Below are 72,089 nucleotides of genomic sequence, written 5' to 3'. Positions count from 1 at the left end.
GGCTACGATGGTAATTTCTGACTTCTTAAGAACCGCTTGAGTTGGACTCACCCATTGACTGTCAGATATAGGGTATATAATACCCACATCTAACAACTTAAGTACCTATCCTTTAACTACTTCTTTCATATTTGGATTTACTCGACGTTGTGGTTGTCAAGAGCTCTTCACATTATCCTCAAGATGAATGTAGTGAGTATAAATCAAAGGATCAATTCCCTTGAGGTCCGAAATTGACATCCAAGGGCTCCTTTATGCTCAATAAGAGTAGAGATACACATACTCTCTTGTTCCTTCTCAAGGTGGGAAGAAATCACCACTGGGTATGTCTCATCTTGACCTAAGTAGACATATTTAAGATCACTTGGCAATGGTTTTTGGTCAAACTTCAGTGCTTTGAGGTTAGACAGTAGAGGCAATTCATTGGTCTTTGGCAATTCTTCAAATTGTGGCCTCCACCGATTAACTTCAAATATCAGCACAACATCAAGCATGGCATCCATCTCCCTAATCATGTCATCATCCAAATCAGGGGAGTGGACCAAGCATGTCTCTAGGGTGTCAGATTATAGAGTCAAAAGTGCTCTATCCATGAAAGAGTTGATCATGTTAATGTCATGGGCATCGTCATCATCCTTTGCATGTTTGCTCATATTGAAAAAGATATTGAGTTCTAATGTCATATTTTCAAAAGATTCATAATTTCATTTCTATAATTAATGATGGCATTTGATGTAGCAAGGAATGCACGACTAAGAATGATGGAAATTTGAGTGCTCATATCCATAATGGGTTGAGTATTCAATACGATAACATCTACTGGATAGTAGAATTTGTCAACCTAGACCAACACATCCTCAATTATCCCTCTCGGTATACGAAGTGAGCAATCAGCAAGTTGTAATGTGGTCCGAGAGGGTTTTAATTCACCAAGACCTAGTTATTTGTAGACCGAGTAGGGGATCAAGTTAACACTTGCCCCCAAGTCAAGAAGTGCATGCTCAATCCACTAATTCCCAATTGCATAAGTAATGGTTGGGCTACCAGGATCTTTATATTTTTCCAGCACATCTTACTTGAGGATAACACTCACTTTTTTTTTGTCAAGAAGATTTTCTTTTGTATGTTCTGACGTCTTTTGATAGTGCATAGATCTTTTAGAAATTTGGCATATGACGGAATTTGTTTAACGACATCTAGTAGAGGGATGTTGACCTTCACTTGCTTAAGCACCTCTAAAATATCCTGAGAGTTAGAGAGTGGCTTTGGTGCAATCAACCGCTAAGGGAATGACATAATCGGTTTACTTAGAGGTTTCCGTTCTAACCCATGGGGAGTAATGTTAGGTCTATCATTCTCATCTTCTTCTGGGTCCTTAGGCTTTCCAGCCCTTACAGGAATAGTCTTGTCAGTTGTCTTTTCACTCTAAAGAGTGGTGATAGACTTACCTTGCTCCATTTGATTTGAAGAGCTTGGGTCACTAATTTCACATTGCGGTTTTGGATTTGGGAGAGTTTGGGCTGGATGTAACCCTTTCTCCCCAATCATTAAATGTGACTCAATCTTTTGAATGACCTTGTTAAGGTCTTGAAAGGCTTGTAATGTGCCTTGATTGAAAAGCTCTTGATTTTGGATGTCACACCCCAAACTCGGAAACCGGACTCACGAAATTCCTGATCGCCGAATCCGGTGCTGACAGCCTTCGTAGTACCCTATTCTCAACTCCTAGCGTCCATACGCCAGATTCTGATCCTAGGATCCTACAAGAAGGATTTTTCAATGTACATTTAACTCGTAATAAGTATAACCATAAGTTTACCCAAATCACAAAGACAACATCATCATCACATATCCATTAATATGAACATTTGAATAAAGTACTGAAAGGGAAATACATATATAAAAGATCAAAGCTCCAGAAGACTGCTGCTCGCTCCAAGCTCAACGTTGCTACGACCTAACGCCACCTGCACGCATCTATCGTGCATAAGCTTATAGAAAGCTTAGAGGGTGGTGAAAGTGTGTGTAAGGTAAGTGCCAAGAATGCAATATCAAAGTAATCAGAGTAAGTGGAAATACTGACAAGCCCATAAATCATACAATATCGAAAATACTGGCAAGTTCATGAATCATATGATATCAGAGTAAATGAAAACATACTAGTAAGTCTATGAATGCTATTAGTGGTACCAAGGCTATGCGATGCAAGGCATGAATGCTAATGGCCATATGAAGGTTATGCAATGTAAAAACATAATAAGCTAATACCAAATGCTGAGGATACAATGCAATATGCAAATCCTGACAAGTCCATGAATACTGTCAGCCATATTTAGGCCATATAAATGCAGAAACATGGCAACCCAAAATCCTTAATGTCACGGATGCAATGCAATATGCGGTGCAAATGAAATGACCAAGCTGGAGTGAAGTTGGGATGATAGTACGTAGTATTGTAGGCTATGAGGTCCATCACAAGGGAATTCTATCCAAACCAGTCCCATACCTAAATTTGGATAGTCAGACACAATGTGGTAAACTCCTGATCTCAAGTTGGTCGCGTGCCCAACTGAAATCCTGCCATACGAAGGTACACATAACAAATAGTTGCGCACCACTAGCCCGAGTGGATAGTGAATGAATGAAGGAATGCGTATGCAATTCCTGCTCAATAAGTCCACATATCAGTACAGTTCCTCTCTAGAGAATCACCAGGGTCTATTACACTCCAAACCAAATTGCTGCCTCATCATGCGCAACAAGGTGGGTGGAAGAGACCATACTATCCACTTGACAATATTGGGCCCGACTCGTCGATAGTGAACCCATTCCTCGAGCTGGTCAGACTCAGCCTAGCATTGCCCCCTCTTTTCAGCCAGGTAAGGCCGTATCCCCTTCTAACCGACCACAACACAGTGGGAGATGCGGCCTAATGGTATACGACCTTCATGCGCTCATGTATCTACTCGCTTTAGACATTGGAGCAACCTTTGGAACCAAGAGGGTTTTGGGACTTCACCCAGGGATATCTATAGCACCCCATGTAGAACAGATTTTTAGTATCCCGTCTGGCCATCCATGATATGGCTGTGGACACTACGGTCCTGATGTTGCTAGGGCGTATGGTGGTCATATCACAAGATTCAAGATGCATGAGTCATACCATCTAGTCATGCATTAAACCTGTGCGTACCCGTGCTCATGTGGGGTAACTCCACCTGTCAAGGAGTCCCATAAACAACCGACACTATGACATATGCAATGGTTAATCATATCTCATAACAAACATGCAGATGATGTGTATAGGCATGTATCATGATGCTATGCTGTCACATACTCATAATCGGTATCAATAACTGTCGTCGACAATCGACCTTGACAATGTGGACATTTAACCAACATTGTCCCCAAGGAATGACCCATATAGAGCCTAACATACAGTGGACCCAAGGCCTTACACAAGGGCCAAATATACAACACCATGGGCCTCACTCAAGAGCTTAATACACATTACGATGGGCCTTTCAAATGGGCCTAACATACATCACAATGGACTCCATCACCTGACCCTCCAATCCATCACAATGGGCCTCATCACATAGGCTTCATATACATCACATTCGGCCTTAAACATGGGCTGAATACACATACAATGGGCCTCAAATATGAGCCGCATATGCATCTCATTGGGCCTCGACAATCAGAATCGGAATTGATAATCGAAATCGGTATCGACAATTAGAATCGGCCTTGATAATCGGCCTCAAAAATTGGAATCAGAATCGGCCTCAACAATCGGCTTCGACAATCGGAATCGGAATCGACCTTAACAATCAGCCTTGATAATCGGAATCGGCCTCGATAATCAGAATCGAAATCAGGCTCAACAACCAGCCTCAACAATCAAAATTGAAAATCGACCTCGACACTCGAATCGGCCTCAACAATCGGAGTTAGAATCGACAATCAGAATCAGCCCCGATAATCAGCCTTGACAATTGGAATCGATATTAACAATCAGAATCAGCCTTGATAATCAGCTCGACAATCAGAATCGTAATCGGCCCCAACAATCAGAGTTAGAATCGACAATTAGAATCAGCCTCGGCAATTGGAATCAGAATCAGCCTCAACAATCAACCTCGACACTTAGAATCGGCCTCGACAATTGGAATCAGAATCGGCCTCTACAATCGGAATTGGAATCAGCCTCAATAATCGGCCTCGACAATCGGAATCGAAAATTGCCCTAATAAAGGGCCTAAGGGAAGGTCACAGTGTGGACATTTAACCATCATCGCCCATCAATATGGACATTTAACCAACATTGCTCCCAGGAAGTGGCCCACATAGAGCAAAGCGTACAGTGGGCCATGGCCTCACACAAGGGCCTGATATACTTCACAATGGGCCTCACATATGGGCTATGAATACATCACTTTGGGCCTCATCAATGGGCCACAAATATACCACATTGGGCTCCATCATATGGGCCGCAAATACATCACTGCAGGCCACACAAATGGACGGCATGGATATACAATACATAAATCACGGCGGGCCGCACGAATGAACGACATAGATATACAATACATATATCATGGTGGGCTGCATACACGGGCTTAATATACATCACCAAGGGTCACGAATATAACTCAATGGACCATGCAAAAAAGGGCCATGAATACACAATAGGTGGGCCCTGCACATGGGCCCAATATACATAACAGGTGGGCCCTGCACATGGGCCTCATACACGTCGAGTGGGCTGCATCAATGGGCCACACTAATGGGCCTCATAGATGGGCTACAAATATATCAAGGTGGGCCTTAGGGATAGGCCACAAATATATCAAGGTGGGCCATAAAAACATCATATTGGGCCTCGTTAAAGGCCATAAATACATAACATGTGGGCACTGCATATGGGCCCTCAAATACACCACATGGGCCTCATCCATGGACAGCTTGGATCAAACACGTACATCACGTGAGGACCACATGGACGGTGTGAATAACATATATATATATATATATATATATATATATATCGCGGTGGGTCCCACTATAATGTGGGTGAGGGCTTGGATTACATCTAAAATCATTTCAATAGTGGTAGGTGCAACATGTGTATCATTGTGCACTATCATTCTATGTGGCACATGGCTCACTAATGATAATCAACACCGCCTAAACATTATCCACGTAAATCAACACTATACAAACATTGTCTAGCACCGCGCGTCCAACACAATCTGGATGGTGTGGATGAAATAAATAGATAAATCAAGGTCGACCACGCTGGATGGCCTGGATGTAACACGTATACAAGCAAGGTGGGGCCCACTCCTCACATGTGTAATAAGTGTGGGGTGGGCCCATAACTTCCAAATAGATGGACGACGTGGATGATAAATACATCAGCTGAGAGTCCCACCGTCCAACAGCTACTGGATGGTGCAAGATAAGACTCATACATCAAGGTGGTGTCCACCGTCAAATGGATGGACAGATGAAACAAGTACATCAAAGGTGGGGTCCATGACCGTGTCCAAGGATGGACGATGTGGATGCAATAAATACATCAAGGTGTGGCCCACGTCCTCAAACGGACAGATGGTTGAATATCAGACGTGTAGAAAGTGGGGCCCACAACTAGACGGTGTGGAGCAAAACCTACATCATGGTGGTGTCCATAGCACCATCCAGATGATGGACGCTTTGGAGGTAACACTTACATCATGGCAGGCCACACACGTGGCAGCGAAAGAATATGTACATCCAGGTGGGTCCCACCCCACATGTGCCACACATGTGGGGGGGCCCACATCCAAAACAAATGGACGGTGGGAAAGAAACACATATCTCATGGTGGGTACCCACCGTCCAGACCCGCTGGACGGTGCAGGTAAAACCCATACATCATGGTTGGGACCCATCGTCCATGGGATGGACGATGGATTCAACACATCATCAAGGTGGTGCCACGTGGTGGCCCACCGATCAAGATGATATATGTGTTTTCTCTTCATCCAGATGGACGGTCAGTATATAATACATACATAAAGGAGGACCCTACACACTACAGGTGGGTACGTGGGTCCCACCGTCCCAGCTGGATGGTGAGGATACAACATATACATCATATGTGGGGTCCACGTGTACGTGGTCCACCTTGAAACAAGCTGATATTTTATTTTCCCTTTCATTAGGGCTTGTCTAGACAGACGGGTAGCAATCCCGTCCACTGGACAGTCCAGCAAGGTGGGTCACATAGGTAGATGATGTGGATATAGAACATCGTGGTGGGTCATACACACACACACACACACACCCGATTGGCCACACACCTCATCATCAACAACATAAAAAAAATTAGAGAGGGAGAGAGAAAGAGAGAACGGTGGAGATGGGAGGGACCCTGCCACTACGGGTCCCTCTAAATAGAATACATACATTGAGTGGGTCCCATTACAAGTGGGCCCTAAATCAAAACAACGAGATGATGAACACCCACCTTAAGATCCCTTCTTCCTTTTTCCATCAACGCGTTCTATAGTTCCAAATAATGTGATCCAACGGTTGAGATAAGGCTTGGAGGGGTGGGATTAGGTGGTAGGAAGGTGGGCCATACATGGCTTCTCTCATGGAGATAGCTTGGACGTTGGGTTGCTTGGAGAATGAGGGAGAGAAATGAGAGAGAAAGGTTGTAAGAGAGAGAGAGAGAGAGAGAGAGAGAGAGAGAGAGAGAGATGGGTGAGAGTGAGTGATGGAGTGATGGGAAGTGATGGGTGTGTACTTGACATATATGGGTGGAGAGAGAGAGAGAGAGAGAGAGAGAGAGAGAGAGAGAGTTGACTTTAGGGGATAGGTGTTGTACTTGGGGATGGGATTGTTGTACTTGACATTAGGTGATTGATGTGCACTTGATTGATAGGACATGTTATAGAGATTCTCTTTGTAACACCCCGTACTTTCCAGTACTCGAGTGTTACCATTTAATTTAATTTAATATGAATACAAGAAAATAATGCGACCTAAATATATATACTATGGAATGTTATTTATATATTTTATAAATAGTTAAAGTTTCATATTAAAATGATATGTAACTAAAATCCATGTTATATGCATATACTTACGACATCATTAATATAAATTATGAACTATAGAATCTGTAATACATAAAAATAAAATATATTGGAAAATTTTAATGACTTATATAAAATTTAAAGCCTAACACATATATGACCATACATTTAATATACAAATAATATATATATTAATCTTTGCTTATTGATATTCATATAATTTATATATATTAATAATTTGTTATAATATAAATTATATATGACAAAATATATAAAAGAAATAAATGATAATAATAATAGTAATAACGATAATAATAAAAAATGTTGAATTAACCCTAATAAAAACAGTTAATGTTCTAAAATCATAGAACGAGTGGCCCCAACCACCTAAATAAACTCTTAAGTACCTTTAAACCGTTGATGATTGATTTGGAATCGATTTGACCGTCGGATTGTCACAATAGACGTTTAAAATCATTGATCAATTCGTATGGCCCTCCTAAACCTTGGATTTGCCCCATCTTTATTCAAAGGGTATGATAGGGCCTACCTAGAGGAATAGACGATGTGGATTTATCACAAACATCATGGTGGGCCCCACACATGGTGCGAGTGCACCTAGTGCACCATACCCAGCGTGCACCGGGCGTGCTAGCTCGGTCAGCAGTGGGTTGACCCGCCTTTTACCTATAAGGAGAGATTTCCCTCTCTTATGGTTTTGGTAACGGACGGACAACGTCCGTTTGTTTGTGATCATGGCCCATGAAGGTGAACCCAACCTCACGATTTGAACCGTCCATCGTGTCCAGGGCTTGGGCCCCGACAAAACCCAACCTTCACAACACATTGTCATGCATGTGTGGACGCATGATCTCTGCTGTAGACCGGCCCTACAAAAACACCCATTTTCAGAAATAGAAATCTTCACCACTACCACAAGGGCGATCCGCATGAGAGGAGGATTCCTCTAATCCTAGCCCTCCATCCGAGCTTATCTCAGCCATCCATTCTAGCAGTGGTTTAATGCTTTCTTAAAAAACCAAACCATGACCAGTTTTGGTTTTGTTAGCTGTATTTTGAGGCTATTGCTATCTAGTTTTAATCCAGGCCTTCCATTCTCCATTTGACAGCTTTGGGGAGGCCTATGGCTTCAAGAAAGGGTTATGTATAGCAAGACAACTGATACTCCAATCCCTACAGCCACACCTAAGAAAGAAACCATCGTTTCCTTGTCCCTTCGAACCCATCGGGTAAAATCCCTCAAGCCTTCGGTTTCCTGCATCCACGACCTCAGTTGGACCCTTAAGAATCCTCCCATGTCTTCGGATTGAAGCAAGGAGCATCGGGTTAAGATCCGCCATTGGAGCCGGTCTTCTTCCTCGGTGAACCACGGTTCTTGTTTTGCTATAGGCTGAGTTTGGGTTGAGTCATGCAGCATCCATTGCTGCTGCCTGATTTGTAACAGATTAAGGGCAGAGGGAGAAGAGGAGATAGATGACGAAGAGAGGGAAGAAGAAGGAGAGTATGTGCGGTTGTTGCACCGCACCTAGTTGCTGGCTGCTGCACTGCACTAACTCGACTGAGTTCGATTCGGGTTGGTGTTCTTGCTAACCAGAGAAGAAGAGAGGAAGAGAGAGTGATAAGAAGAAGATAGGACAAGAAGTTTGTGCGTGTGCAACTCCGACTCTACCCAACTCATGGGTTGTCGGGTTGACTCGTTGCCAAGGCTGTCGGGTCTAGAATCGAGTCCAGTTAGTTCAGGTTAGGCTTGGGCTTGGTTCAATTCAGGTCACCCTAGGAAGGATTGCAAGGAGAAAAGAAAATTTCAGAAGAAGAGGAATAAGAGAGGAGAAAGAGGAAAAGAGAAAGAAGGGAGTTGAGCCCTGACTCATTGCCGAGTTAACTCAGCTGAAACTGAGTCTGACTGGCTTGAGTCAAGCATGGGACTGGTCTAGGTATGGATGGATTCCAGCATAGAGAGAGGGAAAGTGAGAGAAAAGAAAGAGAAAGGAAAGTGAGAGAAAAGAAAGAGAAAGGAAGAAGAAGAAGTTGAGGAGAGAAAGATCGGGTTACATCGACTCACTGCTGAGTTGAGTCAGTGAGTCGACTCAGTCCAGACCCATGTTGGGCTGGTTTTAGTGCAATCTCGACCAATCATTAGGGTCTGGGTTGGTTTATGGCTCCACAAGATATGTTGCATCATTATTTAGTGGTGAGTAATTAACTCAAATTTGGATGATTCGACTCACTACCAAGCGACTCGGTAATTTATGTTGAGTTTAGCATCATAAGGGTCTGAGTTGGGGAATTTTAGTTGCTTGCTTGGGTTAAGTTGATTACATTTAAATCAGATATGAGTTGGGTTCTAGTTGTCATAGGATTGGACTCTAATGACGCATACATTTTCTACCAACATCAGTGTAGGTAAATTCAGCAAATTCAACACAAGGTGATGATTCTTCCCCTTGAGCTTTCCATCTTCTCATTAGCTTAAGTTATAGTTTCTATTTAAATTCATAATTGATATCTCCCTTTATAATCACATGTGTTAGCTGGTGGAAATTGAATTGTTGTATTACATGCTTTATGATTATCCTGTATAATTGTTCACGCTTGTGGATTTCTTTTTATGGATTGCTTATGGAACTTAAACTGGTACATTAGTGGGAAATGCCCACATATGAATGTACACCCATACTTGGGATGTAACTTGACTAGTTGTGATCGTAATGGACCTTCGACTTGGTGGTTATTGAGTGGTGGTCTAGATGGATCTTTGATGTGGGCCTACCATCCCGAGTTGTTGTGTCTAATGGGTTCCAAGGATGGTCTTTTATCGCATGGTTTTGATACTCGCCCTATGTGGCCTCTTTTGATAGTGGCCCTATGTGGTGTTGTTCTGGTATTTTCCTTATATGGGTTCGATGTTTTATACCATGCAACCATGCGATGGTAAGCCCCATATACTATAATATCATTGGCCACTAGTCGATGGGTTTCCATTAAACATCCTAAGGTGATAGTCTCATGAGCCGGGGATGGTGGTAAGGGGACCTATGCCCGAGCTGTCAGCCTACGCTAGGCCATGCCCTCCATGTAGTGACCGTGAACTTATTTAAATTGGCTAGTTGCAATTAGACTAATAACGGGTTGGATAATCATGCATGCATAACATAGACCAGCATCTATTACTATCGTACATGATGCACGTATTGTTCCGTCTGGATGATGTGTCCCAGATTCAATAATTGCATACGTGATGTACGTATTGTTTCGTCTGGATGATGTGTCCCGGGTTCAATAAATTGCATGGGTGATGTACGTCTTGTTCCGTCTGGATGATGTGTCCCGGGTTCAATGATGAGCCCACTGTCCGCACGGATGAGCAACCCTGGGGTGTGATTGCATACTTCATGCATCCATGCATCTAATAAGATTGCATTTACTCTGTTTTGGTTGTCTAGATGTTTTATACTATTTCTTACCTAATGCGGCAGTGTGTAATCTTAAGGGGAGTTCACACTGAGTTGGCCACTCATCCATCAAATATATAACTACACAGGTAGTACAGGTGGCCCTGATGATGTTCATATGCATATTGGTGAGGAGTAGGCTATGGTTGACAAGGGTACATGATTATATTTGCTAAGGGCTGCTACAAGATTTCACAGCTCAAGATTGTTACAAATTTACTTTGTTTCACATGTAATGTAATTTCATATTCATAAGAATGGAGACATTGGTTTGTATAAGTCATTATGGGCAACCTCTTGTATACTCTAAATGAAGTTTAAAAATTTCCTTTATGCTGATTTGTCCACTCTACACTCATTTGCTTACTTTGATAAAAGAAAAATATTATATCTGACCATCCTTTAAGGTTAACACTCGGGTTTTTAGGACACGGGTCATGTTGTCGGGTCCTGAAAAGTTGGGGCGTTACACTCTTGGGATTGCAAATGTGTGGCGTTTTCTTGAACTAAACACGGGCCCACATTTTCTGGCCTGGGTATCACCTCGGCACGCGAGACGCGGCATTAGAACCACGGTGACGGCGCAGTCACTAGGTTACAAGTCTCGGGTTGAGCTGATTCTGAAATACGAGATACGACTCAGGATTTCGTGCAAATGCCAATAACAGATCGCCAGTTGCCAGAATTCGACCGGGAGGACCACGGAAGCCTATGGAATGGTACGGGCTAGGATACGGCCCTTACATTAGATGTGTTTTAAAATCGGATCCCTCCAAGGCTTCTTTTGATTTAAGAGTTGAGATAGAGCCCCTTAATGGTTAGCCGTTTATCAATTCCTCTAACTGAAATTGGGATGGTTCCTCCAGCTGGAGTTGTATGTATTTGAGGTGGGTCCATTGAAAGGTCTTTGGTATTTATTCACGACATTCGATTTCTCATTCAATACCTCTTGAAAGTAGGTATTGTTAGAGAATTTTCAGTTGTATGTTGTTGCAAGCACAAATACCGCAAACAACTTCCTTAGCCTTTTAAGTTATATGGCCTCAATTTTTCTTGTGAGATTGGCTACTTTAGCATTTATATCATCTTCCTCTTTCAAAATATATACTCCGCAAAATCCTTTGATTGAGAAAGTTTAGAAGTAGTGCTAGGTCTTAGGGAGATGTCCCATGATTGTTTGTTTTTAGCAAGTTTGTCAAAGTAATCCCACACATCATCGACATATTTGTTCATGAATTCCCCATTGCACATTATCTCTACCAATTGGCACATGGAAGATGTCAGTCCATCGTAGAAGAAATTTGTTATGCGTCACATTTCAAAGTCATGTCGTGGGCATGAACTGACAAGATCCTTGAATCGCTCCCAACATTGGAAGAATGTCTCATCTTCCTTTTGGGCGAAGTTTATGATTGACTTCCTAATGGTGTTCATCTTATGGTATGGAAAGAATTTCTTTATGAACTCTCTTATCATGTCGTTTCATCTGCTAATGGATCGTGGTCATAGTGAATGTAACAAAGTCTTAACATTTTCTTTTAAGGAGAAGGGAAAGATTTCAACCTGATCGTGTCCTCAGACACATTAGGAAAGTGTAAAATGGCTATTATCTCATCATACTCTTTCATGTGTAGATATGGACTTTCAGATTCAAGTTCATGGAACTTTGGAAGGAGTTGGATTACTCCTGGCTTAATATTCATATTTCCTGTATTATTTGGAAAAATCATGTAGGAAGGTGTGCTCATCCCCGCTGGTTATAAATAATCTCATAAGGTACGAGACGGGGGTGTATTGTGCACCTCATTCTCATCCTGAGCTTCCTCAACTGGAGGTTGAGGTGGATTTGTAACCATCACTTCAATTGACTTTGAAGATCTCAAGTGGTGTCTACTCTGGTGATAGATAAACAACCCTTCGACTAATCATCCTTCACTTAAGAGACGGAGAGTATTTTTATGGACCCACTTGGGCATGAAACACTCTTAGCCCTTGAGCAACTAAAAACTAAACCTAGGAAAGAAAAGTAGGGAAACTAAAAATAAAAAAATTTTAAAAAAAATTAAATAAGAGAGAATTAGAAAGAGGTTACCAGATCGGAGATTGCTATGTTAGAATCCTACAAAACAAAAAACCAACTTAGATTCTAATAAAAAGAAAAAATTCAGAAAAAATCCTAACCTAGAAACAAAACAAAAAATAAACATAATTATAATCTTAATTCAGAAAATAAGAAAAATCCTAAATTAACCCTAATCTTAACCTAATTCTAGTACTAATTAATCTCAGAAAAATGCAGCCGTGGTCCCTGGCAATGGTGCTAGAAACTTGTTCACAACCCCAAGTGTAGGGTCGCAATATAGTAATAACTCGGTGATACCGAGGTCGAATCCATGGGGACTAATCTTGTACGTTTTTTAAAATAACTAGAACTAGAACTAGAAGAAGGTCTAAATTAGAAATTTGGAATAAAGAGAGTAATTATGAATAATGTTTAAACTATTAAGTAAAGGTGGGAACTAGGTTACCAAGGATCCACTTGTAGCTATCAGGATGCTACCTCACTGGATTCAGGAAACACAACTGGAATCAAAGTTCCATCTTATCTAGCTAGAAGAAGAGATGATCAAATCTCTGAACTTTTCATTGAACTAATCCTTAATGGAGGAGAATTATGATGATTGGAAGGGATTCTATCACCCTACCATGCCCAGGAGACGATGGTGAACAACAGGATTTACCAATCTCACAATCTCAAAAATAGGAAAAGAAGATATTTAAAGCTATCGCAGCGTCTATTGTAATTTAAGTCATAATAAATGATTGAAAACTAAAAATATTCCTTAAAATCAACTAGAAATCAACGAAGTTCAATATAAACAAGAATCAAAGCAAGATAAATATCCTAATCACACTACAAGCTTCACCCCTTAGCCCTAGCTAAGGGGTTTAGTTAACCATAAACATGATTAAACCAAAATCTCTTAAATAAAACATGAAAACAACTAAGGACGAAGAAGAAAAAACTCTTGGCAGCAGCTTCTCTACCCTTTAGATCCACTCCTTGAACCTTAGAAGATACCTAGGAGTGTCCTAGGGACTCATATAGTTGTGAATCACCATCTTACGCACCGCCTTGGAATTTCCGCAAACTGACTTGAATTTACACACTTTGCTTAAGCCTCACATTACGCTTCGGTTAGACCAAAGTCACCTTTGGTCAAACTGAATTAAGGTTAAAAATTGCACTTTCTCGCTGGACAATTCTGCGCAATTTTTGAATCAAAGTTGGTTTCAGTCATACTAAAAATTTTGTGCAAAAAATCTGTCAAATTTAGGTCAGATTGAGTCGAGCCGAAGGTCGAGCTGAAGTTGGTTTCGGTTGGACCGGGTTGAGCCGAAGGTCGACCCGAATTAATTATAAAAATTACAATTTCTTGGTGGACTGTTTTGTACTATTTCGGTCGGACCGAACTTAGCTTAGGTCAGACCAAACTAGCCTATTTTTCTGCTGCAGACTTTGTAATCCTCTCTAGTCTTTTTTCATCCTTTGTACTTGATTTTCTTGGATCTTGAGGTCTTAAAATCTTCAATCTTGGTTTCCTAAGATCCACTCTTTACTTTGGTGATTCTTGAGCAACAAATCCATGCTTTTAACATTCTTTCAATCTAAGCTCTCAAATTCACCTTGCAACATAAACATGTAAGACCCATATCTTAGTCCGTACTGTTCTGTAAATTTCCACGATCCTTCCCGATGAATTCTAGCAACCTGCGACCTATAATCGATATTTGCACGCGACCCTAAGTCGTATCCTATAGAATTGAGTAAGTTTAATCCGAGACTTGTACGATTGCGACCACACCATCGCTGCGGTTCCAACGTCGCATCTTGCATACTGATCCGATATCCTGGCCAAGAGATGTGGGCTGACGTTTATTTCGAAGAAAACGCCACACGTTTACAATCCCAAGAGAATCTCCATAACATGTCCCATCTATCAATCAATCAATCACCTCATGTCAAGTACAAGAGCACCCATACTTTCTTTCTCCACAAGTCAAGCAGCCACCAAGTCAACTCTCTCTCACCCTCTCTCTTACACACTCATACATGTCAAGTACCTCACTCACCTCACCCATCACTCACCTCACATCCATCACTCCTTACAACCCTCTCTCTCTCTCTCTTTCTCTCCACACTTTCCAAGCAACACCAAAGAGAGAAAAGAGTGTGGACGTCCAACATTTCTAAGGAGAGAAAAGTGGTTTTGTGGGCCCACTTTGCCATCCCAAAACCCATCATCCTAACCCTTTAACTCTCATCACCTTCCATCAAAGAGGAATACAAGGAGATCGGCTTTCCAACAAACCAAGAAGATCGAAAGGTGGGTGCTTCTATAGGCTAGTTTCATGTTTTTTTTTGATTGGCCAAGTGAGGCCTACCGATCGATGGCATGGATCTCACTTTGGACTCTAAGATGTGGCCGATGTCCCACCTTGATCCTCATGATCATTCCATGATGGGGCCATTCTCCATGAACCCCATCATGATGTTTATTTTCCATGTATGGATAGAGTCATCTAGACCTTACATTTGGTGGAGAAAGGATCTCCACCATTGATTTTCGGTTTGATGGGTCCACGTGTAATGGGACCCACTTGATGTATGATTGAATGTAAGGGAGGGCTCATAGTGGCGGAGCCCTCCATCACACGTGTCCCATCTCTCTCTCTCTCTCTCTCTCTCTCTCTCTCTTTCCCTTTTCTTTGTGATGATGTAGTTATGTGGCCCACTTGGATGGACCCCACTTTGATGTATGTATTACTCATGCCATCCAACCCTTTCTTTTGTGGCCCACGTCCAGAGGTGGGGCCCACCTCAAATGTATGTATTATGCCCAAACTATCCAGCATCCGGGATGCTGGATGTTGATGGAAACTAAAAATATTAGCCTTGATTCAAGGCTATTTGGATGGGCCGCTTATGTAGGCCCCACCTTAATATATAAATTCAATCCACACCGTCCATTCATTTTCCCAGACCATTTTAGACGTTGAACCGAAAATTGGGGCCAATCCGACTTTCAGGCGGGCCATAGAATACCAAACAGCGTGTTTACCGTTGAAATACCCCCTGTCGTTTCTATACACCAAAATATATCGAATATCGGGCTTGTTTGGCTTGTCCTGAGCTATGGGAACCAGTGGGTAGGGTGGACTCTTTCGATGCGGGCCCCACGCATGAAAAACCTCAGAACAATAGATTTTTAAAAAAATGCAGCAGATGCTGCTGCTGTCAGAGGCGCGCAGGCGCGCCTACAGCTTGTAACGGACGGTAGGCAAGGACCCACGGGTCCCAGCTGTGGGTCCCATGTGATGTGCATTGAACATCAAAACCATGCATTTGATAGCCCCTTAGGGCAATGGGCCCTACCTTAAAAATCAGCCCAATCTGGAACTCAGGTGGCCCACGTGGCAGGGATTGAGCGTCTGCCATTGAAACCCCTTTTGGGTTGCTGCAGAAGTTTTGAATCAATATAAAATTTGTTTTTACTCTTCATCTGGGTCTGTGTGACCTCGTTAATAGATTGGATGGCAAATAAGCATCATGGTGGGCCCTACGTGTGACCCACTATTTTATTCACACCGTCCAGATGACTGGACAGTAGAACCCACTATGGTATATGTGTTTTGCCCACACCGTCCACACCATTGGACGGTGGGATCCATGATGATGTATGTGTTTTATCTATGACATCCAGCCATTTTAGCTGGCTGTTGGATGGTAAGGGACCCCACCATGAGGTATATGTTTCATCCATGTCGTCCAGCTATATGGTATCCACCATGATGCATGTGTTGCATCCAAACCGTCCAATCATGTTGGAAAGCTCATTTAAGGTTTGAGTTCAAAAATAACACAGATCTATGATCACGTGGACCACACTATAAAAGCAGTGTTGGATTGAATGTCCACCATTAAAAACCATTGGATTACAAGGTTGGACAAATATGATATTTGCTTTTTCTCTAAATCCAGGTCCTTGTGACCTTATGAATAGATTGGACAGGAAATAAATGTTATGGTGGGCCTTGGAAATTTTAATGGTGGAAGTTATCATCACCATTTATATCTGGGTGTGGCCCATTTGATATGCATGGGGCCCAATTGGTGTGGCCCATTTTACATACATATGGCCCATGCGATGTGGCCCACTTGTCATATTTATGGCCCGTTGTTGAGGCCCACCTTGATGTGTATGAGGCCATTGTTGAGGCCCACCTTGATATGAATGTAAGGCTCATGATATAAGGCCCATTGTGTTGTATTCAAGGCCCATGGATTATGGCCCATTGCAATGTACATAATGCCCATTGGTGCGGCCCACTTGATCAATATAAGGCCCATGTGATGTATCTAAGGCCCATGGGCCGAGGCCCAACAGGATGTCCTTAGGGTCCATTGTAATGTGTAATTCCTTCGTGGTTTGTGTAATGATGTTTTATGGTGGGTCATGCCTTGGGAGCAATGCTGGTTTGACGTCCACATGTAAGATTAAGTTGGTTAAATGTCCGCATTATCATTCTCCCTAGGGCCCGTTGATAGGCCCATACTTGTTGTGTGTAGGCCGTCTAGGCCCATCGGCGTTGTAAGGATAGTTCATTACTTTATAACATGTTTAGTATAGTTTCATGACTCATGCCTATATGCATCATTTGTATGCTTGATATGAGGAATGTTTGATCATAGCATAAGCCAGTTGGGCTGAGACATTTACGGGACTCCTTATAAGATAGAGTGCCCCACATGATCGCGCGGTACGCGCTGGATTGCTGCATGATTTGACGGTGTGATTCATGCATCTCGCATTTATGTGACATGATAATTGTATGCCCTAGCGACATTAAGGTCATGGCTCCACAGGTACATCTTGGATGGTCGTATTGGATATCAAAAATACTTGGTTCTAGCACTGTGGGCACTTAGGATGTCCTTGGGTGAGAGTCCTAGAACCTTTTTAGTACCAGGAGATGCTCCAACGTCCAGACCGAATGGATACACAAGCGCCCGAGTGCCGAATACCAATAGGCCGCATCTCCCACTGTGTCGCGGTCGGTTGGAAGGGGGTGTGGCCTTATCCGCTTGAGTGAGGGGGCTATAAGCTAGGCTGAGTTTGACCAGCTTGCAAATGAGTCCGCTATCGACGAGCTGGGTAGGTATTGGTAGACTACTGGTTAGCCAGATAGTGCAGTCTCTTCCACTTGCTTGACTGTGCAGCTAGGGAGGACGTAGTCAGTGTGAAGTGTATTAGACCCTGGTGATATCCAGAGAGAAACTGTACTGATATGTGTACTTGTTGAGGACTGGCAAGCTTGCTTTGCATCTCACATATGACATTTGGCTACATAGGCCTCGCATGGCATGGCATGGGTATGGCCGATAGCATTCATGCCTTGCATCATATAGCTTTGGTATAGATGATAGCATTCATGGAGTTATCATATATTTCCACATTACTCTGATATTATACACTTGACACTTACCTTGCCCACACACTTACACTACCCTCTAAGCTTTTGTAAGCTTATGCACGATAGATGCGTGAAGGTGATGTTAGGTTGCAGCAGCGTGAAGCGTGGAGCGTGCAGCTATCTTCTGGAGCTCTGATTTTAATATATGTATTTCCCTTTTAGCATTGTATTCAAATGTTCATATTAGTGGATATGTGATGATGATGTTGCCTTTATGATTTGGGTATACTTGTGGTTATGCTCCATTACAAAAAAAAAATTCATACTGAAAATCCTCCTTGTAGGATCCCAGGGTCGGAATCTGGCATGTGAGTGCCAGAATCCGAGAATGGGGCACTATGGAGGCTGTTGGCGTCGGATTCGGCGATTGGGAAATTTGTGAGTTCGTTTTCCGAGTTTGGGGCGTGACAAAACATATATAAAATATACCATTAAGCATTATTATGTTCCTAAAACCAAGATATAATTAGAGGAAAATATGTAATATTTGACACTCAATAGTGATTATACTCCAAGTTGTACATCTGGATAAAAGGTGGTATGGAGGGATAAAATATGAGGATGGGTTAAATGAAATGGTGATGAATGGTGGGTTTTAGAAGAAGTGACGTTCTCACCATTAGTATGAACCCCACATTATGTATGTGGTCAACTAGAAAGGTAGGATTGTAGGTGGCCACATGACCAATAAGATGGACAATCATTTTAGATGGATCAATATATGGACAGTTAAATGGGTGTATCATCGGATGGATGGTTAGGTGCATAGTTGGATTTATTAGTTAATGAACAATTAGATTGGATATTTCCAAATCAATGGTTGAGATTGGACTAATTGATCTTGTAGATCAATGATCATATTGGATTAGTTTAGTACTTTGATCAATGGTTAAAATTGGATGGTGAAAATTAAATTGGGTTATTACATTCTACCATCCTTAAAAGAAAATTCGTTCTCAAAATTGACATACTTACAATGTGAATAGGTGAGGGTATTTCTATTTAATCTCGGCCTCTCGTTCCCAAGAAGCCTCTTCCTCACCGTGGTGACTCTACTAAACATTTACTAACGATATAACTTTGGGTTAAAGCACTTGATCTTTCTAGTCAAGAATACAGACTGGTTGTTCGATGTATGAAGTGTCTTTCCGAATCTCTAATGGTTGCCAGTCTATAATATGAGAAACATCTCACTCATATTTTCTTAACATCAACACATGGAAAACATCATGAATACTGACCAATTGAGGCAACCTATATGCAACAACACCAACCCTCTCTAGAACCTCAAACGGACCTATATACCTTGGAGCCAACTTTCTCTTTTTACCGAACCTTATGACGCCCTTCATTGGAGAAATATTTAAAAAGATGTGATCTCCAACAACAAACTCTATATCTCTTTTGCGATTGTCGGCATGACTCTTCTAATGACTTTGGGCTGTGCACAAGCGGTTTCTAATGATAAAATATTTCTTTATCTTCTCTTGTACAATCTCTGGCCCAAGCAAGCTACCTTCTCCAACTTCTTTCCAGCAATTTGGAAATCTACAAGGCCTCCCATACAAATCCTCTTATGGTGCCATGCCGATACTCGTCTGGTAGCTATTATTATAAGCGAACTCGATCAATGGTAAATAGTCATCCCAACTCCCTTTAAAATTAAGCACGCAAGCTTGAAGCATGTCCTCAAGGATTTTATTCACTCATTCAGTATGTTCATTAGTTTGAGGGTGGAAAGCGGTGCTAAAATCAAGAGCAGTTCCTAGTGCCTTATACAAACTCTTTTAAAAATGAGACGTGAACCTGGAATCTCGATCGAATACGATAGATATAGGTACTTCATGTAATCTAACTATTTCTTTAATATAGAGCTTGCATAATTATTTAAGGGGAGAGGTAGCATGTACAGGAAGAAAATGTGTAGACTTAGTTAATCGATCGACGATGACCCAAACTACATCATGACTCTGACGTGTTGTGGCAATCTCATAATGAAGTTAATAGATATGTACTCCCACTTCCACTTGCCAATTGGCTAAGGGTGTAACATCCCTGATAGCTTCTAATGCTCTTCCTTCACCTGTTCACAAGTGAGACATTTGGCCACATAATCATCAATCTCCCTCTTCATATTATTCCACTAATATTGTTTGTGCATATCGCGATACATCTTCGTACCTCCAAGGTGGATTGTAAACTTAGTGTGGTGTGCCTCATCCATAATTTTATTCTTTAATTCAGCCACATTTAGTACGCATAATCTTCCTTGGAACCTTAATCCACCATCAATACGAACTTTCCATTCTAACTTACCACCTTCTTCTACTTCTATTAACTTGACTTGCAACCATGAATCTTATTGTTGAGCTTATATAACCTTACTAATTAAGGAGGGTTGAATATCTAGGTTAAAGAGATGAGCTATACGTTCACAAATTCAATTGGACATCAAAATCCTTCACCGTATCTAACATCTTCCAACACTCGATTATAAGGTGAGCGATTACTTCATGTGGTTTAGAACTTAAGGCGTCTACTACTACATTAGATTTTCTTAGATGATATTAAAGGGTGAAGTATTAGTCCTTCAAGAATTCCATCCACCAATGCTATCTCATATTCAACTATTTTTTTAGAGAAAAGATACTTCAAACTCTTTTGGTTTAAAAAGAGCTTGAACTTCTCCCCATATAAATAATGCCTCCACACTTTCAGAGCGAAAACCACCGTTGCCAACTCCAAATCATGAGTAGGGTAATTCCTCTTATGCACTTTCACCTGCCTATAGGCATAGGCTATGGCCTTACCTTACTATATAGGGACACAACCTAACCCTCTATATAATGCATCACTGAATGTTACAAACTTCTCACCACTTAAAGGAATGGTGAGGACAAGCATTATAAGTTGTCAGGGATGTTACAGGGTTGAAGAAATACCAAGGTTGCCATGGAGATCAGTAAGATCCTGAATATAAGATCTATATTGAAATCGACGTCTCTTCTTGGAGGTAACCCTGGTATTTCTTCAAATACACCCTGAAACTCACAAACGATTGAAATTTGATTGATACCCACTTCCTGTGGTTCATCTTCTAAAAGCACTAAGAAATTGCATAATGGTCTGTCCTTTTTCTTTCCAATAAACAAGAGTCTTAATTGTCCAGGAATAGAGAAGGTCACAGTCTTCTCAAAACAATCCAACTTTGCATGGAACAAAGCCAACCAATCCATTCCTAGAATAACATCGAACTCTTGCATCTCCAACATGATAAGATTGGCCATCAATATGGAATCTCTAACCATGGCAGGGCAAGATCTACATATTTGATTTAATACCATGAAGCTTTTTATTGGTGTAGTAATTATAAATTCTTATCTAGGAGTTCAGGAGATAGACCCAATGTATGCACGAAAGGAGTTGAAATAAAAGAATATGTAGCTCCTGAATCAAATAAAACTCAAGCGGGTGAGGAATAGATAATTACAGTACCTTCCACCACTGCTCCGTTAGCATTTATGTCTGGTGGTGCTATAGCAAACACATGACCTTGGGCCAATTTTCAAGGAGCCTAGCCTTCCTCCTCGGTTGGTGGTGCTATTGTTGTGGGTGTTGTTGATGTTATGGGGGTCTATGCTATGGAGGTCTTTAAAACTGTTGATTTACTTGATAATATAGAGGTCTCTGGTATTGTGGTTGAGGTGCTCAATACCATGGTTGAGGTCTCGAGTACGGCTGTTGGAGTGCCTAATATTGTGGTTGCTAAGGCGATCGTCTACAAAAGCAAGCAGAATGACCCTCTATTCTGCAATTATAACATTTTCTTATAAATCGGTTCGTTGGAAGCATTGCCCGGTGCTTGAGAGGTGTTTGATACAGCCCTAGCATTGCTCTTTGCTTCTCTCTTCTAATTGTAACTTTTCCAACATTCTTTGTTGTCTTGCTCTATCATTAGAATCTCATTCTACTACATTATCATACAATCTAAACTTAATTGTAGTCATCTTGTTATGAATTAACCCTCTCAAACCCCACTCAAACTTCTTAGCTTTGCGAGCCTCATCCTGAATCGTATATGGGGCAAAATGGGATAGTTCAACAAATTTGGACTCATACTGGCCAACGGTCATCTCCCCCTACTCGGAGCTTATGAATTCCTCTACTTTTTGCTCCCATTTGCATTCAAGAAAGTATTTCTCATTGAACTTCTCACAAAACATATCCCACGTCCATGTGATCTCTTCTTTAATTATTCTAGCAATTGTCTCCCACCAATGGTCGGCCTTTCCCTCTAACATGAAAACTGCAAGTGTGACCTTCTTCTCCTCATCACATCCTAAAACAGTGAATATCTTATATATGTTTCCACTTTTATGCCTCCATAGGGTCCGATAAACCCTTAAAAGCAAGCAGCTTCAAATCTCTTAAAATTCTCTACTAAGCTCCTAACGACATCCTGCACAACTGGTATGACTCCTCCATTATCGCGAAAAAATGTGTTGTCCAAGAAAAGCCGCCATGTCACCTAAAGCATGGAAGATCCCATCAAGTGACTGGCCACTTTTGGCGGACCCTAGTTTGGCCACCATAGGACTAGCTTTACCTCTACCTCTATCTCCACGCCCACGCCTAGACATGTTCTAAATCAAAAAATAAACTTTAGATGTCACATAAGGGTGCATCACTAAAAGACAATACTACAAGTTAAGTTTTAATCACAACTATTCTCATAGGCGATACTTCTAGTTTTCAAAGTGTCTACGTCTTCAGGTAAAACCCTAAGTCCTGAATGATTCTAAACCTAAGCTTTGATGTCAATCTGTCACAACTAAAAATTTGGCATCTAGGTATATCTAACCCCAATTCTGTACCCAAAGGCATGACTTATATTTTGTATGTTTACATTTCATAATCCACAAATATATTGACAAAATGATTCTCATTCATAAGACATAACCATCTAAAAAATAAATAAATAAATATTTATTTAACGAAAAATAAAATATTCATGTCTCGACTATTGAATATTATCACCAAACTCATGTCTTAGCAAATGTCATCACTATATTATCATATTAAATGCTCATTACAACTTATTCAGAAAATCTTAAAGAAACAAAAAATAAATCTGAATATTAAAGCAAATCTCTTTAAGTGCCTACACAAGGTCCTGATACTGAAATTTTAAAATCCCAATAGGGTAAGCTGTGAAGCCCAGCGAGTAATCTCAACACAGGTTTTAAAAATAACCTCATATAATCTGAAAAAAAATGTACTAAAAGATACAATTCCTATTTATGTAATGCAAACAAATGGAGATGTTAATAAATAATATTTTTCAATGTAAATATTCAAAAAATGAATGAATGGAATCAACATATGTCATAATTTGTAATAATAAGTGCAGTTTATCCTTTTCAACACCAGGGCCAGTTTACACCGGTTGGCTAACACCCACACAAATACAACACCTAGGCTAGTAATGGAAACATTTTACGTGACATGCTCACCCATCCAAAGGGCACTTTGTAAGGGACCCATTTGTATGTTTATTGGTCATACTACTACCTAGCTGAACATAATAGCATGAACCTTTTACAATCCTGACATGCTCACTCACCCAAAGGGTATGGTAGAGGTTTGAAGAGATACCAATTAGGATTCCGGGACTTTCAACCGAATGGTCTTAATCGCCCTACCTATTTACAATTTAGGGATTTTCAACCTAGAGGACTTGATTGCCCCACCTATTTTCTGGCGTTCCAAAGCCTATTCTAATGGTGCATGATTTTAATATTTTTATGGACCAAATATTTCAAAAAAAAAAAAAAAAAAATCTTTCATAATTGTTATCCGTTAATTGAATTTATAATACGTGGTGTACATAATTTATATATATATATATATATATATATATATATATATATAAATAAATAATCACTGTAAACCGTTCGTACATAATTAAAATTCCTTATTAAAAAATAAAACACAACTTAATCCATCAGATTGAAGAGTCTGAAAAAATTCTATATGAATTCAAAATTTCTACGATAGTTATATTTTTTTTAAAATCTAAATACTAATTTTTATATCATATTAAAAAAAGAATTATTAATGCATGGTTAAAATAATCCAAATTTAAAGTTAAATTAAAGCATGCTAATTAAAATAAAGAAAAATAAGGAAATAATAAAATCCAAGTGACATAATTAAAAAAATTAGCAAATAAACACAACAAATAATTAAAAAAATCAAACGGACAAATCAATAATAATTAAGATGAGTAAATAAATATAAAAAAAGATATTGAATCATTCATATATAAATAAAAGAATTTTTAAAGTCAATCAAATAAATTTAATTCTAACAAATAAACAAACAAAAAGAATAAAAAGAATAAAAACTCAAGTGAGAGAAAACTCACTTTTCATAATATAAAAAAAAATCTTTTATTTTAATTCATTTCCCTTCTCTCTCTTCCTTTTTTGTTTCCTCTTATTTTTCTTTTCTTCCTCTTTCTCCTCCTTTTCTTTATTCCTTTTTCTCTCTCCACTTCTCTCTTTACCTATTTCTCACGTCCAGTTGAGCAACATTCTCTCCCTCTCCCACTCTCTCTCTCTCCTAACATCACAACAACTCACTTCTCCTGTTCACACCTTGGTGAAGCGATACCCCTCTTCTCTTTATAATTTTCGTTTACACACGTCCAAGCGTAATGCTTCACCATTTATGCTTTCGTTTCCATTTCTATCTAATCATATTTTCTGTTTCTTTTGTTTCTTTTGCATTTGTTGTTTGGTGCATGCAATGCTATGCAAGCATGGGCCATGAATGACACGTGTGCCACATGCATGCTACATGTGTGCCGTATGAGAGGTGCATGTGATGCATGCACTACCAGAAAAATGGGCAAAGGCTATGGATTTAATTCGTAGCCATAGACCTATAGCTACGGATTAAATCCGTAGCATGTCCGTAGCACGATCGTCGTCGTAGGTCCCAAAAAAAATAGGTCTAAAACCTATGGCTACGGATCTAATCCATAGCAATAGGTTAAAATAACTACGGATATAATCTGTAGTAAATTTTTCTGTAGCCCAAAAAACCTACAGATATGGATATTATTGGTAGCTAAAAGTAGTGTTGGATCCGTAGCAATATCCCGTATTTTATAACAGCTACGGTTAATATCCGTAGCTATAGCCTACATTAAAAAAAAATTATAATCATTCATTCATTCATTCAATTACCACCTGTATAATCATTCATTCATTCAATTACCACCTTCATAATCATTCATTCATTCAATTACAATCATTCATTCATTCAATTACCACCTGCATAATCATTCATTTATTCAATTACCACCTGCATAATCATTCATTCATTCAATTACAATCATTCATTCATTCAATTATCACCTGCATAATTATTCATTCATTCAATTAGAATCACATATGAGCTGCCTCAAATTGAAGTAATTACTAATGGTGAAGAGTTACAAGACCATTCAGCAATGGTGAACCAAGAACCATTCTCTGGCCTCATATGAGCTACCTCAGATTAAAGCAAGGCAAGAGAAACACTTTCATTTTAGTTGCGGATGACTTTCATGGCCAGTTGGTGAGCAGTCTTATTCTGTAACTTTACAAGTTCATCCATGGCTTCATACGTGTCTTTATCAGTAAAAAGCTTTAGATTAAATCGTGTTGGTGCCTTTGTTATGCCCTCCCACTTCTCAACTATCTCTTTCAATTTATCAAAGCCCTGCATAGGACAGGAAGAAACTTAATGTATGCTTACTTTGCCGGTATAGAATCATTTGGATTTTCTATTAGTTGCCTCAGGAATGATATGTAGATGAAAATGGGGCAAAACCAAGCATTAAGACACTACTGAATAGAAATTTTCTGTGGTAGTGTTCTTTTAAAAATGGTTAGACATTTACTAAATTTTAGATCCCAAAACTCATGAAATAATTCAAGTTGCAAGTATGGCTGGAAGAAATTCAGATGTTATAAATAACATGACCCAAATACAAACTTGGGTACTCACCAGGCGGGTTGTGAAATCGCCGAAAGATTCTCCCTGTTGGCGTTTGTGACTCCAGTTGTAGGTTTAGAGATTTGAGAATACATTTACGTTTTAGGTTTAAGTTTAGGTTTTACGTTTTAGATTTAGGTTTAAGTTTTACGTTTAGTTTTAGTTTTAGGTTTAGGTTTAAGTTATAGGTTTAGGTTTAGGATAAGTTATAGGTTAAGGTTTAGGGAATTGAGTTTAGGTTATAGGTTATAGGTTTAGGTTATAGGTTATAGGTTAAGGTTTAGGCTATAGGTTAAGGTTTAGGTTTAGGAAATCGGGTTCTAGTTCGGGATCTGGTTTATGTTTGGGTTTTCAAGTTTAGGTTTAGGTTTAGGTTAGGGAGTTGAGATTAAGATTAGGTGTAGGTTTAGGTTTAGGGATTTGAGAATACATTTAGGTTTTAGGTTTTAGGTTAAGGTTATAGGTTTAGGTTAAGGTTTAGGTTTAGGTTAAGCTTTAGGTTATAGGTTAAGGTTTTAGGTCATAGGTTTTGGTTTAGGTTTAAGTTATAGGTTTAGGTTTAGGTTTAGGTTTAGGTTTAGGTTATAAGATATAGGTTTAGGGAATTGAGAATAAGTTTAGGTTTAGGAAATCGGGTTTGGGTTTATGTTTGGGTTTTCAAGTTTAGGTATGGGTTTAGGTTTGGGAGTTGATATTAGGATTAGGTGTAGGTTTATGTTTAGGGATTGAGAATACATTTAGGTTTTAGGTTTAGGTTTAGGTCTTAGGTTATAGGTTAAGGTTATAGGTTTAGGTTTAGGTTTAGGTTTAGGTTATAGGTTAAGGTTTTAAGTCATAGGTTTTGGTTTAGGCTAAGGTTATAGGTTTAGGTTAAGGTTTAGGTTTAGTTTAGGTTATAAGATATAGGTTTAGGGAATTGAGAATAGGTTAAGGTTTAGGTTTCGGAAATCGGGTTCGGGTTCGGGATCGGGTTTATGTTTGGGTTTTCAAGTTTAGGTATGGGTTTAGGTTAGAGAGTTGAGATTAGGATTAGGTGTAGTTTTAGGTTTTGGGATTTGAGAATACATTTAGGTTTTAGGTTTAGGTTTAAGTTTTAGGTTATAGGTTAAGATTATAGGTTTAGGTTAAGGTTAAGGTCGAGGTTTAGGTTTAGGTTTAGGTTAAGGTTGAGGTTTAGGTTATAGGTTAAGGTTTTAGGTCATAGGTTTTGGTTTAGGTTAAGGTTATAGGTTTAGGTTAAGGTTTAGGTTTAGGTTAAGGTTTAGGTTTAGGGAATTGAGAATAGGTTAATGTTTAGGTTTAGGAAATCGGGTTCGGGTTTGGGATCGGGTTTATGTTTGGGTTTTTAAGTTTAGGTTTAGGTTTAGGTTTGGGAGTTGAGATTAGGATTAGGTGTAGGTTTAGGTTTAGGGATTTGAAAATACATTTAGGTTTTAGGTTAAGATTATAGGTTTAGGTTAAGGTTTAGGTTATAAGTTAAGGTTTTAGGTCATAGGTTTTGGTTTAGGTTAAGGTTTAGGTTTAGGTTATAAGCTATAGGTTTAGGGAATTGAGAATAGGTTAAGGTTTAGGTATAGGAAATCGGGTTCGGGTTCGGGTTCGGGATCGAGTTTGAGGTTTGGGCTTTCAAATTTAAGTTTAGGTTTAGGTTAGAGAGTTGAGATTAGGATTAGATGTAGGTTTAGGTTTAGGGATTTGAGAATACATTTAGGTTATAGGTTTAGGTTTAGGTTTAGGTTTTAGGTTTTAGGTTAAGGTTATAGGTTCAGGTTAAGGTTTAGGTTGAGGTTGAGGTTAAGGTTAAGGTTGTAGTTTAGGTTATAGGTTAAGGTTTTAGGTCATAGGTTTTGGTTTAGGTGTAGGTTATAGGTTTAGGTTTAGGTTGAGGTTGAGGTTTACGTTTAGGTTTAGGCTATAAGATATAGGTTTAGGGAATTGAGAATAGGTTAAGGTTTAGGTTTCGGAAATTGTGTTCGGGTTCGGGATCGGGATCAGGTTTATGTTTGGATTTTTAAGTTTAACAATGGGTTTAGGTTAGGGAGTTGAGATTTGGATTAGGTGTAGGTTTAGGTTTAGGGATTTGAGAATACATTTAGGTTTTAGGTTTAGGTTTAGGTTTTAGGTTATAGATTAAGGTTATAGGTTTAAGTTAAGGTTTAGGTTTACGTTTAGGTTAAGGTTATAGGTTAAGGTTTTAGGTCATAGGTTTTGGTTTAGGTTAAGGTTATATGTTTAGATTTAAGTTTAGGTTAAGGTTTAGGTTTAGGCTTCGGGAATTGAGAATAGGTTAAGGTTTAGGTTTAGGAAATCGGGTTCGGCATCAGGATCGGGTTTATGTTTGGGTTTTCATGGTTAGGTATGGGATTAGGTTAGGGAGTTGAGATTAGGATTAGATGTAGGTTTAGGTTTAGGGATTTGAGAATACGTTTAGGTTTTAGGTTTAGCTTTAGGTTTTTGGTTATAGGTTAAGGTTATAGGTTTAGATTAAGGTTTAGGTTTAGGTTTAGGTTTAGGTTATAGCTTAAGGTTTTAGGTCATTGGTTTTGGTTTAGGTTAAGGTTATAGGTATAGGTTAAGGTTTAGGTTTAGGTTTAGGTTAAGGTTTGGGTTTAGGTTTTGGTTATAAACTATACGTTTAGGGAATTGAGAATAGGTTAAGGTTTAGGTTTAGGAAATCGGGTTCGTGTTCGTGATCGGGTTTATGTTTGTGTTTTCATGTTTAGGTTTAGGTTTAGGTTAGGGAGTTGAGATTAGGATTAGGTGTAGATTTAGGTTTAGGGATTTGATAATACATTTAGGTTTTAGGTTTAGGTTTAGGTTTTAGGTTAAGGTTACAGGTTTAGGATAAGGTTTAGGTTTAGGTTTTGGTTTTGGTTATAGGTTAAGGTTTTAGGTTTTAGGTTTTGGTTTAGGTTAAGGGTATGGGTATAGGTTAAGGTTTAGGTTTTAGTTTAGGTTAAGGTTTAGGTTTAGGTTAGGAAATCGGGTACGGGTTCGGGATCGGGTTTCTGTTTGGGTTTTCAAGTTTAGGTTTAGGTTTAGGTTAGAGAGTTGAGATTATGATTAGATGTAGGTTTAGGTTTAGGGTTTTGAGAATACTTTTAGGTTTTTTTGCTTTAGGTTAAGGTTATAGGTTTAGGTTAAGGTTTAGGTTTAGGTTTAGGTTAAGGTTGAGGTTTAGGTTATAGGTTAAGGTTTTAGGTCATAGGTTTTGGTTTAGATTAAGGTTATATGTTTAGGTTAAGGTTTAGGTTTAGGTTATAGGTTAAGGTTTTAGGTCATAGGTTTTGGTTTAGGTTATGGTTATAGGTATAAGTTGAGGTTTAGGTTTAGCTTTAGGTTAAGGTTTAGGTTTAGGTTATAAGTTATAGGTTTAGGGAATTGAGAATAGGTTAAGGTTTAGGTTTAGGAAATCGGGTTCGGGTTAGGGATCGGGTTTATGTTTGGGTTTTCAAGTTTAGGTTTAAGTTTAGGTTAGAGAGTTGAGATTAAGATTAGATGTAGGTTTAGGTTTATGGATTGGGGAATACATTTAGGTTTTAGGTAAAGGTTATTGGTTTAGGTTAACATTTAGGTTAAAGTGGTGGTTTAGGTTATAGGTTAAGGTTTTTGGTCATAGTTTTTGGTTTAGGTTAAGGTTATAGGTTTAGGTTAAGGTTTAGGTTTAGGCTTAGGTTAAGTTTTAGGTTTAGGTTATAAGCTATAGGTCTAGAGAATTGAGAATAAGTTAAGGTTTAGGTTTAGGAAATCGGGTGCGGGTTCGAGATCGGGTCTTTGTTTGGGTTTTCAAGTTTAGGTTTAGGTTTATGTTAAAGAGTTGAGATTAGGATTAGATGTAGGTTTAGGTTTAGGGATTTGAGAATACATTTAGGTTTTAGGTTTAGGTTTAGGTTTTAGGTTTTAGATTAAGGTTATAGGTTTTGGTTAAGGTTTAGGTTTAGGTTTAGGTTAATGTTGATGTTTAGGTTATAGCTTAAGGTTTTAGGTCATAGGTTTTGGTTTTGGTTAAGGTTATAGGTTTAGGTTTAGGTTAAGGTGTAGGTTTAGGTTTAGGTTATAAGATATAGGTTTAGGGAATTGAGAAGAGGTTAAGGTTTAGGTTTAGGAAATCGGGTTCGGATTCGGGATCAGGTTTATGTTTGGGTTTTCAAGTTTAGGTATGGTTTTAGGTTTGGGAGTTGAGATTAGGATTAGGTGTTGGTTGAGGTTTAGGGGTTTGAGAATACATTTAGGTTTTAGGTTTAGGTTTAGGTTTTAGGTTATAGGTTAAGGTTATGGGTTTAGGTTAAGGTTTAGGTTTAGGCTCAGGTTTAGGTTTTAGGATAAGGTTTTAGGTCATAGGTTTAGGTTTAGGTTTAGGTTTACGTTAAGGTTTTGGTTTAGGTTTAGGTTATATGATATAGGTTTTGGGAATAGAGAATGGGTTAAGGTTTATGTTTAGGAAATCAGGTTCGGGTTCGGGATCGGGTTTATGTTTAGTTTTTCAAGTTTAGGTTTGAGTTTAGGTGAGGGAGTTGAGATTAGGATTAGGTGTAGGTTTATGTTTAGGGATTTGAGAATACATTTAGGTTTTAGGTTTAGGTTTAGGTTTTAGGTTATCAGTTATGGTTATAGGTTTAGGTTAAGGTTTAGGTTTAGGTTATAGGTTAAGGTTTTTGGTCATGGGGTTTGGTTTAAGTTAAGGTTATAGGTTTAGGTTTAGGTTATAAGATATATGTTTAAGGAATTTAGAATAGGTTAAGGTTTCGGTTTAGGAAATCGGGTTCAGGTTCGGGATCGAGTTTATGTTCAGGTTTTCATGTTTAGGTATGGGTTTAGGTTAGGAAGTTGAGGTTAGGATTAAGTGTAGGTTTAGGTTTTGGGATTCGAGAAAACATTTAGGTTTTTGGTTTAGATTTAGGTTTAGGTTTTAGGTTTTAGGTTATGGTTCTAGGTTTAGGTTAAGGTTTAGGTTAAGGTTATATGTTAAGGTTTTAGGTCATGGGTTTTGGTTTAGGTTAAGGTTTTAGGATTAGGTTTAGGTTTAGGTTAAGGTTTAGGTTTAGGTTTAGGTTATAAGATATAGGTTTAGGGAATTGAGAATAGGTTAAGGTTTAGGTTTAGGAAATCGGGTTCGGGTTCTGGATCGGGTTTATGTTTGGGTTTTCAAGTTTAGGTATGGGTTTAGGTTAGAGAGTTGAGATTAGGATTAGGTGTAGGTTTACGTTTAGGGATTTAAGTATACATTTAGGTTTTAGGTTTAGGTTTAGGTTTTAGGTTATAGGTTTAGGTTAAGGTTTAGGTTTAGGTTTTGGTTTAGGTTTTAGGTTAAGGTTTTAGGTCATAGGTTTCGGTTTAGGTTAAGGTTATAGGTTTAGGTTTAGGTTTAGGTTTATGTTAAGGTTTAGGTTTAGGTTTTGGTTATATGATATAGGTTTAGGGAATTAACAATAGGTTAAGGTTTAGGTTTAGGAAATTAGGTTCGGGCTCGGGATCAGGTTTATGTTTGGGTTTTCAAGTTTAGGTGTGGGTTTAGGTTAGGGAGTTGAGATTAGGATTAGGTGTAGGTTTAGGTTTAGGGTTTTGAGAATACATTTAGGTTTTAGGTTTAGGGTTAGGTTATAGGTTATAGGTTATGGTTATAGGTTTAGAGGTTTAGGTTTAGGTTATAGGATATGGTTTTAGGTCATCGGTTTTGGTTTAGGTTAAGGTTATAGGTTTAGGTATAGGTTTAGGTTTAGGTTACAGGATAAGGTTTTAGGTCATGGGTTTTGGTTTAGGTTAAGTTTATAGGCTTAGGTATAGGTTTAGGTTAAGGTTTAGGTTTAGGTTTAGGTAATAAGATATAGGTTTAGAGAATTGGGAATAGAGTAAGGTTTCGGTTTAGGAAGTCGGGTTCGGGTTCATGATTGGGTTTATGTTTGGGTTTTCAAGTTTAGGTATGGGTTTAGGTTAGGGAGTTGAGATTAGGATTAGGTGTAGGTTTAGGTTTAGGGATTTGAGAATACATTTAGGTTTTAGGTTTAGGTTTAGGTTTTAGGTTATAGGTTAAGGTTATAGGTTTAGGTTAAGGTTTAGGTTTAGGTTTAGGTTATAGGTTAAGGTTTTAGGTCATAGGTTTTGGTTTAGGTTAAGGTTATAAGTTTAGGTTTAGGTTTAGGCTTATGTTAAGGTTTAGATTTAGGTTTTGGTTATATGATATAGGTCTAAGGAATTGAGAATAGGTTAAGGTTTAGGTTTAGGAAATCAGGTTCGGGCTCGGGATCGGGTTTATGTTTGGGTTTTCAAGTTTAGGTATGGGTTTAGGTTAGGGAGTTGAGATTAGGATTAGGTGTAGGTTAAGGTTTAGGGATTTGAGAATATATTTAGGTTTTAGGTTATAGGTTATGGTTATAGGTTTAGGTTAAGGTTTAGGTTTAGGTTATAGGTTAAGGTTTTTGGTCATGGGTTTTGGTTTAGGTTAAGGTTATAGGTTTAGGTTTAGGTTATAAGATATATGTTTAGGGAATTAAGAATAGGTTAAGGTTTCGGCTTAGGAAGTCAAGTTCAGGTTCGGGATCAGGTTTATGTTTGCGTTTTCATGTTTAGGTATGGGTTTAGGTTTGAAAGTTGAGAGGTTATGGTTTAGGTTTAGGTTATAAGTTAAGGTTTTAGGTCATTGGTTTTGGTTTAGGTTAAGGTTATAGGTTTAGATTTAAGTTTAGGTTAAGGTTTAGGTTTAGGTTTAGGTTATATGATGCAGGTTTAGGGAATTGAGAATAGGTTAAGGTTTAGGATTCAGATATCTGGTTCGGGTTCGGGATAAGGTTTATGTTTGGGTTTTCAAGTTTAGGTATGGGTTTAGGTTAGGGAGTTTAGATTAGGATTATGTGTAGGTATAGGTTTAGGGATTTGACAATATATTTTCGTTTTAGGTTTAGGTTTAGGTTTTAGGTTGTAGGTTAAGGTTATAGGTTTAGGTTAAGGTTTAGATTTAGGTTCAGGTTTAGGTTATAGGTTAAGGTTTTAGGTCATAGGTTTAGGTTTAGGTTTAAGTTTACGTTAAGGTTTTGGTTTAGGTTTAGGTTATATGATATAGGTTTAGGGAATAGAGAATAGGTTAAGGTTTATGTTTAGGAAATCAGGTTCGGGTTCGGGATCAGGTCTATGTTTAGTTTTTCAAGTTTAGGTCTGGGTTTAGGTTAGGGAGTTGAGATTAGGATTAGGTGTAGGTTTGTGTTTAGGGATTTGAGAATACATTTAGGTTATAGGTTATAGGTTATGGTTATAGGTTTTGGTTAAGGTTTAGGTTTAAGTTATAGGTTAAGATTTTTGGTCACAGGGTTTGGTTTAGGTTAAGGTTATAGGTTTAGGTTTAGGTTATAAGATATATGTTTAGGGAATTTAGAATAGGTTAAGGTTTCGGTTTAGGAAGTCGGGTTCAGGTTCGGGATCGGGTTTATGTTCGGGTTTTCATGTTTAGGTATGGGTTTAGGTTAGGAAGTTGAGCTTAAGATGAAGTGTAGTTTTAGGTTTAGGAATTCAAGAAAACATTTAGGTTTTAGGTTTAGGTTTAGGTTATAGGTTATAGGTTATGGTTATAGGTTTAGGTTAAGGTTTAGGTTAAGGTTATATGTTAAGGTTTTAGGTCATGGGTTTTGGTTTAGGTTAAGGTTTTAGGTTTAGGTTTAGGTTTAGGTTAAGGTTTAGGTTTAAGTTTAGGTTATAAGATATAGGTTTAGGGAATTGAGAATAGGTTAAGGTTTAGGTTTAGGAAATCGGGTTCGGGTTCGGGATCGGGTTTATGTTTGGGTTTTCAAGTTTACGCGTGGGTTTAGGTTAGGGAGTTGAGATTAGGATTAGGTGTAGGTTTACGTTTTGGGATTTAAGAATACATTTAGGTTTTAGGTTTAGGTTTAGGTTATAGGTTATAGGTTAAGGTTATAGGTTTAGTTTAAGGTTTAGGTTTAAGTTTAGGTTCAGGTTATAGGTTAAGGTTTTAGGTCATAGGTTTTGGTTTAGGTTAAGGTTATAGGTTTAGGTTTAGGTTTAGGTTTATGTTAAGGTTTAGGTTTAGGCTTTGGTTATATGATATAGGTTTAGGGAATTAAGAATAGGATAAGGTTTAGGTTTAGGAAATCAGGTTCGGGCTCGGGATCGGGTTTATGTTTAGGTTTTCAAGTTTAGGTGTGGGTTTTGGTTAGGGAGTTGAGATTAGGATTAAATGTAGGTTTAGGTTTAGGGATTTGAGAATACATTTAGGTTTTAGGTTTAGGTTTAGGTTTTAGGTTATAGTTTATGGTTAATGGTTTAGGTTAAGGCTTAGGTTTAGGTTATAGGATAAGGTTTTAGGTCATGGGTTTTGGTTTAGGTTAAGGTCATAGGTTTAGGTTAAGGTTAGATTTAGGTTTAGGTTATAAGATATAGGTTTAGAGAATTGAGAATAGGTTAACGTTTCGGTTTAGGAAGTCGGGTTTGGTTTCGGGATCGGGTTTATGTTTGGGTTTTCAAGTTTAGGTATGGGTTTAGGTTAGGGAGTTGAGATTAGGATTACGTGTAGGTTTAGGTTTAGGGATTTGAGAATACATTTAGGTTTTAGGTTTAGGTTTAGGTTATAGGTTATAGGTTAAGGTTATAGGTTTAGGTTAAGGTTTAGGATTCGGTTTAGGTTATAGGTTAAGGTTTTAGGTCATAGGTTTTGGTTTAGGTTAAGGTTATTGGTTTAGGTTTAGGTTTATGTTTATGTTAAGCTTTAGGTTTAGGTTTAGGTTATATGATATAGGTCTAGGGAATTGAGAATAGGTTAAGGTTTTGGTTTAGGAAATCAGGTTTGGGCTCGGGATCCGGTTTATGTTTGGGTTTTCAAGTTTAGGTATGGGTTTAGGTTAGGGAGTTGAGATTAGGATTAGGTGTAGGTTAAGGTTTAGGGATATGGAAATACATTTAGGTTTTAGGTTTAGGTTTAGGTTTTAGGTTGTAGGTTATGGTTATAGGTTTAGGTTAAGGTTTAGGTTTAGGTTATAGGTTAAGGTTTTTGGTCGTGGGGTATGGTTTAGGTTAAGGTTATAGGTTTAGGTTTAGGTTTAGGTATAGGTTATAAGATATATGTTTAGGGAATTGAGAATAGGTTAAGGTTTCGGTTTAGGAAGTCGGGTTCAGGTTCGGGATCGGGTTTATGTTCGCGTTTTTATGTTTAGGTATGTGTTTAGGTTAGGAAGTTGTGGTTAGGATTAAGTGTAGGTTTAGGTTTAGGGATTCGAGAATACATTTAGGTTATATGTTTAGGTTTAGGTTTTAGTTGATAGGTTAAGGTTATATGTTTAGGTTAAGGTTTAGGTTTAGGTTATATGTTAAGGTTTTAGGTCATAGGTTTTGGTTTAGGTTAAGGTTATAGGTTTAGATTTAAGTTTAGGTGAAGGTTTAGGTTTAGGTTTAGGTTATAAGATTTAGGTTTAGGGAATTGAGAATAGGTTAAGGTTTAGGATTCGGATATCGAGTTCGGGTTCGGGATCGGGTTTATGTTTGGGTTTTCAAGTTTAGGTATGGGTTTAGGTTAGGGATTTTAGATTAGGATTAGGTATAGGTTTAGGTTTAGGGATTTGACAATACATTTAGGTTTTAGGTTTTGGTTTAGGTTTTAGGTTATAGGTTAAGGTTATAGGTTTAGGTTAAGGTTTATGTTTAGGTATAGGTTTAGGTTATAGGTTAAGGTTTTAGGTCATAGGTTTTGGTTTTGGTTAAGGTTATAGGTATAGGTTAAGGTTTAGGTTAAGGTTTAAGTTTAGGTTATAAGCTATAGGCTTAGGGAAATGAGAATAGGTTAAGGTTTAGGTTTAGGAAATCGGGTTCGGGTTTGTGATCGGGTTTATGTTTGTGTTTTCAAGTTTAGGTTTAGGTTTAGGTTAGGGAGTTGAGATTAGGATTAGGTGTAGGTTTAGGTTTAGGGATTTGAGAATTCATTTAGGTTTTAGGTTTAGGTTTAGGTTTTAGGTTTTAGTTTAAGGTTATAGGTTTAGGTTAAGGTTTAGGTTTAGGCATAGGTTTAGGTTATAGGTTAACGTTTTAGTTCGTAGGTTTTGGTTTAGGTTAAGGTTATAGGTATAGGTTAAGGTTTAGGTTTAGGTTTTGGTTAAGGTTTAGGTTTAGGTTATAAGCTATAGGCTTAGGGACTTGAGAATAGGTTAAGGTTTAGGTTAGGAAATCGGGTTCGGGTTTGTGATCGGGTTTATGTTCGTGTTTTCAAGTTTAGGTTTAGGTTTAGGTTAGGGACTTGAGATTAAGATTAGGTGTAGGTTAAGGTTTAGGGATTTGAGAATACATTTAGGTTTTAGGTTTAGGTTTTGGCTTTAGGTTTTAGGTTAAGGTTTAGGTTTTGGTTTAGGTTAGAGAGTTGAGATTATGATTAGATGTAGGTTTAGGTTTAGGGTTTTGAGAATACATTTAGGTTTTAAGTTTTAGTTTAAGGTTTAGGTTAGAGAGTTTAGATAATGATTTGATGTAGGTTTAGGTTTAGGGTTGTGAGAATACATTTAGGTTTTAGGTTTTAGGTTAAGTTTATAGGTTTAGGTTACGGTTTAGGTTTAGGTTTAGGTTAAGGTTGAGGTTTAGGTTATAGGTTAAGGTTTTAGGTCATAGCTTTTGGTTTTGGTTATGGTTGTAGGTTTAGGTTTAGGTTTAGGTTTAGATTATAAGTTAAGGTTTTAGGTCATAGGTTTTGGTTTAGGTTAAGGTTATAGGTATCGGTTGATGTTTAGTTTTAGGTTTAGGTTAAGGTTTCGGTTTAGGTTATAAGTTATAGGTTTAGGGAATTGAGAATAGGTTAAGGTATAGGTTTAGGAAATCGGGTTCGGGTTCGAGATCGGGTTTTGGTTTGGGTTTTCAAGTTTAGGCTTAGGTTTAGGTTAGAGAGTTGAGATTAGGAGTAGATGTAGGTTTAGGTTTAGGGATTTGAGAATACATTTAGGTTTTAGGTTTAGGTTTAGGTTTTAGGTTTTAGGTTAAGGTTTTAGGTTTAGGTTAAGGTTTAGGTTTTGGTTTAGGTTAAGGTTGAGGTTTAGGTTATAGGTTAAGGTTTTAGGTCATTGGTTTTGGTTTTGGTTTAGGTTATAGGATTAGGTTTAGGTTTAGGTTAAGGTTTAGGTTTAGGTTTAGGTTATAAGATATAGGTTTAGGGAATTGAGAATAGATTAAGGTTTAGGTTTAGGAAATCAGGTTCGGGTTCGGGATCGGGTTTATGTTTGGGTTTACAAGTTTAGGTATGTGTTTAGGTTAGGGAGTTGAGATAAGGATTAGTTGTAGGTTTAGGTTTAGGGATTTGAGAATACATTTAGCTTTTAGGTTTAGGTTTAGGTTATAGGTTATAGGTTAAGGTTATATGTTTAGGTTAAGGTTTAGGTTTAGGTTTAGGTTTAGGTTTAGGTTTAGGTTATATGTTAAGGTTTTAGGTCATATGTTTTGGTTTAGGTTAAGGTTATAGGTTTAGTTTTAGGTTTAGGTTTAGGTTAAGGTTTAGGTTTAGGTTTAGGTTATATGATATAGGTTTAGGGAATTGAGAATAGGTTACGGTTTAGGTTTAGGAAATCAGGTTCGGGTTCGGGATCGGGTTTATGTTTGGGTTTTCAAGTTTAGGTATGGGTTTCGGTTAGGGAGTTGAGATTTGGATTAGGTGTAAGTTTAAGATTAGGGATTTGAGAATACATTTAGCTTTTAGGTTTAGGTTTAGGTTTTAGGTTTTAGGTTATGCTTATAGGTTTAGGTTACGATTTAGGTTTAGGTTTTGGTTATAGGTTAAGGTTTTAGGTCATGGGTTTTGGTTTAGGTTTAGGTTATAAGATATAGGTTTAGGGAATTGAGAATAGGTTTATGTTTCGGTATAGGAAGTCGGGTTCGGGTCGGGTTTATGTTTAGGTTTTCAAGTTTAGGTATGGGTTTAGGTTAGGGTGTTGAGACTGGGATTAAGTGTAGGTTTAGGTTAAGGGATTTGAGAATATATTTAGGTTTTATGTTTAGGTTTAGGTTTTAAGTTAGAGGTTAAGGTTATAGGTTTAGGTTAAGGTTTAGGTTTAGGTTATAGGTGAAGGTTTTAGGTCATAGGTTTTGGTTTAGGTTCAGGTTATAGGTTTAGGTTTAGGTTTAGGTTAAGGTTTCAGTTTAGGTTTAGGTTATAAGATACTGGTTTAGGGAATTAAGGATATGTTAAGGTTTAGGTTTCGGATATCGGGTTCAGATTCGGGATCCGGTTTTTATTTGTGTTTACAAGTTTAGGTATTTGTTTAAGTTTGGGTGTTTCGATTAGGATTAGGTGTAGGTTTAAGTTTAGGGATTTGAGAAAACATTTAGGATTTAGGTTTAGCTTTAGGTTTTAGGTTATAGGTAATGGTTATGTGTTTAGGTTAAGTTTTAGGTTTAGGTTTAGGTTTAGGTTATAGGTTAAGGTTTTAGGTCAAAGGTTTTGGTTTAGGTTAAGGTTATAGGTATAGGTTAAGGTTTAGGTTTAGGTTTAGGTTTAGGTTATAAGCTATAGGTTTAGGGAATTGACAATAGGTTAAGGTTTAGGTTTGGAAAATCGGGTTCGGGTTCATTGTAGGGTTTATGTTTGTGTTTTCAAGTTTAGGTTTAGGTTTAAGTTACGGAATTGAGATTAAGATTAGGTGTGGGTTTAGGTTTAGTGATTTGTGAATACATTTAGGTATAGGTTTAGGTTTAAGTTTTAGGTTTTAGGTTAAGGTTATCGGTTAAGGTTAAGGTTTATGTTTAGGTTTAGGTTTAGGTTATAGGTTAAGGTTTTAGGTCAAAGGTTTTGGTTTAGGTTAAGGGTTTGGGAATAGGTTAAGGTTTAGGTTTAGGTTTAGGTTAACGTTTAGGTTTTGGTTATAAGCTATAGGTTTAGGAAATTGAGAATAGGTTAAGGTTTAGGTTTAGGAAATCTGGTTCGGGATCGGGTTTATGTTTCGGTTTTCAAGTTTAGGTTTAGGTTTAGGTTAGAGAGTTGAGATTATGATTAGATGTATGTTTAGGTTTAGGGTTTTGAGAATTCATTTAGGTTTTAGGTTTTAGGTTAACATTATAGGTTTAGGTTAAGGTTTAGGTTTAGGTTAAGGTTGAGGTTTAGGTTATAATTTAAGGTTTTAGGTCATTGGTTTTGGTTTAGGTTAAGGTTATAGGTTTATGTTAAGGTTTAGGTTTAGGTTTAGGTTTAGGTTTAGGTTTAGGTTATAGGTTAAGGTTTTAGGTTAGAGGTTTTGGTTTAGGTTAAGGTTATAGGTTGTGGTTGTGGTTTAGGTTTAGGTTTAGGTTATAAGTTATAGGTTTAGGGAATTGAGAATAGGTTATGGTTTAGGTTTAGGAAATCGGGTTCGGGATCGGGTTTATGTTTGGGTTTTCAAGTTTAGGTTAGAGAGTTGAGATTAAGATTAGATGTAGGTTTAGGTTTAGGGATTTGAGAATACATTTAGGTTTTTGGTTTAGGTTCAGTTTTTAGGTTTTAGGTTAAGGTTATCGGTTTAGGTTAAGGTTTAGCTTTAGGTTTAGGTTTAGGTTAAGGTTGAGGTTCAGGTTATAGGTTAAGGTTTTTGGTCATAGGTTTTGGTTTAGGTTAATGTTATATGTTTAGGTTAAGGTTTAGGTTTAGGCTTAGGTTAAGGTTTAGGTTTAGGTTCTAAGCTATAGGTCTAGGGATTTGAGAATAGGTTAAGGTTTAGGTTTAGGAAATCGGGTTCGGGTTCGAGATCGGGCTTTGGTTTGGGAATTCAAGTTTAGGTTTAGGCTTAGGTTAAAGAGTTGAGATTAGGATTTAGTGTAGTTTTAGGTTTAAGGATTTGAGAATAAATTTAAGTTTTAGGTTTAGGTTTAGGTTTTAGGTTTTAGGTTTTAGGTTAAGGTTATAGGTTTAGATTAAGGTTTAGGTTTAGGTTTAGGTTAAGGTTGATGTTTAGGTTATAGGTTATGGTTTTAGGTCATAGGCTTTGGTTCAGGTTAAGGTAATAGGTTTAAGTTTAGGTTTAGGTTTAGGTTTAGGTTAAGGTTTAAGTTTAGGTTTAGGTTATAAGATATAGGTTTAGGGAATTGAGAATAGGTTAAGGCTTAGGTTTAGGAAATCGGGTTTGGGTTCGGGATCGGGTTTATGTTTGGGCTTTCAAGTTTAGGTATGGGTTTAGGTTAAGGAGTTGAGAATAGGATGATGTGTAGGTTTACGTTTAGGGATTTAAGAATACATTTAGGTTTTAGGTTTAGGTTTAGGTTTTAGGTTTTAGGTTAAGGTTATAGGTTTAGGTTAAGGTTTAGGTTTAGGTTTAGGTTTAGGTTTTAGGTCATAGGTTTTGGTTTAGGTTAAGGTTATAGGTTTAGGTTTATGTTAAGGTTTAGGTTTAGTTTTTGGTTATATGATATAGGTTTAAGGAATTCAGAATAGGTTAAGGTTTAGGTTTAGGAAATCAGGTTCGGGCTCGGGATCGGGTTTATGTTTGGGTTTAAAAGTTTAGGTATAGGTTTAGGTTAAGGAGTTGAGATTAGGATTAGGTGTAGGTTTAGATTGAGGGATATGAAAATACATTTAGGTTTTAGGTTTCGGTTTAGGTTTTAGGTTTTAGGTTATGGTTATAGGTTTAGGTTAAGGTTTAGGTTTATGTTATAGGTTAAGGTTTTAGGTCTTGGGTTTTGGTTTAGGTTAAGGTTATAGGTTTAGGTTTAGGTTTAGGTTTAGGTTAATGTTTAGCTTTAGGTTTAGGTTATAAGATATAGGTTTAGGGAATTGAGAATAGGTTAAGGTTTTAGTTTAGGAAGTTAAGTTCGTGTTCGGGATCGGGTTTATGTTTGGGTTTTCAAGTTTTGGTATGGGTTTAGGTTAGGGAGTTAAGATTAGGATTAAGTGTAGGTTTAGGTTTAGGAATTTGAGAATACATATAGGTTTTATGTTTAGGTTTAGGTTATAGGTTATTAGTTAAGGTTATAGGTTTAGGTTAAGGTTTAGGTTTTGGTTTTGGTTTAGGTTATAGGTTAAGGTTTTAGGTCATAGCTTTTGGTTTAGGTTAAGGTTATAGGTTTAGGTTTAGGTTTAGGTTATAAGATACAGGTTTAGGGAATTGAGAATAGGTTAAGGTTTAGGTTTCGGATATCGGGTTCGGGTTCGGGATCTGGTTTATGTTTATGTTTTCAAGTTTAGGTATGTGTTTAAGTTTGGGAGTTTCAATTAGGATTAGGTGTAGGTTTAGGTTTAGGAATTTGAGAAAACATTTACGTTTTAGGTTTAGGTTTAGGATATAGGTTATAGGTTAAGGTTATCGGTTTATGTTAAGGTTTAGGTTTAGGCTTAGGTTAAGGTTTAGGTTTAGGTTATAAGCTATAGATCTAGGGAATTGAGAATAGGTTAAGGTTTAGGTTTAGGAAATCAGGTTCGGGTTGAGATCAGGTTTTGGTTTGGGTTTTCAAGTTTAGGTTTAGGTTTAGGTTAGAGAGTTTAGATTAGGTTTAAATGTAGGTTTAGATTTAGGGATTTGAGAAGACATTTAGGTTTTAGGTTTAGGTTTAGGTTTTAGGTTTTAGGTTAAGGTTATAGGTTTAGGTTTAGGTTTTAGGTTTTAGGTTAAGGTTATAGGTTTAGGTTTAGGTTGAGGTTATGGTTTAGGTTTAGGTTATAGGTTGTGGTTTTAGGTCATAGGTTTTGGTTTAGGTTAAGGTTATAGGTTTAGGTTTAGGTTTAGGTTAAGGTTTAGGTTTAGGTTTAGGTTATAAGATATAGGTTTAGGGAATTGAGAATAGGTTAAGGTTTAGGTTTAGGAAATCGGGTTCGGGTTCGGGATCGTGTTTTTGTTTGGGTTTTCAAGTTTAGGTATGGGTTTAGGTTAGGGAGTTGAGATTAGGATTAGGTGTAGGTTTACGTTTAGGGATTTAAGAATACATTTCGATTTTAGGTTTAGGTTTAGGTTTTAGGTTATTGGTTAAGGTTATAGGTTTAGGTTAAGGTTTAGGTTTAGGTTTTGGTTTAGGTTATAGGTGAAGGTTTTAGGTCATAGCTTTTGGTTTAGGTTAAGGTTATAGGTTTAGGTTAAGATTTAGGTTATAAGATACAGGTTTAGGGATTTGAGAATAGGTTAAGGTTTAGGTTTTGGATATCAGGTTCGGGTTCGGGATCTGATTTATGTTTATGTTTTCAAGTTTAGGTATGTGTTTAAGTTTTTGAGTTTCAATTAGGATTAGGTGTAGGTTTAGGTTTAGGGATTTGAGAAAACATTTAGGTTTTAGGTTTAGGTTTAGGTTTTAGGTTATAGGTTTAGGTTATAGGTTTAGCTTATGGTTTAGGTTTAGGTTTAGGTTTAGGTTATAGGTGAAGGTTTTAGGTCAAAGGTTTTGGTTTAGGTTAAGGTTTTAGGTTTAGGTTTAGGTTTAGGTTAAGATTTCGGTTTAGGTTTAGGCTATAAGATACAGGTTTAGGGAATTGAGAATAGGTTAAGGTTTAGGTTTCGGATATCGGGTTCAGGTTCGGGATCGGGTTTATGATTATGTTTTCAAGTTTAGGTATGTGTTTAAGTTTGGGAGTTTCGATTAGGATTAGGTGTAGGTTTAGGTTTAGGGATTTGAGAAAATATTTAGGTTTTAGGTTTATGTTTAGGTTTTAGGTTATAGGTTAAGGTTATAGGTTTAGGTTTAGGTTATAGGTTAAGGTTTTAGGTCAAAGGTTTTGGTTTAGGTTAAGGTTATCGGTATAGGTTAAGGTTTAGGTTTAGGTTTAGGTTAAGGTTTAGGTTTAGGTTATAAGCTATAGGTTTAGGGAATTGAGAATAGGTTAAGGTTTAGGTTGAGGAAATCAGGTTCGAGTTTATGATAGGGTTTAGGTTTAGGTTAGGGAGTTGAGATTAGGATTAGGTGTGGGTTTAGGTTTAGGGATTTAAGAATACATTTAGGTTTTAGGTTTAGGTTTAGGTTTTAGGTTTTAAGTTAAGGTTATAGGTTTAGGTTAAGGTTTAGGTTTGGGTTATAGGTTAAGGTTTTAGGTCATAGGTTTTGGTTTAGGTTAAGGGTATGAGAATAGGTTAGGGTTTAGGTTTAGGTTTAGGTTATATGTTATATGTTTAGGAAATTGAGAATAGGTTAAGGTTTAGGTTTAGGAAATCGGGTTCGGGATTGGGTTTATGTTTGGGTTTTCAAGTATAGGTTTAGGTTTAGGTTAGAGAGTTGAGATTTTGATTAGAAGTAGGTTTAGGTTTAGGGTTTTGAGAATACATTTTGGTTTTAGGCTTTAGGTTAAGGTTATAGGTTTAGGTTGAGGTTTATGTTTAGGTTTAGGTTTAGGTTAAGGTTGAGGTTAAGGTTATAGGTTAAGGTTTTAGGTCATAGCTTTTGATTTTGGTTATGGTTATAGGTTTAGGTTTAGGTTTAGGTTTAGGTTTAGGTTTAAGTTATAAGTTAAGGTTTTAGGTCATAGGTTTTGGTTTAGGTTAAGGTTATAGGTATCGGTTATAGGTTAAGGTTTTAAGTCATAGGTTTTGGTTTAGATTTAGGTTATAGTTTAAGGTTTTGTGTCATAGGTTTTGGTTTAGGTTAAGGTTATAGGTATAGGTTGAGGTTTAGGTTTAGGTTTAGGTTAAAGTTTAGGTTTAGGTTATAAGTTATAGGTTTAGGGAATTGAGAATAAGTTAAGGTTTAGGTTTAGGAAATCGGGTTCGGGTTCGGTATCGGGTTTATGTTTGGGCTTTCAAGTTTAGGTTAGAGAGTTGAGGTTAAGATTAGATGTAGGTTTAGGTTTAGGGATTTGAGAATACATTTAGGTTTTCGGTTTAGGTTCAGGTTTTAGGTTTTAGGTTAAGGTTATTGGTTTAGGTTAACGTTTAGCTTTAGGTTTAGGTGAAGGTTGAGGTTTAGGTTATAGGTTAAGGTTTTTGGTCATAGGTTTTGGTTTAGGTTAAGTTTATAGGTTTAGGTTAAGGTTTACGTTTAGGCTTAGGTTAAGGTTTAGGTTTAGGTTATAAGCTATAGGTCTAGGGAATTGAGAATAGGTTACGGTTTAGGTTTAGGAAATCAGGTTCGGTTTGAGATCAGGTTTTAGTTTGGGCTTTCAAGTTTAGGTTTAGGTTTAGGTTATAGAGTTGAGATTAGGATTAAATGTAGGTTTAGATTTAGGGATTTGAGAAGACATTTAGGTTTTAGGTTTAGGTTTAGGTTTTAGGTTTTAGGTTAAGGTTAGAGGTTTAGGTTTAGGTTGAGGTTAAGGTTGAGGTTTAGGTTATAGGTTATGGTTTTAGGTCATAGGTTTTGGTTTAGGTTAAGGTTATAGGTTTAGGTTAAGGTTTAGGTTTAGGTTTAGGTTGTAAGATATAGGTTTAGGGAATTGAGAATAGGTTAAGGTTTAGGTTTAGGAAATCGGGTTCGGGTTCGGGATTGGGTTTATGTTTGGGTTTTCAAGTTTAGGTATGGGTTTAGGTTAGGGAGTTGAAATTAGGATTCGGTGTAGGTTTATGTTTAGGGATTTAAGAATACATTTAGATTTTAGGTTTAGGTTTAGGGTTTAGGTTATAGGTAAATGTTATAAGTTTAGGTTAAGGTTTAGGTTTAGGTTTAGGTTTAGGTTATAGGTTAAGGTTTTAGGTCATAGGTTTTGGTTTAGGTTTAGGTTTAGGTTTATGTTAAGGTTTAGGTTTAAGTTTTGATTTTATGATATAGGTTTAGGGAATTAAGAATAGGTTAATGTTTAGGTTTAGGAAATCAGGTTCGGGCTTAGGATCGGGTTTGTGTTTGGGTTTTCAAGTTTAGGTATGGGTTTAGGTTACAGAGTTGAGATTAGGATTAGGTGTAAGTTTAGGTTTAGGGATTTGAGAATACATTTAGGTTTTAGGTTTAGGTATAGGTTATAGGTTATAGGTTATGGTTATAGGTTGAGGTTAAGGTTTCGGTTTAGGTTCTAGGTTAAGGTTTTAGGTCATGGGTTTTGGTTTAGGTTAAGGTTATAGGTTTAGGTTTAGGTTTAGGTTTAGGTTAAGGGTTGGGTTTAGGTTTAGGTTATAAGATATAGGTTTAGGGAATTGAGAATAGGTTAAGGTTTCGGTTTAGGAAGTCGGGTTCGGGTTGGGGATTGGGTTTATGTTTGGGTTTTCAAGTTTAGGTATGGTTTTAGGTTAAGGAGTTTAGATTAGGATTAAGTGTAGGTTTAGGTTTAGGGATTTAAGAATACATTTAGGTTATAGTTTTAGGTTTAGGTTTTAGGTTATAGGTTAAGGTTATAAGTTTAGGTTAAGGTTTAGGTTTAGGTTTAGGTTTAGGTTATAGGTTAAGGTTTTAGGTCATAGGTTTTGGTTTAGGTTAAGGTTATAGGTTTAGGTTTAGGTTTAGGTTTATGTTAAGGTTTAGGTTTAGGTTTTGGTTATATGATATTGGTTTAGGGAATTGAGAATAGGTTAAGGTTTAGGTTTTGGTTATATGATATTGGTTTAGGGAATTGAGAATAGGTTAAGGTTTAGGTTTTGAAAATCAGGTTCAGGCTCGGGATCGGGTTTATGTTTGGGTTTTCAAGTTTAGGTATGGGTTTAAGTTAGAGAGTTGAGATTAGGATTAGGTGTAGGTTTAGGTTTAGGGATTTGAGAATACATTTAGGTTTTAGGTTTAGGTTTAGGTTTTAGGTTATAGGTTATGGTTATAGGTTTAGGTTAAGGTTTTAGGTCATGGGTTTTGGTTTAGGTTAAGGTTATAGGTTTAGGTTTAGGTTTAGGTTAAGGTTTAGGTTTAGGTTTAAGTTATAAGATATAGGTTTAGGGAATTGAGAATAGGTTAAGGTTTCGGTTTAGGAAGTCGGGTTCGGGTTCGGGATCGGGTTTATGTTTTGGTTTTCAAGTTTAGGTATGGGTTTAGGTTAGGGAGTTTAGATTAGGATTAAGTGTAGGTTTAGGTTTAGGGATTTGAGAATACATATAGCTTTTATGTTTAGGTTTAGGTTTTAGGTTATTGGTTAAGGTTATAGGTTTAGGTTACGGTTTAGGTTTAGGTTATAGGTTAAGGTTTTAGGTCATAGGTTTTGGTTTCGGTTAAGGTTATAGGTTTAGGTTTTGGTTTTGCTTAAGGTTTAGGTTTAGGTTTAGGTTAAAAGATACAGGTTTGTGGAATTGAGAATAGGTTAAGGTTTAGGTTTCGGATATCGGGTTCGGGTTCGGGATCGGGTTTATGTTTGGGTTTTCAAGTTTAGGTATGGGTTTAGGTTAGGGGGTTTAAATTAGGATTAGGTGTAGGTTTAGGTTTAGGGATTTGAGAATACGTTTAGGTTTTAGGTTTTGGTTTAGGTTTTATGTTATAGGTTAAGGTTATAGGTTTAGGTTAAGGTTAAGGTTTAGGTTTAGGTTTAGGTTATAGGTTAAGGTTTTAGGTCATAGGTTTTGGTTTAGGTTGATGTTATAGGTATAGGTTAAGGTTTATGTTTAGGTTTAGGTCAAGGTTTAGGTTTAGGTTATATGCTATAGGTTTATGGAATTGAGAATAGGTTAAGGTTTAGGTTTTGGAAATCGGGTTAGGGTTCGAGATCGGGTTTATGTTTGAATTTTCAAGTCTAGGTTTTGGTTTAGGTTAGCGAGTTGAGATTAGTATTAGGTGTAGGTTTAGGTTTAGGTATTTGAGAACACATTTAGGTTTTACGTTTCGGTTTAGGTTTTAGGTTATAAGTTATGGTTATAGGTTAAGGTTGAGGTTTAGGTTTAGGTTATAGGTTAAGGTTTTAGGTCATAGGTTTTGGTTTAGGTTAAGGTTATAGGTATAGGGTGAGGTTTATGTTTAGGTTTAGGTTAAGGTTTAGGTTTAGGTTATTAGTTATAGGTTTAGGGAATTGAGATTAGGTTAAGGTTTAGGTTTAGGAAATCGGGTTCAGGTTCGGGATCGGGTTTATGTTTGGGTTTTCTAGTTTAAGTTTACGTTTAGGTTAGGGAGTTGATATTAAGATTAGATATAGGTGTAGGTTTAGGGATTTGAGAATACATTTAGGTTTTAGGTTTTAGGTTTAGGTTATTGGCATAGGTTAAGGTTTAGGTTTAGGTTTCGGTTAAGGTTGAGGTTCATGTTATAGTTTATGGTTTTTGGTCATAGGTTTTGGTTTAGGTTAAGGTTACAGGTTTAGGTTAAGGTTTAGGTTTAGGCTTAGGTTAAGGTTTAGGTTTAGGTTATTAGCTATAGGTCTAGGGAATTGAGAATAGGTTAAGGTTTACGTTTAGAAAATCGGGTTCGGGCTCGAGATCGGGTTTTGGTTTGTGTTTTCAAGTTTAGGTTTACGTTTAGGTTAAAGAGTTGAGATTAGGATTAGATGTAGGTTTAGGTTTAGGGATTTGAGAATACATTTAGGTTTTAGGTTAAGGTTTAGGTTTAGATTTAGGTTAAGGTTGAGGTTTAGGTTATTGGTTAAGGTTTTAGGTCATAAGTTTTGGTTTAGGTTAAGGTTATAGGTTTAGGTTTAGGTTTAGGTTAAGGTTTAGGTTTAGGTTTAGGTTATAAGATACAAGTTTATTGAATTGAGAATTGGTTAAGGTTTAGGTTTTGGATATCGTGTTCGGGTTCGGGATCGGGTTTATATTTGGGTTTTGAAGTTTAGGTATGGGTTTAGGTTAGGTAGTTTTGATTCGGATTAGGTGTATGTTTAGGTTTAGGGATTTGAGAATACATTTAGGTTTTAGGTTATAGGCTATGGTTATAGGTTTAGGTTAAGATTTAGGTTTAGGTTATAGGTTAAGGTTTTAGGTCATAGGTTTTGGTTTAGGTTTTGGTTTAGGTTAAGGTTATAGGTATAGGTTAAGGTTTAGGTTTAGGTTTAGGTTAAGGTTTGGGTTTAGGTTATAAGCTATAGGTTTATGGAATTGTGAATAGGTTAGGGTTTATGTTTAGGAAATCGGGTTCGGGTTTGGGATCAGGTTTATGTTTAGGTTTTCAAGTCTAGGTTTAGGTTTAGGTTAGGGAGTTGATATTCGGATTAGGTGTAGGTTTTGGTTTAGGGATTTGAGAATACATTTAGGTTTTAGGTTTAGGTTTAAGTTATAGGTTATAGGTTATAGGTTATAGGTTAAGGTTAAGGTCGATGTTTAGGTTTAGGTTACATGTTAAGGTTGAGGTTTAGGTTATAGGTTAAGGTTTTAGGTCATAGGTTTTGGTTTAGTTTAAGGTTTAGGTTTAGGTTATAAGATATAGGTTTAGGGGATTGAGAATAGGTTAAGGTTTAGGTTTAAGTTTAGGTTATTGGTTATAAGTTTAGGTAATTGAGAATAGGTTGAGGTTATAGGTTTAAGGTGTGGTTTAGGTTATGGGTATGGTCCCTACAAATACCGATATAAACATGGCCACCAGCGCAAATGGCCAGGCCCTTCCAATGCTGTCCATAGGAAATGGACAGCTTCATCATGGTCATAACACCGGTTCCCACCTTCCAGGGACCCCCGCTCATCCAGATAGCTCCGACGCACATCCATGTTTGCTCCATTAATTTCGAGCAAATACATAAACACAACCTGTTCAAATGGCCAGGCCCCTCTATTGTTGTCCATAGGAAATGGATAGCTTTGTTATGGTCATAACAGCGGTTCCCACCTTACAGGGACCCCTACTCATCCGGATAGCTCCAACGCACATCCGGGTCTGCTCCATTAATTTTGAGCAAATTTAATGGAGCAAATACATAACCACTTGGCCTCAAATACTTACTTTATAAAAGAAAATTTCCCATGTTTTCTCAAATTTTTCATTTCGATCTATTTTGGCCCAAATCCATATCAATGCATGAGAATCAAACAATACATTATGTGATATCATGTGCAAAATGCATGAGGAAAATTACAACATAGATATCATGCACATGATATCACATAATGTATTGTTTGATGAACTACACATATGCATTCTTGACAAGAGACGTACCAGATGCTTGAATCTGAAATATGTAGCTCCAACCCTCCCACATGCAACATCCACCTGAAAGAATGCGCATAACCGTCATGCTTGAGTAATCAATACAGGAATGTACAAGTAAAACCATAAAACTAGAGATACTTACTGCATTTTCAGGATCTCCTCCCTAGTTGACGATTCATTCTAAAGCCCTTCTCCCTCCTCCTTTACCCGGGCTTGGGACCGGCAATGCATGAAGTTGTATTGGCGGAGTTAAAAAAGGGTTTAGGCTCCATTTGATTTTCAAAAAAAAATATTTTCATAGATACTAATGTGATGACCAAATGGAGCCTAAGACTATAAATACGTTCAAATATAGAGTACAAAATTCATTCAATATTTAAAAAAAAAAATAAGTGCCAAATTGGTTCAAAATTAGTTCAAAATGCACACAACAAGTTCAAAATTAGTTCAAAATGCATGCAACACATATTCAATTATACAGTACCAAATTTGTTCAAATTATTGAATTCTCAAAGCCTCCTTCCCCCGTTGCACAAATGATCCTGGACCGGCCTCTCCAAGTGTAGATGCGAACCCATCTTCTTTCCACAAAGGAGCGTGAGGTTGTATAACCTCAGTCAGGACAACAACAAAAGCTCCATCCTCCAATGGCTCGTAATGGATAGTTGCATTTGGATTAACTTCGTGTACTTCACCACGAGCAACTAGATCACGTTTGCCAAAACCAAGCAAGTTACCCCATTCTTGGCTCCTGAGGCAGGTTCCAATCCTGGGATCCTACAAGGAGAATTTTTTTATAACAGTATAATCATTTCAATAGAAGTATACCCAAGATCACAGCAAGTATTCCTGAGAATAACAGAAGGCACACATCACAAAATCCACTAAGAATTTGAACTTTTACAATCATCCATAAGGTCCAAATGGACATACATGAGATAAAAAGGAAAAGAGAGAAAGGTCGGTAACACTAGGGTCCTCAAATGCTCAGCTCTTCTCCACGCTCTGCTGCTACGATGCCTGTCTAGAATCTCTTGCATGCATCAATCGTGCATAAGCTTATAGAAGCTTAGAGGGTGGTGTAAGTGTGTGACAATGGTGCACAGAAGAATAGTGGGAGGTATAAGGAGAGAAGCATAATCAATGAACATATCACTAGTCTTACCAAGGCTTACCATGAATGCAATGCAATAAGTAATGGGTGCCATACAAAGGCAATGTATGAAAGGGGGCTTGTACAGCCAATGCTAATGCGATGCAAGTAATGTCAGTGCTCATATCCAAACCATAAGTCAAGTACATTTTCAATCATAAGGAAATCACCAGGGTCTATTACACTGCTGAATGACTACCGCTCTGCAGACCCCGCACAGTCAAACGAGCGTAAGAGACCTCACTACCCGCCTGTGGACAACTAATCACCAACAAGGCCTGAAGGTAGCGGACCCATTTACGAGCTGGTCAGACTCAGCCTAGCAATGCCTCCTCACACCAGGCAGGTAAGGCCACACCCCTATCCAACCAACTACACGACAGTGGGAGTCGCGGTCTAATGGTATAAGGCCCTCGTGCGCTCATGTATTCCACCCGGTGACGGCGTTGGAGCAAATCCTTGGTACTATGGAAGTTTTGGGAATCTCACCCATGGGCATCCTATGCACCCAGTATGCTCAAGTAATATTTCCGGTGTCCACACATGCGGCCATCCACAAATGTCCCTGTGGAGGTAAGGCCCTGATGAAACAAGGGCGGTATCCTCATGAAATGCGATGCCAATGCATGAGTCACACACACAGAACATGCACAAGTTTCCGGCACTCAATGTGCACAAGGGGAGAAACTCCATCCCTGAATGACCACTATACAATGCAATCAATTCATACAGATGATGCATATGGGTCACAACGATGTAAGTGTGCTACCTGAGGAATATGAAATCGTCTGTCCCAAGGAGGGTCAAGATCTAGGCACATCGACAGGTATTCTAAGAAGAAGAGAAGTCCTCTAGTAGGAGCCCAGTACTTTGGGATGGCCCACAAACCAAGAGAGTCAAAATCCTAAGGAGGAACAGTCCTAGCCAGGCCCAAGGTGGGCCTTTAACCACTTATAAGGGCCTCTATGGGCCTACCTTAGGGCCACCAAGGAGGACATCCAACCTCAACTGGGTCCCAAAAGGTAGCCTACTACATATGCAAAGAAAGGTCCAAGGCACAATCAACTCATGGCCTAGTGGGCCATACACTAAGCCCAAAAACAAAGGCAACCTGGTGGGCCCTTAAGCAAGGTTAGGGCCCAACCATAAGGGTCATAGGTTCATTCATTGTGGTGGGCCTAATGGGCAGCCCATTATCCCAACATATGGGAAATCCTTAAATTTTTAACACATGTAAGTTGGGCCTCACATCTCGGCCCAAGTATGGATTTATTATAGTGGGCAAACAAGGGCCCAACTACTTGAGTATTTGGCCCATAAGGCCCATCACAATGACATGGTAAATATAGGACCCAAGGGTTCAATGGGCCTATTAAAAGTTCCAGCCCAACCAAGGCTATAAGGCCCATACTTAACTAAGAGACTAGCCCAAGAAGAATCCTATTTGGGATGGGCCTTTAATCATACACTAATTAAGCCCAAAAAATAAAAATTAAGATGATAAGATACTGACATAAATCCTCCTCAAATCTAGTGGGCCATATTGCCCCAAAGAACATCTATAGGCAACAGTTATTGGGCTCAATGCCAAATTCCAGCCCACCCAAATTTCTAGGTTGGTTGGAGTTCAACATTAGAAGTATTTCTTAGTATAATTAATTCTGGATGGTTCACACACATCACTGTGGGCCCCACTAGATGAGAGAAGATATACAATACATATATGAAATGGGCCAGACCGTTAAAATGCAAGCCCAACAGTAGCCTAAGGCAGGGATGTCCCATGTGTAGGCAGCCCTATGGGCCTGGGGTATCTGGCCCAAAAATCCACCTAATGTGTTGAATAAAAAGGGGGTAAGTATGATCAATCCCCTAAGGACCCTACATAGATGGGTGGTGGGACATTCAACAAATCAAGGTGGGCCCACGAAGCAGGCTGGATGCCCCAGCCTGGGCATCCCTGCCTAACAGACCACTTCCATCCATACCACGGGCAACTCAAATGTATTTTGGGTCTGAAATTTTACAAAGTGATACTTCCATAGGTGACATACACCCCCACAAAATTTCAAGATTTGTGGACACTTAGAAATATTTTAATTTATTTAAATAAAATAGACTTTCCAGAAAATCGGACTGATCTGGACGTCCCAACGTGGTGGGCCAGTCCGGCCCTTGTCACGGTGTACACAGAGGTCCATTGGCCCTGAAATTTGGTAAGTGGGTCCTAAAATGGGTGGAACATATCTCCACAAAATTTCAGAATTTTTAGACATATATAAATATTTTAAGTTATTTAAAGAAATCAATCTGTCCTAAAAATCGGACTGATCTGGACACCGTATTGTAATGGGCCAGTCCAGCCACCACTATGGTGTGTACAGGTATTCATTGGCTCCAAAATTTTGTACATGGGTCCTACCATAAGTGAACCACCTCTATGAAAAATTTTATGATTTTTGGATACTCATAAATATTTTAATTAAATTAGGAATTTTAATCTGTCCAGGAAGAGATGTTGCTGTCCATGCATTGTTTACCCAATAAGGTGGGCCCAACCTTCAGTCAAGAGGGGGAAAATGGAGGTTTAGTATTTTCTTCATAAAATAAAGTAAGGTGGGGTCCATAAAAGTGGCCCATCCCTCAAAGAAACTAAGCTGAAGTGTATATTTTCCCTCCATACATGTGGGCTGGACAACCCAACAAAGTGGACCGCCCACTCCTACGGGCCTCCTTTTTGGGTACCATTTCATGGGCCATCTGAGGTATGAACCATCACACCTCATGGTGGGGTCCACACCTTCTCATTACACCCCATAATTATAAAGAAAATAATGGCAATCATGATCCAAAAATCCATGCCAAAGATTGAACATGACAGTCCATGCAACAGTCCAGGTTTTTGGACAGCAATACATGGCTGGACACATCAGCCTATATCTCAATAATCCCAGCCATAAAAAAGGGTGTGTGGCCTTCCTCAGTGGGCCCCACATAAGTCCAGATCACATACTAGAACTAGGACACTTGCATGCATTGATTAAGGTATGCGATGATCATGGAGTTAGGTGATAAGAGCATCCCACCTTGCTGGATTTTTATTTTTATTTATTTTGGGACATCCAAGGCCCATTATAAATGGGCCACACACACACTATCATCCATACATCAGAGAAAAGAGAAGAAGGAAAGAGAGTAATCCGGCCATGGGGGTAGGGCCCTCCCAAGAGTGAATCATACCCATACAACTACATTGATTGCACATGCAACATAAAATCACTACATGCATGATATATAATTGCTATAGATGGTTGGGATGCCATCCCAACATGATCCTTAGGGTCTAGATGACCTTAAGATGGAGTGGATCATTAAATACATCATGATGGGGTCCATGGAGAATGGCCCCATCATGGATCATGACATGCATGTAGGATGGGCCAAAGGGCCACATCCATGGGATCAAATGGGATCCCCACCACGGATTGGTGGGTCCCATATGATCCATCTAGAAAGAAAAATAAGATCAAAGGGTAGAAAAGAATATCAACAATTATGATCACCTACCTTAAATCTTCAAGCTACCACCAACGCTAGGTACTCCAAGCTCCAATCTTAAAGGTTTAATGGTCAAGATGAGTTTGTGGTGGCTAGATGGAGGGAGAAAGGAAGGGGAAGTTGCTGGAAATTGGGAGAGGGAGGGCTGAAAATTCTACCATGGAAGAGGAAAATGAGAGAATGAAGGAGGAGAGAGAGGAAGGGAAGGTTGTAGGAGAGTCATCATTACTCTCCCTCCTTGGTTAGAGAAAGAAATCATGACCTATGGTGATACAAACAATGCTTGCTAGGGTAGGTTAGGTGTGGGTAGTGTTTAGGATGGCTAGTGTTTATTTCATAGAAATTGTAGTGTGTGTGAGTGGTGTGCATGGGAACTTGTGCCTGAAAGTGGTCCATTGGCTTTTATACAAAAAGTGGGCCACATGATGAAATGCTCACAACTTTTGATCTATAAGTCGGATGAATGCACAAGACGCGTCGTTGGAATCGCAACGACGATACGAACGAGATAGCATAGGTCTCGGGCCAATCTGAGTCGGGTCAATGTGACCAGACTCAAGGATGACCGCAAACGCTACCCAAAGGTCGCGGGGTTGCCGAAATTTGACCGGTAGGACCGCGGGACCAAAAAGAACAAAATGCATACTCACACACACACATGCACACAAGCAAACTCGGGTCGGGTCTCCCAACCCTCCCCACCAAAAAAGAAATTTCGTCCTCGAAATTGACAATACCGGAACAGCAAAATGCATAACATCATCATACATATATCAATTATCAATCTCAAGAGAAGGCAATACAAGCAATCAGTCATCAAACAAATGGGGATAACGCTCTCTGATCTTGGCCTCACGTTCCCAAGACGCCTCACCCTTAGAATGATGACCCCATTGCACCTTTACTAAGGGAATGACCTTGGTCCTGAGGACTTGCTCCTTCCGATCAAGAATACGAATCGGCTGCTCAATATAAGAAGTATCCTCACGGACCTCAAGTGGCTGCCAATCAATCACGGGAATAGTGTCTGACCCACACTTTCGCAACATAGAAATATGGAACACGTCATGGATCGCAGACAACTCAGGAGGTAAGGCAAGCCTATAGGCCACAACGCCTATGCGTTCGGTAATCTCAAAAAGTCCAATGAATCTCGGGGCGAGCTTGCCCTTCACACCAAAGCGAACCACGCCTTTCATAGGCGAGACCTTGAGATACACTATGTCCCCGACTGCGAACTCAAGGGGTCGACGTCGACGATCAGCAAAACTCTTCTGCCGGCTCTGAGCTGTGCGCATCCTCTGCTTGATAACATCAATAACCTCTGATGTCTGCTGCACAAGCTCGGGACCTAAGAGATGACGCTCTCCAACCTTGGTCCAACAACTAGGAGATCTACACGGTCTGCCATAAAGTGCCTCAAAAGGAGCCATGCCGATAGTCGCTTGATAGCTGTTGTTGTACGCGAACTCGACGAGGCGCATATGCTCATCCCAACTCCCCACAAAGTCGATCACACAAGCCCTGAGCATATCCTCAAGGATTTGGTTGACCCTTTCGGTCTGCCCATCTATCTGCGGATGATAAGCGGTGCTGAGATGCAAAGTGACCCCCAATGCCTGTTGAAAACTCCTCCAAAACTAAGACGTAAATCTGGAGTCTCGGTCTGAAACGATCGAAACTGGGATGCCGTGCAGTCTCACTATCTCCTCAATGAATATCCTCGCTAACCGGTCCATAGACCAGGAAGCATGTACTGGAATGAAATGAGCCGACTTCGTCAGACGATCGACGATAACCCAGATGGTATCGTGACCGCGCTGAGTCCTCGGCAAACCTGCAATGAAGTCCATCGATACATGCTCCCACTTCCACTCTGGAACGCTCAACGGCTGCAAGGGACTAGGGGGTCTCTGATGATCGGCCTTGACACGTTGGCATGTGTCACACTCGGCCACAAAACTCGCAATCTGGCGCTTCATCCCCTACCAGAAGTACTGCCTCCTCATATCATGATCATCTTCGTGGAGCCCGGGTGATAGTAAGTCTCGATCGGTGTGCCTCGGTCATCAAATCACGACGCAACTCTGGCACATCTAGGACACACAACCGGCCTCTGAAGCGTAATCCACCATTGGAACCAATCTGCCAGTCTGACTGCTCCACGGATGCGGCTTCTGCTCGATACTCCTGAAGTGACTCGTCCGTCTGCTGAGCCTCGATCACCCTAGCCACCAAAGAGGGTTGAATCGACAAGCTCGAAAGCTGAACAATGGAAGACTGCAGACCGAACTCAAAGTCAAACTCTGATACATCCTCAAGCATTTGCCACTCACGCACCATCATCTGTGCCACCAGGCCTCGTGGCTGACGGCTGAGCGCGTCCGCCACTACATTTGCCTTGCCCGGGTGGTACTGAAGGTCAAAATCATAATCTTTCAGCAACTCCATCCATCGCCTCTGCCGCAGGTTCAACTCAGACTGCGAAAATAGATACTTCAAGCTCTTATGATTCGTAAAGAGCTCGAACCTGAGCCCATATAGATAATGCCTCCACACCTTCAGTGCGAAGATGACTGCTGCGAGCTCCAAATCATGAGTGGGGTAGTTCAGCTCATGGACCTTGAGCTGGCGTGAGGCATACGCTATTGGCTTCCCGTGCTGCATCAGTACAGCACCCAAACCAATTCTAGAGGCATCAGTGAAAACAACGAAACCCTCACTCCCATCAGGAAGAGTGAGAACAGGAGCGGACGTGAGGCAATCCTTCAACTCCGTAAATGCCTTCTCTCAAGCTTCACTCCAAACGAACTCGCCCTCTTCCGCGTCAACCGGGTTAGCGGTGCTGCAATACGGGAGAAACTCTCGATAAACCGCCGGTAATATCCCGCTAGACCAAGGAAGCTGCGAATCTCGGACGCATTCGTGGGCTGGCCCCACCGACGCACGGCATCAACCTTCGAGGGGTCCACAGTGACACCCTCCCTCGTCACCAGTTGACCGAGAAACTTCATCTCCTCCTGCCAAAACTCGCACTTCTCCAGCTTCGCATACAGCTGGTGGGCATGGAGGGTCTCAAGCACAATCTGCAGGTGCTCAGCATGGTCCTCTCGGGTCCTCGAATATACTAGAATATCATCAATGAATACTACCACGAACTGATCGAGGAACGGCCGAAAAACCTCATTCATTAGCTGCATGAATATAGCAGGTGCGTTGGTCAATCCAAACGACATGACCAAGAACTCAAAGTGACCATAGCGTGTCCGAAAAGCCGTCTTCAGAATGTCCTCCTCTCGGACCCGAATCTGATGGTAACCAGAACGCAAGTCTATCTTAGAAAAATACTGTGCACCCTGCAACTGATCGAACAAGTCATTAATATAGGGAAGTGGGTATCGGTTCTTGATGGTGACTCTATTAAGCTCACGATAATCTACACAGAGTCACAACGAACCATCCTTCTTCTTCACAAACAATACCGGGGCTCCCCAAGGTGAACTACTAGGACGAATGAAACCTAACTCTCGGAGCTCATCCAACTGCTCCTGCAGTTCCCTCAACTCCAACGGTGCCATCCGGTAGGGGGCCTTCGAGATGGGTGCAGTACCGGGCACCAAATCAATCTGGAACTCCACCTGCCGACGCGGCGGTAAACCCGGTATCTCCTGAAACACATCCGGGTACTCACAAACAACTGGCAGCTGCTCAATACTCTCTGCCACAGAATCCTCAATGACTGAGGCTAAGAAACTAGATAATGGCTCTTCTCTGGGCTCGGCGACAAACTGGAACACTGGCAAGCTTGGAATGTGAAACGTAACCTTCCTCGCGGCACAGTCTAAGACGGCGCCATACTCTGCAAGCCAGTTCATACCCAGAATCACATCAAAACCTGACATCGGCATCACGAACAGATCGGCAGGAAGGAATATCTCGCCTACTAACACCGGGTAAGAAGGACAGCGACGGGTCAACATAATAGACTTCCCCATGGGAGTCGAAACGGTCAAAGCCTCAGACATGGACTTCGATGGAATACCGGTCGATCGACAAAACTGCTCATCCATAAAAGAATGGGAGGCACCAGAATCAAATAAAACATGAGCAATGCAGGAAGAGACAAGAAGAATACCCTCGACAACTCCACCGGTCGATGATCATGGGTCTCGGCCTCGGCGCCACTGCCATGAGAATAAAAGCGGCCCCGAGTGGTAGGGAAGCAACCGGAAGGCGAGGGTCTGAGTGCATGCTCGATGGGCTGTAATACACACTGGACCGAGGGATAGAGCATATGGATATCCCCTCTGCCGGTGCTGCGGCTCGCTCTCTCTCGCTCACCGCCGAGGAGGTCTGCTGGCCGCCTCGCTGCGAGGAGGAGCCCTAGGAGCTGCGGGTGGAAGCTGACTCAGAGGACGAGGAGGACAATGAGGAGGAGGCAACTGCGGTGCCTCTGCTGCCGAATGGGGAGAGGGCACTCACGCCTCCGATGCCCGACCGGTCCACAGCCGAACGAAAAAGGGGCCGGAAGATGAAGCGGCTAACGGTGCTGATGATGATAAAGAAGCTACTAACTAAACCGCGGACTGCTGAAATCCTGATCTACCCCTCCTCCTCTGCTGATGGAGCTGCCTGGAGCTTCTGGCTGGTGCCCTCCTCTTCCGGTCTCCACAGGAACTCTGCTCTCTCGACCTCTGGGTTATAGCTTAGTCCTCCTCATAAATCGGTGCCTGATGAATGACCTGGTCAAACGTCTCTAAACAATGCCCTACCACACGACTGCGAAGGGCAGGACGTAAACTAGTCACAAAACGACGAGCCCTCATCTTCTCATCGCTGGTGAGATGAGGAGCAAATCTAGATAAGGCCAAGAAACGGGCCTCATACTAAGATATGGTCATATCACCCTGTACTAGGGTCTCAAACTCAATCGCCCGTTGGATCTGAACCTGCTCAGGGAAGAACTTCTGGTCGAAACGGACCACGAACTCCTCCCATGTCCAAGCAAACTGAGGTCCGACCATCCTAGATACGGATGACCACCAGTGACGGGCCTCACCCTGAAGAAGATATGTCGCAAGGGATACTCTCTGACCCGCAGGACACTGAATAGTGTAAAAAATCCTCGCAACCTCAGTGCGCCAAGCCTCGGCGGCAGAAGGGTCAGGGTCACCACTAAACCTCAGGGGATCATGCTGTCGGAACTCTCGAGCTATCGCACTAGCACGTGGTAAGTCAGACTGCCCAGAAACCTCAGCGGTAGTAGGCTGATGGGTCTGCAATGCGGTGGCAACAAGCTGCATCAACTACTGGAAATGCTTGGCTCCTATAGGTACTGTCGGAAAGGCAGGGGCGGCACTCGCCTCAGGCGGAGGCACGGGGGTGGCCGGCAGAGCAGGAGCCTCAGTAACTGGAACAGCAGGCTGAGGAGGGGGAATAGGTGGGGGAACCGGAGCAACTGGAGGAATGGGCACTACGGGCTCAACTGGAGGAACAGGCCGGATCGGGACCTCAGGAATCGGATCCTCAACAACGGGAGCAGGATGTGCTCGAGTAGAAGGGGTAACTCGGGCGCCTCGTCCACGGGCACCACTACCACGGGTGCCACGACCACGGGAGCCACGTCCACGCGGCATCGTCTACAAAATAATGATGACGCAAGGAATCAAGACAATTACAGGCTTAATACGAAGCGAAAGGAAGGATCTCGGGACACTACTTGTCCCAAGTCCTTAGCAGACCTGTGATGTCATCCTTAGTCATTCCAGAATTACCTGCTATGCTTTGATACCAACTCCTGTCACGCCCCAGACTCGGTAACCGGACTCACAAGTAGCCCGATGGCCGATTCTGGCCGCAACAGCCTCCGTAGTACCCCATTCTTAGCTCCTGAGGCAGGTTCTAATCCTGGGATCCTACAAGGAGAATTTTTTTATAACAGTATAATCATTCCAATACAAGTATACCTAAGATCACAACAAGTATTCCTGAGAATAACAGAAGGCACACATCACAAAATTCACTAAGAATTTGAACTTTTACAATCATCCATAAGGTCCAAAAGGACATACATGAGATAAAAAGGAAAAGAGAGAAAGGTCGGTAACACTAGGGTCCTCAAATGCTCAGCTCTTCTCCACGCTCTGCTGCTACGATGCCTGTCTAGAATCTCCTGCACGCATCAATCGTGCATAAGCTTATAGAAGCTTAGAGGGTGGTGTAAGTGTGTGACAATAGTGCACAGAAGAATAGTGGGAGGTATAAGGAGAGAAGCATAATCAATGAACATATCACTAGTCTTACCAAGGCTTACCATGAATGCAATGCAATAAGTAATGGGTGCCATACAAAGGCAATGTATGAAAGGGGGCTTGTACAGCCAATGCTAATGCGATGCAAGTAATGTCAGTGCTCATATCCAAACCATAAGTCAAGTACATTTTCAATCATAAGGAAATCACCGGGGTCCATTACACTGCTGAATGACTGCCGCTCTGCAGACCCCGCACAGTCAAACGAGCGTAAGAGACCTCACTACCCGCCTGTGGACAACCAATCACCAACAAGGCCTGAAGGTATCGGACCCATTTACGAGCTGGTCAGACTCAGCCTAGCAATGCCTCCTCACACCAGGCAGGTAAGGCCACACCCCTATCCAACCAACTACACAACAGTGGGAGTCGCGGCCTAATGGTATAAGGCCCTCGTGCGCTCATGTATTCCACTCGGTCACGGCGTTGGAGCAGATCCTTGGTACCATGGAAGTTTTGGGAATCTCACCCATGGGCATCCTATGCACCCAGTATGCTCAAGTAATATTTTCGGTGTCCACACATGCGGCCATCCACAAATATCCCTGTGGAGGCAAGGCCCTGATGACGCAAGGGCGGTATCCTCATGAAATGCGATGCCAATGCATGAGTCGCACACACAGATCATGCACAAGTTTCAGGCACTCAATGTGCACAAGGGGAGAAACTCCATCCCTGAATGACCACTATACAATGCAATCAATTCATACAGATGATGCACATGGGTCGCAACGATGTAAGTGTGCTACCTGAGGAATATGAAATCGTCTGTCCCAAGGAGGGTCAAGATCTAGGCACATCGATAGGTATTCTAAGAAGAAGAGAAGTCCTCTAGTGGGAGCCCAGTACTTTGGGATGGCCCACAAACCAAGAGAGTCAAAATCCTAAGGAGGAACAGTCCTAGCCAGGCCCAAGGTGGGCCTTTAACCACCTATAAGGGCCTCTATGGGCCTACCTTAGGGCCACCAAGGAGGACATCCAACCTCAACTGGGTCCCAAAAGGTAGCCTACTACATATCCAACGAAAGGTCCAAGGCACAATCAACTCATGGCCTAGTGGGCCATACACTAAGCCCAAAAACAAAGGCAACCTGGTGGGCCCTTAAGCAAGGTTAGGGCCCAACCATAAGGGTCATAGGTTCATTCATTGTGGTGGGCCTAATGGGCAGCCCATTATCCCAACATATGGGAAATCCTTAAATTTTTAACACATGTAAGTTGGGCCTCACATCTCGGCCCAAGTATGGATTTATTATAGTGGGCAAACAAGGGCCCAACTACTTGAGTATTTGGCCCATAAGGCCCATCACAATGACATGGTAAATATAGGACCTAAGGGTTCAATGGGCCTATTAAAAGTTCCAGCCCAACCAAGGCTATAAGGCCCATACTTAACTAAGAGACTAGCCCAAGAAGAATCCTATTTGGGATGGGCCTTTAATCATACACTAATTAAGCCCAAAAAATAAAAATTAAGATGATAAGATACTGACATAAATCCTCCTCAAATCTAGTGGGCCATATTGCCCCAAAGAACATCAATAGGCAACAGTTATTGGGCTCAATGCCAAATTCCAGCCCACCCAAATTTCTAGGTTGGTTGGAGTTCAACATTAGAAGTATTTCTTAGTATAATTAATTCTGGATGGCTCACACACATCACTGTGGGCCCCACCAGATGAGAGAAGATATACAATACATATATGAAATGGGCCAGACCGTTAGAATGCAAGCCCAGCAGTAGCCTAAGGCAGGGATGTCCCATGTGTAGGCAGCCCTATGGGCCTGGGGTATCTGGCCCAAAAATCCACCTAATGTGTTGAATAAAAAGGGGGTAAGTATGATCAATCCCCTAAGGACCCTACATGGATGGGTGGTGGGACATTCAACAAATCAAGGTGGGCCCACGAAGCAGGCTGGATGCCCCAGCCTGGGCATCCCTGCCTAACAGACCACTTCCAGCCATACCACGGGCAACTCAAATGTATTTTGGGTCTGAAATTTTACAGAGTGATACTTCGATAGGTGACCTACACCCCCACAAAATTTCAAGATTTTTGGACACTTATAAATATTTTAATTTATTTAAATAAAATAGACTTTCCAGAAAATCGGACTTATCTGGACGTCCCAACGTAGTGGGCCGGTCCGGCCCTTACCACGGTGTACACAGAGGTCCATTGGCCCTGAAATTTGGTAAGTGGGTCCTAGAATGGGTGGAACATATCTCCACAAAATTTTAGAATTTTTAGAAATATATAAATATTTTAAGTTATTTAAAGAAATCAATCTGTCCTAAAAATAGGACTGATCTGGACACCGTATTGTAATGGGCCAGTCCAGCCACCACCATGGTGTGTACAGGTATTCATTAGCCCCAAAATTTTGTACGTGGGTCCTACCATAAGTGAACCACCTCTCTAAAAAATTTTATAATTTTTGGATACTCATAAATATTTTAATTAAATTAGGAATTTTAATCTATCCAGGAAGAGATGTTGCTGTCCATGCATTGTTTACCCAATAAGGTGGGCCCAACCTTCATCCAAGAGGGGGAAAATGGAGGTTTAGTATTTTCTTCATAAAATAAAGTAAGCTGGGGTCCATAAAAGTGGCCCATCCCTTAAAGAAACTAAGCTGAAGTGTATATTTTCCCTTCATACATGTGAGCTGGACAACCCAACAAAGTGGACCGCCCACTCCTACGGGCCTCCTTTTTGGGTACCATTTCATGGGCCATCTGAGGTATGAACCATCACACCTCACGGTGGGGTCCACACCTTCTCATTACACCCCATAATTATAAAGAAAATAATGGCAATCATGATCCAAAAATCCATGCCAAAGATTGAACATGACAGTCCATTCAACAGTCCAGGTTTTTGGACAGCAATACATGGCTGGACACATCAGCCTATTTCTCAATAATCCCAGCCATAAAAAGGGGTGTGTGGCCTTCCTCAGTGGGTCCCACATAAGTCCAGATCACATACTAGAACTAGGACACTTACATGCATTGATTAAGGTGTCCGATGATCATGGAGTTAGGTGATAAGAGCATCCCACCTTGCTGGATTTTTATTTTTATTTATTTTGGGACATCCAAGGCCCACTATAAATGGGCCACACACACACTATCATCCATACATCAGAGAAAAGAGAAGAAGGAAAGAGAGTAATCCGTCCATGGGGGTAGGGCCCCGCCACTAGTGGGCCCTCCCAAGAGTGAATCATACCCATACAACTACATTGATTACACATGCAACATAAAATCACTACATGCATGATATATAATTGCTATGGATGGTTGGGATGCCATCCCAACATGATCCTTAGGGTCTAGATGACCTTAAGATGGAGTGGATCATTAAATACATCATGATGGGGTCCATGGAGAATGGCCCCATCATGGATCATGACATGCATGTAGGATGGGCCAAAGGGCCACATCCATGGGATCAAATGGGATCCCCACCACGGATTGGTGGGTCCCATATGATCCATCTAGAAAGAAAAATAAGATCAAAGGGTAGAAAAGAATATCAACAATTATAATCACCCACCTTGAATCTTCAAGCTACCACCAACACTAGGTACTCCAAGCTCCAAGCTTAAAGGTTCAATGGTCAAGATGAGTTTGTGGTGGCTAGATGGAGGGAGAAAGGAAGGGGAAGTTGCTGGAAATTGGTAGAGGGAGGGCTGAAAATTCTACCATGGAAGAGGAAAATGAGAGAATGAAGGAGGAGAGAGGAAGGGAAGGTTGTAGGAGAGTCATCATTACTCTCCCTCCTTGGTTAGAGAAAGAAATCATGACCTATGCTGATACAAACAATGCTTGCTAGGGTAGGTTAGGTGTGGGTAGTGTTTAGGATGGGTAGTGTTTATTTCATAGAAATTGTAGTGTGTGTGAGTGGTGTGCATGGGAACTTGTGCCTGAAAGTGGTCCATTGGCTTTTGTACAAAAAGTGGGCCACATGATGAAATGCTCACAACTTTTGATCTATAAGTCGGATGAATGCACAAGACACGTCGTTGGAATCGCAACGACGATATGAACGAGATAGCATAGGTCTCGGGCCAATCTGAGTCGGGTCAATGTGACCAGACTCAAGGATGACCGCAAATGCTACCCAAAGGTCGCGGGGTTGTCGAAATTTGACCGGTAGGACCGCGGGACCAAAAAGAACAAAATGCATACTCACACACACACATGCACACAAGCGAACTCGGGTCGGGTCTCACAGTTACATTTGGATTAACTTCGTGTACTTCACCACAAGCAACTACACCACATTTTCCAAAACCAAGCAAGTTGCATCTCTTACCGATATATATAATATCCGGCTACATTTGCACATAAAATGGCATGGGTATTATTAGCATTTATAATATAATTGTAAGCTCAATATAGTAAAAAATTTATACTTGTATACCGACGATGCTTGAGTCGATTTAACGACTGTTGGTGATGAGAGATTTTGAGTATATTGTCTCTCTTTCTGTATATCCACCAATGTTTTCTTCATCTCAACTATATCTTGAGTCATACCATTCAATTTTTTCTTCACCTGAGATAACTCTTGAGTTACGGTCTCTTTTTCTTTTGTCACATTCTCTACCTTTGAACAAGTAGGGGCTGACTTCTTCAGTCCTACCTTGCTTATTGAGCAACCTAGACCTCGCATTCGCCCTCTATTGTCAGAACCAACCAACTATAAAACATTATAAATCAAGTTATTAGGATATTCATAATTACCATAAAACTTAAGTAATTTTTAAATTTTATTAGTACCTTTGTAAGGGCATCATCCATGTCAGTCATCCTAGAAGTAGGATTCTACTATAGAGCTCATCTAGTTTTTCCTGTGAAAAAATACAAATGAATGCAATATAATTCAAAGTTATACATAGGCTTTTCATAAGTGTACTAGTTAGTGGTATGAGGGATGCACTTACAACAAGGTCAGGATACTGGACAACTTTATCCTTTCTCGTTTGAGCTCTTAAGAAGACTTCACATCTACCTATCTTGACATCAGAGGTAAGATTCTTCTCCATCACCTTTGGCACATTACATATCATTCAAATACACATCATTAATAGATTTAGATGAATGATAATTCAAATTTAAATTCAATTTTAAACTATAATATCTATTTTTAAATACAGACCATCTTATGGAGAGTAACAGCCATGCTGTGCCTCCCAGGACACGTAGGTTCTTGTAGCTTGGCCCGATTGATTTTATTCCTTGCGCTTATCCTTTTGAATTCCTCGGTGGTACATTGATCCACAAAGGCCCTCCAATCCTTCATAGGGTACCTGGGGGGGGGGGGGGGCAGGACCATCTCTCACAGTAATAGGATCCTTTTTTGTAATATATTTTACAGTCAATCTTCTCTTGTAATTCCTCCACGCTTCATTGATGCGTTTTGTAATGTAATCAAGACTTGCAGCCCAACTTTAACCCTCAAACTCATAAAACTGTGACAATCTTTTTGTGACCATATGAATTTGTTCATGAGGCACCTAGCGAAAGTCCAGGTATATGATCAGGATATGAGAACAGGTGAGGACACTGACATGCAATGCAAAGTCTCTGTGATCGGAACAGTCCTCATTCGGTTGCCCGAATTCATTCATCTTTAGGACTTTTTTCCTATCAGGTGGCACAGGTAAAGAGACCCCCTAGTAATGCCTCTTTTTTTAGATGAAGAAGAAGCTGACACAATTACATAAAAAGAATAACAATTATATATACATATCATTGGTTACTGCCAATATATAAGGAAAAGGAAATTTACATATATAATTAAGGAGAAGTATCTTATTACCTTTGGTGTTGCTTGAATCTGTACTCCCAAGCACCTGTGCACCTAATACCTCTGGTTGTGAATCCATGTGCCTATTTCTTCCCTAATATGAAAAGAAAAGAAAAAAAAGCTAATGGTTAAGAAATAATTTAGATCACAGATAAAGTACAAAAAATTTACTGTATTATCCAAACTTTGATTAGATTTCCTCCAATAAATATCATTCTGTTACATGCTTAGAAAATACAAACAAATAAATAGATTCTCTTCAATCATTTTCTTTTCTTTGTTTTCTCAACCACAACACTGACATCTTCAGATTCATTGAATATTTACTCATCAACCATTGCTAATGAGGTGAGATCAGGTCCTACATCGGCATTACTTACAGCCTTTAATCGTTCCGATAGAACGCACGTCTCTTCTTCTACAAAAAAAATTTTAAAACCTCCAAGACCACATGCCAGTAAGGATTTTTTAGATCTCTGGAGTAGAAAACTTGCGTGGCATGCTCTGTAAGAATGAAGGGCTCATCACCGACTTTATCTGAACTGTAAAGACTAAATAAATTTACTAATCTCAAATTCGCTTTTGCATCAAAAGAAACATCATTATGTGTCACTTTCACCTAATCACACTTAAATAGGAAGGGCTTGTACCCTGTTTGATACTCCAATTAGATAATTCTACGAAGGACTCTGTAGTAAGGTTGATTTTCATCCACTGTATTGATATCCTTAGCACTTGATCGAAAGGTTGTCATACCCTCTGTCCTAACCCCACTGTTTTGGTTCATTTTATTCTCCTCATAGTCCTTAGTGACAAAGAGGAAACCATTAATACAATATTTATTGTATTGCATAAAAAAAGCTAGAGGTCCGCTCACAGCATCTTTAAATTCATTATTGTCAGATTCAATGAACTCTGGTTGCTTCTTCAACTAAGATATGAATTCGTCCTCGCTAGGCACCCTGTTGGTCCTCTTTTAGCATCGCTGCAAGAAATCTTTGTGTTTCTTGTGCGATATTTGATAACATTGTTATATTGAAATCGCATAAAGTAAGGAAGATATATATATATACATATATATATAAGCTTATTGTACATACCTTACCCACTCGTCGTAGCTGGGATGACTCTTCAGTACCCATCTATGAGCTTATTCGTATTCGATACCCGCTAGGATAAAACTTTGACCCGAACCTACTAGATCAACATCGTCATCATTAAGGTCATCATCAATGATATCTTCCAACTAACGTAGTCCTGGAATGACTCTGTTAAACCCTTTTTCCAGCTTTTCCAGTAGGCTTGTTTTCTGTTTTCCTTTATATTGGTTGCAGAATATAACTGTCTCCTCTTTGATGTACTGCTCTGCAATACAACCCTCAAGTTGTGTCTTGTTACGGACATAGGCCTTGAATGTCTTCGTGAAACTGACAAAGTTAATGATACATTATATATACATACAAATGTAGATGTTAAGCCAATTTATTCTTATTAAGCTCATAGCATACCTTTCGAATGGATACATCCATAGATAGTATACGGGACCACATATGCGAGCCTTGTAAGCCAAATGATCAACAAATATATCATAATGATAAATATCGATGGCGGGCATATAGTCTCAAGCTGACATAACGTCCAAGCCATGCCCCTCTCGAGAGTAAGGAGTGTTTGAAAGTCTACGGTTGTTGAGCACAAGACATTAAAGAAGGTGCAAAAGCTTGTAATTATAGGACGAATGACCTTTCTATCACTGAATGCATGCTGGATGAGAACTGGGAGCAGATGTTGCATCAACACATGGTAAGAGTGAGACTTCATTCCCTTTAAATCCACGCAATCTTCCTTTACGATGGTCCTCCAATTTGCATTAAAACCGATCGGAACACGCAGCTCATGCAAAGTCTGGATGGAAAGTTTTTTCTCTTCTTTTCTTAGACAGAAAGGACTTTGTTTCTGAATCACCTTGCCATTGTTCTTTTTTAGTCATAGACACTTCTTAATTCCCAATTGTTTCAGGTCCCTGCGTGCATTAGCATCATCCTTGGTTTTGCCAGGCGTGTTCAACATCAAGGCAACAAGGATTTCACATATATTTTTCTCAATATGCATAACATCAAGGTTATGATGTACGGGAATATCTTTTCAATACTCTAGATCAAATAATATAGACCGTTTGAAAAACCACGGTGATTCAACATCATCCGCTAGCTCTTGTTGGCCTCCATCAATACCCCTTATATTACTCTTCCCAGTATTCCCCCACTGCATATTCAAGTTCGTGGTTTATCTTTTGACCTTAATCCCATCCAAACGGATCGGTTGATGTCGTATCTCTACCTTCTTGTTGAACGTGCCAGCACTTGTGTCCTTCCTAGCCTGTTTTGACATTGGCAACCATCGTCTGTGGCCCATATAAACATGTTTCTTTCCATATTGGAGTCGCAAAAAATCTATGTTAGGACCACATACAGGACAACTATACTTACCCTTTGTCCTACAACCAGAAACATTACCATATGCTGGAAAGTCATGGGTTGTCGAAAGCAGAATGGCACGCATGTTGAATTTATTTTCATGGTATGCATCAAATGTCGTGACCCCTTCTCACCGTAACTTTTGCAGTTCATCAATCAATAGCTATAAATAAACGTCAATATCCTTTCCCGGTTGTCGCGATCCCTCAATGAGCAAAGTCAACATAGTAAACTGTGGTTTCATGCAAAGCTTTGGTGGAAGGTTGTACATCACATACATAACGGGCCATGAACTATGCGACATACTGAAAGTGCCGAATGGGTTAAACCCATCTGTAGCCAAACCTAATCGAACATTATATGGCTCAGCTGAAAAATCTGTATACTTGTCATCAAGATTCTTCCATACAATAGAATCAGCCGGATGCTCCATCTTTTCATGTTGAAATTTCTTGGTTGAGTGCCAAGACATTTCTTTCGCCAACCATGGCACACTGAACATTCTTTGTAGCCTTAGTGTTAATGGAAAATACCTTAACACCTTCCTAGGTATTGATGATTGTTTTTTCTCAGAATCCATTTCAGTCTTGTACCTAGAAGTTTTACAATTTAGACAAATGGTTTTCATCTCGTTCTCTCTCCAGTATAAGATGCAGTCATTTGGACAAGCATGGATTTTCACATAATCAAGACCTAACTTTGTAATGATCTTCTTCGCTTAGTAGGTATTAGTTGGGGCCTTATTACTGGAAGGTAACACCTTCTTTAGTAGTTGAAGGAGCTCTGTAAAGCTTTTTTCACTCCATCCATGATTCACCTTTAATTTGAAAAGCTGTATAATGAAAGTCAGCACGGTGAAATCTTGGGCCCCAAGGTATAGCTCAGCCATTGCGTCTCGTAGATTTGCTTCAAACTCATTAGTTTCATTTTCTCCAAAGACGCCTTCAACTATAGGGGTCATGTTGGGCTCATCCTGTACAACTTCATCTACATTATTACCACCAAGTTCTTGAACGATCACGTTATGAACCTCATTTAAGTTCGGGACACTGGTATTGTTGGAAACTTGATTCACGTATAGTACACTTAGGTGATACATGCTCCCCATGCATGTTCCAAACCCTATAGCTTGGGTCGAATCTATTTTTCATTAGATGTATTTCCATATCATCATAAGAAATCGAAAAACGTGCACATCTGTAAGTGGGGCATGGACAAGGAACGAATTCTCTACCAGGAAGGTTTTCTTGTGCAAACTTTGAAAAACTTCTGATTCCAGAAAGAAAATGTGGGTCTGGGAAACTTAGTGTCATCCACTCCCTATTCATTACAGCCAAATCTCGATTAACCAACAGGTCCATTTTCAACCTGCACCTTACCAAAAATTAAAGTTGAAAGTTAGCCTAATGCACCATCCTCCTCAAAAGTTAGAAATGAAGGAAGTGCTATCAGATGATTGAACCCATGTAGATATTGTCTACCAAATACAATGCATTAAGGAGTTTGGAATCATTATATTTTTACAATAAATTAATAATGTAATTTATAAATAAAATCTTAAGCCACTTGCATAGATGAAAAGTCTCACATGCAATTCTAATATATCAAGCTAAATGATGGATCGTACCAGTTAAAGACTTCACCACACAAGGGCAATGGAATGCTTACAAAGACCTAGGATGGAGAAACCACACAAATATTAGCTCTATCCAAAATTTCTTCAGCCCACATTAAGTTTTAATGGTGAATTACCACTGTTTCCTATGCATCCAATCCATTCATATAGTATTGACTCATCATGATGAAAAAAACTACCTAAAAATTATATTATTCCGAGACTAAAGTGGACCATACGGTGTATATTTAGAATTTTTAGGTATTATTTAAGTGGCCAGACTAGGAGTTGAAACAGCCTGATTTTTTGAATAAAAGCCAAAAATGTTTACCCCCAACCTAGTAAAAGAAACCCAAGGTACCCAGGCGAGGTACCTAGGCATGTTCCAATTTTATAAGTGGCCAGACTAGGAGTTGAAACAGCCTAATTTTTCGAATAAAAGCAAAAAATGTTTACCCACAAGCTAGTAAAAGAAACCCAAGGTACCCAAGCAGGGTACCTAGGCATGTTCCAATTTTCTCTCTTCTTCCTTTCTCTTACATCATCACACCCTTCTTTTCTTTTTCTTTTTTCTATCAAGACTCATTATAACAGGCCAATAGTCTTACCATCCAGCGTGAACAAAAAATAAATCATTCGCAGTTATAGACACTGAGAGAGATTTCTTTTGAGGATTTTCATTTAAAAGGTTTATAACTCTGTAGGGGCCGTTTGCATGCCTTTTACTTCTATAAAATGTAAAAAAGTCAAAGTAGGGTTGAAAGTCGGGTCAGATTGGTTAGGTGGATACATGCTAATATTTTTGTTATTAAATTAATCCGTTATATTTCAATACCCATCTTATTTTTTATACTTATGATTTTATTAATTATATATTCATTTATTTACAGTAAAAAAGCTTCATTTTTTCTAAACAAATAAGGTAAAATACAGGACAACTACTCCTTTAGAAGTTATGTTGTGTAGCATGCAATTTATTTGGGAGAGAGAAATCTGACATACTTTGTTAGCTCAAGTCATCTGAAATAGCATGGACCAATGAGACCCTATGAGGTCAGGAAGGGCTCATATATTTATAGATCGCTATAACAAGTAATTGGGAGATGGAGAGATTCAATATAATTACAGCACGCCTGAAGCCAAATCATTTTATATAGCTGGGGATATAAGGAAGAAATCCGGATAGAAAATATTTAGAGTGGAGAATTATAAAAATAAAAATAAAATTCTTCCTATTAAGAATATCAATATTGAGACATAAGACTTTCATATGCCTTCAAGAGAAATAATCTGCACTCAACTATAATTTATATATCAATCGGGTTCAGGCAACCTGATACCTCAACCTGAGCCAAACCCAAGTTTTATCGGGTTGGTGTTTATATACCCAAGCTTGAGACCAAACCCAATACATCTTTCCCGAGCCCAACCTAATTTTAGGACTTTTAGCCCTAGTTACAAGAAAGTGAGTTAAGATGATGCAGCATCCAATAAGTTCTCCAACTACACTAAAGGGATGCCCTAAAACCCTCTCTTCATCATTTTTTTATAATGTATTTTATATCTAGCAAGGCTTTAGATGGCACTGGTATAGCCACGTGGCGGCTACTGGTTAGTGCCCTGTGAGGCAGACCATCTTGTAGGTGTTTTGGACCACACCATAGGGAAACATTAGTAATTGAATGTCCACCATTAAAAACCTCCAGCCCACTGTAATGTTTGGTTGACATCTGACTTGTTGATTAGGTCATAAGGACTTGATGAAGGGAAAAAAAATATCAATTTGATCCAAAACTTTCAAGGCAGCCAAGTTTAATTATAATGGTGGGCATTCAATTAACATTGTTTCATGTCATATGGGTCACTTGAGATTTACACCAGTGTTTAAAAATCAGTTTTCAAGGCGTCCTATTTGCAATGCATTTCTGGCATTGTATTAGGCTTATACGGTTTCACATTGGCCAATATGAACCATACTAGACAAGCCAATACGGTTCGCATTAGCCCTCAGCAGTAACCATCAACCCATCAGACGGGCCATACCCAAAAATTCCCTCAATATAAGCTCTCCCATTGCAGCAGTGGTCGGTATTCAGCTTTAATGGCGGGCATTTAATCACCATAGTGGTGAAATCCCATGGCGTGCGTGTGTAGGGTGTGTGTGCGTTGGAGTGAGTGTGTGGGGGTGT

The 72,089-nt window shown here is 39.5% G+C and overlaps 1 long non-coding RNA gene across 1 annotated transcript; it reads left to right on the top strand.

Annotated features, from left to right (window-relative positions):
• The first annotated feature begins 27,939 nt into the window (after window positions 1-27,939).
• Window positions 27,940-43,586, top strand: LOC131241447 (uncharacterized). The gene is made up of 3 exons (XR_009169029.1): window positions 27,940-28,039; window positions 30,468-30,505; window positions 43,549-43,586. It is a non-coding gene; the product is annotated as an uncharacterized LOC131241447 (long non-coding RNA).
• Window positions 43,587-72,089: the final 28,503 nt, after the last annotated feature.

This window comes from Magnolia sinica, chromosome 3, assembly GCF_029962835.1.
Source record: "Magnolia sinica isolate HGM2019 chromosome 3, MsV1, whole genome shotgun sequence".
Classification (NCBI taxonomy): domain Eukaryota; kingdom Viridiplantae; phylum Streptophyta; class Magnoliopsida; order Magnoliales; family Magnoliaceae; genus Magnolia; species Magnolia sinica.
The sequence above is the reverse complement of the archived record's forward strand: the minus strand, read 5'-3'. Positions and strand labels throughout refer to the sequence as shown.